Source organism: Lagopus leucura, unplaced genomic scaffold (assembly GCF_019238085.1).
Source record: "Lagopus leucura isolate 7727_CA_CO unplaced genomic scaffold, USGS_WTPT01 Super-Scaffold_1, whole genome shotgun sequence".
NCBI classification, from domain to species: Eukaryota; Metazoa; Chordata; class Aves; order Galliformes; family Phasianidae; genus Lagopus; species Lagopus leucura.
Genome location: NW_024962250.1, coordinates 5,450,007 through 5,522,095, shown reverse-complemented (window position 1 = coordinate 5,522,095; position 72,089 = coordinate 5,450,007). Strand labels below are relative to the sequence as shown.

The window sequence follows — 72,089 nt, the reverse complement described above, 5'->3', positions numbered from 1 at the left end:
ATGAGAATACATGCTAACTGTCAGAAAAGAATTTTTGATCTTTGCTACTGGAATCCTAGCTCAAATCCAGTCTTCAATCACAAGAGCATAATGATGTGCAAATAGCTGAAAGCATATATTTTTTTAATCTTTTCTTGTAAAAGGATTTGGACATAGCTGCAGAGGGGAACAAGAGATAATAAAAGATAAAATGTTCCAGATGTCTACTAGTCACTAATTACTTGGAGATGGTGGCATCCAGCATGAGGTATAACAGCTAAAATAAGAAATACATAGAAATATGATATGAAAAGCATGGAGCACTACAGTAGTGCTCCACTTTGTCTAACATTCTGAGCTCTCTGACAATAGGCATACAGAATAGATGAAAATTTCATACAAGAGAAAGTTATCTTTTTAAAGAGGTAGTGTATTAATTTAGTATAAGAACTTCTTGGAGTAGATTCATCACACTGTGGAAATGAAAGGGAAAGGGAAGATGAATCATGATTTTACAAATTGCCCACAGACAGTTAAAAGAAATAAAATGTTATTAAATTTAAATTACAGAAATCAATTATACAAAAGCATCAGTTAACTTTGCGAAGATATCCATCCATGAAGCTCTTTAATATCACAATGAAAGTACTAGGAAAGAAATTAAACTGTTTTATTTAAAGCAAGTGAAAGAGTCTAACTGGAGAGCTGTAAGAACTGAGCTTGAATACCAGGCGTTGCCCAGCTGAGTAAGAGCTAGATTATACAACTATGAATCATAAGAGCAAATGTGGACTGCAGAAGAAGGGGACAAGGAAAAAAAAGGAATGCTGTGAACTTACAGCAATTTTATGCAAACCAGACCTGGGTTGAATCTTGACATAAGTGATGAGCTTGTCAAATTACCTAGGGATACAGTAGTGAGGTTGACTTCTGGTAATTATAGGAAGAATAATTCTGTATATCCTGAAGATAAAATTGCCGGTGTATGGCAAAATCTAGGTGTTCATTAAATAATGAATTAGAAAATAGGAGGACTTCTGTAAAAAGGAAATCTAAGAAGCATACACTGTTTTCTTAAACATGACAGATTTACATGAGCAAAGCCCACTGCCATCCTGTATATAAGATAGCGCTGACAATAGGAAAAAAGTTCAGACAATTAATTTGAAATCCAAGACAGAAAGGAATATAAAAGTGTTTGGATTTTTTTGTTTTTTTTTTTTGATTGCACAATGTGGCATTGATGCTCAGAAAGACATTTCGGTCAGAGATTGACAGTGAATGACAGAATGTCACCTGAGAGAGTGGACAGCTAGGAATATAGAAGTCTACTGAAAGGTATTTTCAGCTCAGTGCCAGAATTGTGAGTTTTAAAAAGAGATCATTAGTTTCAACCCAGTCAGCCCAGTGGTGCATTAGAACAGTTGCACACCAAATGTCAAATGCAGTGGGCATCTAATTTGAGTGACTTTTACTCACATCATAATAAATTACTACTACTACAGCTCCTTTGGTAAAAGCCATAGAAATATCTAAAAATGTCTAGAGCATTTGAACATATTACCACCACCCTGATGAAGGTTATTACATTATTTGACTCCAGTACATAGTTAGTTACATTTAAATGTGTTGATATAGTGTTGAACTGTTTTTGTTTTGTGATTGCTGATCAGATAACAAGTACTCAAAGTTCTGGCCCATCTACCTTTTGACTCATACAGAATATATGTTTGGTGTATAAGTTGTAAAGCGTAGACTAAAAATCCACACTAGCAATTTCACTCAGGAACAGAGAAAAGCTGACAATCTTTTGCAATCAGCCTTTTTACTTTTTAATGAATATATTTGTCTAATTACATGAGCTTAATTTAAATACAAAACTGCATTGCACTGGACTGGCATTGTCACTATGGAAAAAGAATCAGATTTTCTATATATGTTTGAGAACACACCAAGTTTTACCAGTATGTCCCAGGGGCTGCTGCTCTATATATGACAGAATAGGCAGCCATCCCAGAGTGACCTACCGCTGTTTTCCCTTTGCTTTTAAGCCTCACTGAACAAGAACAGTCTCTTCATAGATACACAATATGCCCCTGATTCTGAGGAATATAAAAACAGAAGCAGTATTTGAAGCCAATGCTGAATCAGCACAGTTTGCTAATTTTGGTGGGGAAAGCACTAATCAGTGCTCTCTATGTTGACATTTTATCCCCTGGTATAGGATTCTACTGCTAAACTTTTCAGTGCTGGATCTACATTTACAAGGTTGATTTTTTATTTTGGTTCATTGTTTTTTGTTTGCTTGTTTTGTTTCTTTTTCCTCTGACATTTCGAAGGCTTGAAGGTAGATGTCTACTTGGGTAAGTAGTTTAATGTAGCTTAACTCAATTTTGTTATAGCTATACACACCACCCCTAGAGCAAGAATGGAATTTTAGTAATTGTCCATTAGATGCATCCTATCAAATCCCTTTATATTTTTATATATTACATAGTAAAGAGGATAAAAAAGATAAAGAAAGTATACAGTGTCAGGTTCCAAATCAATTCACTGCTAGATAAGGAAGATAGGATCAATGAAGAAACTTTGAGGAGCCCACATTGCCTTTTAGCTGAGTTCTTGTTACTGAATTTCTTGTACCATTAACTGAATAACTCCATATTGGTCACAGTCAAATTTTAGGACATCAGACCCCAGGGACTGCTGATGTAAAGTTGAGCAAAAATACTACCCAAACAAATGATCTGCACAGGTGAAGCATTTTGGTGCTATTTTAAAAGGTCTGAGAACTTCCCACTTACTTAAAGCCAAAACAGCACTGACCTTATCTCAACACCATCAGCTATAGATAACAGAGCAGAAAAACTCATTAACTGCACACATCATAGCTCTTCTTGTTTTCTTTAATGTATTGACTGGTATCCTTGAGTTGCAGGTAAAGGAGGACATGCAACAGATTTAGATAAATCCTGAACTTTCTGTATGAAAAACATTTGTCAAGTAATTGTCCTCCCACAGCCTAATCACCAATCTCTGGCCTTACAGCAGGTTGTTCTCTGTTGTATGCAGCCTAAGAAAGATTTCTGTGATCACAGGGGAAGGGGCTTTTCTCTTCAACTCTAGTTCTCCAGCAAGAAACCCTTCAATTTAGCTGGAGGAGGTTGTTACAATCAAGAAACCAGCAGAAATTGCACTTATATCCCACAGTGGAACAGAAAATTGTCCATACTACTTTTTCCTAAACTAGGATGACTCTCCAACAATTCCATGATTACTGAGATGCTGAGAACACAAAAAGGGCAGTGGGACATTTGGAATAATGATTATTTTTTTTTCCTCTCTTCTTGATACGACAAAATTATGGCCTAAATTCCTATTAAAAGTTTATCTTTGCATTTAAAGAGGGGGAATGCTACCTGGCTGCTATATCTAATAAAAAATAAACTATGAACCAGTCTTAGAAAGCTCTTATGCTCCTGGGATAGACTTCAAAGACTCTGTTCTCTTTTCTTCTTCTTGGATAAATACATGTATTACAAAGCAAAATAATATTATGCGTCCCTTTTCCTATATTCAGGATATAAACAGGTAGTAGCTGTGTAGTCCTTCAGAGAGGACACAAGAAAAAACTGCATTTCTCTCAGTCATAGCTGGTGAGGAAATACAGGAAGTTATGAGTTATCTGAACAACAGATTTGTTAAAAGATCAAATATATTAGAATGGAGGGAAGGATTCAGAAACAAGGCCACGTTTCTTTATATTCTAAAATGAAGGAGAAAAAAGATAAAGGGAAAGATAAGATGAACTGACCAAGAAAAAAAGAAATAGAAAGCAAATGATTCACAACTAATGTCACATCAGGACAAATGTAAAATCAGAGAAGGGCTGGATGAGGCCAGCATAGAAGATTTTTCTAGGAGACAGAAATATTACTCTTCTCCAAAATGCTCTTTGCTTAGTATTACCTTAATTTTTAAAAATTCATAAAAAGCATAGAAGATGTCTACCCCCAACATCCTCCTTACTTCAACAAAATGTTTTCTTCCATGAAATCCTGCCTTTTATTTCACTTCAAAATGTAATATTATTCCAGATGGAAGGGCCAGATATGTCAGTTATTACTCATTGCATTACCTTTTGTTTCGGTCTTGTCAGTAATAGAACTGCTGCTTCTACTCAGATGTCAGATGTTCAGAGTAGATATAGTATAAGACATTAAACTTAAAGTAAAAATCAGTGACTGATTATGGAAAAATGTCTGATGGTCACAGCCTGGATCCAAGCAAACTGGACATATAAAGCACTGTTATTATCTAATGTTTTTATTAAGACAAAGTTGCTGTCCTGAGTTAGGCTGCCATCTGGGCTGAAACTACGTAAAAGGCTTTTTACTTCACATACAGAGCCTATTTTCCACTGATAAGCGCTAACCTGAGTTTTTTTATAGTAATGAACCCTTTTAAGGAAGGTCAGGTGGACTTCACTCTTAGAACTGACTTTCTTATATGAAAAAAATTCATACAGAGCCATCCATAATTGATTTATCCAGTAGTTAGATGGAGAAAGCTTTCTTAAAATGACTGACAAAGTAAGATACAAAAAAAGATACATTAGTGTATTATGCTGTACAGGTCAGGGATGGGGCCATCATTACCAGTGACGCCAAAGGGAATATCCAACAAGAAGAAAAGGATTAAGGATTTTGTTACTCTACAAATGAAATAATGAATGTTGTCATATTAAAAGGCTACGTGCTCAAATGCTAAGGGTAGACTCATTGGGAGAACTGGTTGGATAAGGAGGTCAGATAGGAGCTCCAGAAATGACTTCCAAATGAAGATGATCAGCCCAAAGAAAGCTGCTTTGTGCCGAGGGTAGACTTACATTCAGCAGGAAAACACAGGTCAAGGCCTCTCTTCTAAGGATTCTAAGTGGTAGAGAACAGACTACTACTACGCTTGCTAGTATTGCATTTACTGGATCAAGATAGCACTGACAAATACGCAGCCCATCAACCTTGATACTTGATTTACAGAACACTGCTTTCAATAGTAATGTAGAGTTTGAGTTCATCATTTCAACAAATGGTCACCATGTATGTGTGAAAAGGAAATCTGCTTTGTACATGAAGTCACTCCAACATATCAGTGCATAAGACGCACAGAGAGCTTTATACACTAACAAACTGTAAGCTCAATACATCTAGGACTTGCCAGCCAATTATAAGAAAATACTAAAATAGTATTTCAGGGAGACTTATCCAATCTAGCTAACAATGCTGTTGCAAGAGACAATGGAGAGACAGTGTTGCAATGGAGACTCCCACTAATTACCCTTTAGACAGCAACTGACAACCCTCTGCACAAATTCAATTCCACACAATAGCTTTATCCTATGGAGAAGAAACCAAAAGAGTTTGAATTTTTTTAAACAAGCACTGTGACTCTAAGTGCCTGAAACAATGTCACCAATTAGTTTCTAAATAAGAAAATTCCATTAACCTGCAATACTTGCTTAAAAGTAGACCAAGAAGGAAATAACCTGACTAGTTTCATTTTTCAGTAGCTGTACGTGTTTGCTGTCTAAAAAGCCAGCAAAGCAAAGATGTAGAAGACGAAGCACAACTCAGATATGGTATCACTTTAAAGTTCACAAGGCTGACAGACTTTTGAAAAATACAAACTTTTATTTTTGGCTTAAATCCTAGGGAGAAAACTGACTGTGTTCTATAATGACTGGATTAGGTGTAGGTGTTCCCAGTAACTTACGCCTCCAGAGTTACTGCATGCAAACTACAAATATCTTGTTTAAAAGTTTATCCATCTAAGTATTACTTCAAGGGAAAAAAAACAAAAACAAAAACGCAACCCAAACCGACAGATTCTAGATGTATTTAGATACCATGAAGTTACATGAAGTTTCCTGTTCATAAGAACAGATTAACATTCTGTCAAGGTATATGATGACATTACCTTCAATTTTGCTTTTCCATTCAAACACTTCCCTACATTCAGATTCATTCCTGCACTAGAAGGATGTGAAATACCTCAAATGTTAACTGTTGCAGTTTTTGGTATTTTTTCTTTTTTCTTTTTTTTTCCTCCAGGTAACAATGGGATGGCAGAGGGGAGTTACTGGAAGCCACAACATTAAAATACATCCGGGTTTCAAGGTAGTCCTAATCAGAATGAAACATGCTTCTTCTAACACACATTCCCAGCAGTGAGAAACAGAAACATTGTATTTCCTCTATTTTATCTCAAGGAAAGAGGAAATGGTTACATGGAGAGAGCATATTATGTATTTATATTCCAAATATTAATATCCAGTTTATTTATACTACGACCTAGATATAAAGGATTTTTACCCATTATCTGCTATGCAAAAGCTGCCTGTTGCTTCTGCTGCTCACTTTTTTGATTTCCTGGACAACAATAATAAGGGAGATGAACACCTGCTGCCAAGGTTTTAATTTAAGAACACTAGAAATTATTGTGTATACAGTGTCTCTCTGAATAGCACTCATACCTTACAATTGTGCTTTCTCTCCCCGTTCTTTGATGGATGGAATCATCACATAATACAAATGTACCACTGTAACATTACAATTTAAATCATGCAATTTTTTTTCTTACATTTTTACTGTATTTATGTATTTTTATTTTTATGTATTTTATTTTTATGTATTTATTGATCATAACAGGCTATATTTTTCAATAATCATACAGTGCTTGTATTTATTTAAAAGTTTGTGTTTGTTTTTTTTCTTTTTTAAACATTTCATTGATTAGAACACAATTTGTAATAAGAAGTTACGTCTGGAAAGTGAGTAAAGTTAACCTTTTCTTTTATCTCCTTAGTCAATAAATATTAAGCACTGGTTCAGAGGCTGATTTTAATCTTAGCCTGGAACATACATTATTTTTATAAGTGTGTTAGAAGATGAAATTGTCTCCTTATTTTCTATCTTGAGCAAGCCAAATTCTGTGTCCTAAATTCCCACGACTTTGAAGACTGAACAGTGAGGACAACCTTATAGAAAATTATACATGAAGACTATGACACCATCTCAGTTTGACATATTAAACCTTTACTGAATTTATTATCCCAAAGACTGTTGGGTTGGACTGCCCACCATGAAAGGTGGAACTATTGACAAACTAAGACATTAAGATGAGTTTAAATCTGCCTAGTCTAATCGCAGTCAGTGGGACCAATGACTATATATAAAGCTAAGTATTTGTGTACCACATACAATACTTGTGTCCATAATATAATTTTGCTGAAATAGAATGGACAATTTCGTGTTCTATTTTTGGACTGAAAAAAATGTAATAGGTCTCTTTCATAAACCTAGGTTACATTGACATAACTCATTTTAGCTTGTTTCTAAGTGTGACCACACTGAGATCATTTCTCAGAAGTATGTGCTGGCCATACAAGTGAAGCTTGCACTTAGCTGGTGCATTTGGTCAATACATTTCTGAAGCATTCTGGAACATTGAGATTCTACCTTCCACCTTTCTGCCCACATACTACTGGGAAGGCTCACCAAGTTTCAAGTGCCCACCTAGCTGCTCTGAGGCAAAGCTAGTATGGGCAGTTTGGAAACACGGCTTTTAAGAATGCTGATAAATTCCACAAATTTCACTCTTGCTTTCATGGAAAATCTGTCCCATTATCTTGTGAAGAAGCTGCTCCAGTTTGGAAAAGTGGTAGAAAGAGTTTTAAATAACACCATTAACATTCACTGTATATTAGCACGTGCCGCTTCCAGCTAATTTCAAGAATGGCCCTGAAATCTTGGTAGAAACCACTGAATAACTAATTAATTAAATAATTGGAAAGGGCTTCTGAAAGTCATCTAGTCAAGTTAAACACTCAAAGCAGGATATACTGGAACAATTGCTCAGGACATTGTCTAGGTGACTTCTGAGCATCTCTAAGGATGGAAGCATAGAAATTTACATTGGAAATAATTGTTCAAGTTTGTAATTAAAATGAGAAGGGAGTAAACTTGAAGTAGTTCTCCTTATTTTTAACCCAATATTTTCATTTATGCTTTGAAGCAATCTGAAATTCTTCATGAATGAGAGGAAACGTTAAAAATAAACTCAATAGCGTACTCTTTTCAGGCAGCCTCAAAGGCTAAAACTACCAGAAGAATACAAGAACATCTAACTTCCAATGTTATTTGCTAACTAAGAGTTTAAATTCTACCTGTATTTCTCACAGAGCAATTATACAGTTGTCAAAATCCACTTAAAACAAAAATTAAAGGAAAAACATCCCTAGAAAAATAACTTTTCATGTAAGATTTCTGTACAGGCTACAAAGTTCTGAACTCAGAAAAGCATGTCAAATTTTAAAGTGGTATTCAAACCTCTTCTCAGATGTCTCTCCTGTCCCCTCATCACATGCACTTAATATTGTAAACTATATTGTCATATGTAAGAACTGTTCTTTTTGTTTCAACTGCCTCCAGTTCTATTCAGAAGCTGAAGGTATGGAAGCAGCTGTAAAAAAAAAAAAAAAAAAAGAAAAAATGACAGAGTTAATTACAAAAATACTCAAAGAACACTTGGGGCCTAATTTTGCTCTTTGTAAATTTGATTTTAATTTGCCTGGATTGAAATGAGTTACACATCGTAGTCCTTAATTCAAATTAATTCCATAGTGTATTTCCTGTTTTGCAGGTTGGTTAGGGGACATTTTTCAGAGAGGAAAAAAGATGAGGAAGTGAGAACTAGGTCTTCTTACAACAGTACTAGTGATCTCTGTCTCTATTGAGAACTAGATTGAAGAGATCCAGCAGTTTTGCTTATAAAAATAAAGATTTCAGGTTTTTGTTTGTACAAACACCTAACTGATGCACAAAAATGTTCTACACACAGTCAATGAAGTGTTCTTTAGCAATCTATATTCTTTTACTGACAGGAAGTATGTTACTGCTACAGGAATCCATCATGACGTAATTGCTTGCTTATTCAAGTAAGAATTAAAGGCAGTGACTGAAAGAGGACATAGTTATCATTTCCTAACCTCTATTTAGTCTGGATTTAGCCAGAAACAGCATAAAGCGCAAAGGATTTCTTTAGTAACACAGAGAATTCTATAGAGCAATATTTTTCCATTGCATAACTCTAACATACACAAATAACATAGTCTCCTATAGAAATAAGCCTTTGTGTGATTCCTGTGTATTAGGTCAGCAAAAGACTTCCATATATGTTCTTTGAGAAGTTCTTTTAAGAAGTTATCTGCTGAGGATAAGGATAATTCAAAATACTTGTTTTTACTGAGGCTATTAAGGCAAATACACTAAGCACTGGCTAGAACTGATAGTTCAGTAAGCTTCACTGCCTTCTTGAACGGTATTTCTGTGCTGCAATAGATACTTGTTATAGTTCCAGATGGACATTATGGAAATTTGTCTTTTACACGTTTTCAAATCCAATCCTGCCTTAAGATCAAAGCACAAATTTCTCTAGAAATGTGTAACTAGAATGTGACTACTTTGATGAGATTGCATGTAAGTGCTTCCAACAATGGCATTCCCGTTTCTTTCCATAAAGGATCTTTTCATTACACAATGCATGTGGCAGGGGGATTGGAGATTCATGATCTTTGAGGTCCCTTCCAACCCTGGCCATTCTGTGATAATGAGGAAATCCTTGTCCCCACCTGCTCTGTTGTTTTTTTTCCAGAAAATATAATTTCCAAATGCTTTTCCTGGAGCTATGGAACTTGCTGATAATTACCAAAAGACAGAGAGGCCTGAACTGAAGATTATACATCTTGTGACTTCTCTCTGGGTGAGGGGGGAAGCAGGGGAGTGGGGGATGTGCACAAAGGGAGGAAAGGAAAAGGAAGACAGAGACTTTGATGTGCACATGATTAAATGTGTTCCTATTTGGTTATATATCGCTGGGTTCTTAGTTGACTTGTGTTTTTGATGCATCAGAAGGATTAATTTTTTAAAAATGGAAATAAGTCTTAATAATTTACAAGTAGATTCCAAAAGGCTCTAGGAAAAATAGATATTAATAGCACTCTTTATAGAAAGTAAAGCAAAGTGGAGTAATTAAATCCTATTCGTTAGCTAATGTTCTATAGCACCCAAACTTTTCATTCAGTTGCATTCTGCTGGCCCCATTTTGTGCCTCTCCTCTAATATGCCTTTCCTTCTACTTTTTTTTTCCCCTCTGCTCATTATGCACATCTATCTTGCTGGTAGATTTCTCCTGCAACAGCTGTTTCTTGTTTATAAACAAATAACACCCATTGCTGATATCTCAGCATTATGAATTTTCTTCCTGATGATACTCAGGGAAGCAAAATGAAAGGTTTGGTTCAGGAAAGCAATAAAACAAAACTGTAGGGAATATCTGAAGCAACACAGAATTTTAAGGATCATCGTAATCAGATTTGGAGAGCTGACATCTGCTGCTCATTTGTGGAACTTCTATAATATATTTGTTCAGGAGTAGTTCTGTAAGGAGGCTCGGTTCAGGTGTAACAGCCCCCCCCTCGTGTAGATGTTTTGTAATATAATAGGTAATTAGAATATATTGCTAATGATTTTGAGGAAACACTATTGGAATTAAGAATGAAAACAGAAGTTGAGACAGAGGAAAGGCAGTCACAATGAGACACATTTTCCTTTCGTTTTCAAGGCACATAATTGAGATAATCATTTTTCATTGTATGTTTCACCTTGAGCCAAATGAACCAGATGAAATTGAATGGCAAATGTCACCCCTTCAATTGAATAACATTATGTGCAGTTTTTGCTCTAGAGGGAAGGGGAGGAAGAGAAATGCATTTATCTGAAGTCAGTGACACAGACATACTTCAGAAAGTTTAAGTAGTATCTTCTTCGTTGTTACAGTACATGAATAGCAAGATACAGATGAAAAAGACAGACCAAGACAAACAAGAATTAGAATTACGAGCAGATGAAATGCAGACAGTAGAATTTTTGCTTTAATACACAGAACTGATGACAAATGTCCCTGTACCTTCACACAGTATCATAGAATGGTATGGGTTAGAAGGGACATTTAAGATTTTCACTTTCCCTGCTGCTATAGGCAGGGACACCTCCCACTACACTAGATTGCTCGAAGCCCCATCCAGCCTAGTCTACGGTGCTTCCAGGGAGGATGCATCCACAACCTCTGTGGGCAACCTGCTTTAGTGTCTCATCACTCTCACAGTAAGTAAATTCTTTCTTAGATATCTAATCTATATCTACCTCTTCCAGTTTAAAGCCATTTCCCTTCATCCTGCCACTACACACCCTTTTAAAAATTTCCTCCCCAGCTTTCCTGTAGGTCCCTTTTAGGTTCTATAAGACCACTATAATGTCTCACCAGAGCCTTCTCTTCCCCGGACTAGAGACCCAACTTTCTCAGTATGTCCCCATAGTGGCAGGGCCTTCTGATCATCTTTGTGGCCCTCCTCTGGACCTACTTCCACAGCTTCACGTCCTTCTTGTACTGGGGCCCCAGAACTGGATGCAGTACTCTAGCTGGGATCTCATAAGAGCAGAGTAGAATCACCTCCTCCTTCCTGCTGACTGTACTACTCCTGATGCAACCCAGGATACAGTTGGCCTCCTGGTCTGCAAGCACACATTGCCAGCTCATGCAACCAGTGAACCTGCTGAAATGTTTACCAGCTAGATGGTGCATGCTGCTTTTTTGCATTTAGAATTTCAGATTCAGTGGATGAAAGTTACATTCTTGTCCCATTCTGTAAGCTACAAATGCAGTGTCCAGTCATTTCACTGTTGTTGAGATGGAATTAAGCTCATATTTGCTTAGATTTAAAAGCAAACAAACATACACATACATACATTGAAAGCCTATTAAGTGATTAATTTCAGGTACTTATGTTCAAAAATCCAGTAATAGGAACTTCTGATCACTTGCCGCAATTCTAGAGACACTTAAACTGCCATATGCTTGTAGCTTCTCAGACACACCATGAATTATTTCAACCTAGTTCTGGCAAAAGAAAGGAGGAGATGACAAACATTTACTATTATAAGCAGATAAGGCGATCCGCGCCATTTCTACAGAACTCAGCTGGGAAGAAACTAAGTAGCTGCAAATAACTGAGTAAATAATAGCCATAAGCAAGAAGAGCGAGTAGTGATGGGCACAGATATTGGCAACCTCAGCCTGGCTCAGCTGTAACCTTGCTAAATTGTAATTTGCGCACACAGTCGATCAGCTCATTTTCTAACACACAATGATGGGCCATTAAGAACAAAGAAACTAGGTGCTTCTCTGCCTAACTACAGTAAATGTTCCCAGTACAGCTGTTGTATTTTGATACGATCAGATTCAAGGCAACTGTATTTTGCAACCATGGCTTGCTATGTTCTAAAATCTATCAAATGAAGGAGATCACAGCTGCATTTCATGTAATATCCTGTCACTCAGCAGGATTTGCTATGTTTATATTTTTATTTTTTACTTAATTCTGAACTTAAATTGAATACATATACATTGATGCAAGCGCTACTCAGCAGACTCAGCTACTAATGATGGTATTGCTTTTCCTTTGGAAAGCTGTCACAGCATAACAGAGTTTAAGACTTAATGTGTCAGAAATTCAGTGTTGAAACCGGTATTTGAGATATATTCCACATATGTGAGTGTTTTAGTTTATTACCTAAGAACTATTTACATATTTATGCAGTGACTGTCTAATAATAAAATAAAGAAGTTTGGTAGTAGGAGCCCCACACTGCTATCCATCTGAGAGAATAAAAATGCTAGCAATGAGGCACACACCTGCTTGTGCTCCCCTTCTGCTCCACATAATCTTGAGATGATGCTCTGCACAGAGGCATGAATTTAAGAGGTGTGCACCCTCCCTTCAGACCCATGAATAGATTTAGCACATCAAATAGCAAGCTTTCTGAAGTCATGGGTTTCAGAAACTCTGAAACTGAAGAAGTAGATCATGTCTGTTGCACTGTGTCTGCTGCAGATATATTTATTCTCTGTTTCATTTTTTGGATCTCAGCAAGACTTGCAAAAATTAGGTGCTCAGACTATAAAAATTCTTAGTATGTGTGGAAGCACAGTTCCAAGCACTGAGGGAGTTTTCAGTCCTAATGGGAGGGCTTCTAAAGAGCAGAAAGTTTCACAGGGTTAGGCAAAAATAAAGAAAACTTACTGGATTAAAATTTTAGATTTAAGAGAGGACTCAGAAGTTACTAAAGTGAGGTTCAACTATTCAGAACTATTTTCTGTTTTTTTTTTTCCCAGCATTTTCATTTATCTATCAGATACATTCAAATTTGCTAAGTTTTCTAGGAGGGGCTGTAATTAGGATATACCTTCTGGAAAGGCTAAGAGATTCTGGTGAATCTGTTAAGGACGTTGATACATGTGCAATTTCCTCACCTTAATACTAGAGAGCATTATTAAATTATTTTTAATTGACCTTGTCAGATGGAGTAATTACTGTAGTGGCGGCAATTAAAGTAAATGCTGATCTCTCTCACACAGTTTGCATGACTGGAAATACAGTGAGATATGCTTCAATTATGTTTTAATCTATTTATTTTTAGCCTAACTTTTGATGCTTCCTCTTGGGAAAATCTAAAGTAAAATGTGCAAGCTATCTAATACTGTTAAAACAAATCAGCAATGCATCATGCTCCTATTTTAATAAATGTCCTCTTGGCTTTCAATTATTTGAATATAATCTTTCTACCTTTTCATAACAATAAGCACTAGAAAACATTTGCAACGCATCGTGATTCCAAAACAAGCCTGCTGTTTAACTCAACTCTGGTTTCAGAAAAATTATCATTTTTCAGGATTTATAATACAGGAATAATACATGCGTTAAAATCATATCCAGCTAGGAAGTAATATGGATTCTTAATAGACATGGAAGCAGACCTTTGTCCTCTGGATTTCTGAAAAAAACCATTTCTTGAGTGCAAAGTATTTAACCGGGGGTCAGATTTAGTAGGTTGTTATCCTCTGTAAATTAACCATGAAAAGTGAACAGTGCAACAGTGCATAAATAAGCAGTTCTAGAGAAAGCACATAAAAAGAGATTTGGGCAATTCTTTCTGAAAGCCAGAGTAGCTAAGACAACAAATTGGATCTTTAGCATTAGAGATCTGAAAGAACCAAGAACTCTTAAGTTTGTACACTCTTAAGTCATGGAGAAGAAAAGCTGGCACATCAGTTTGAGTAATAATGATTTTTTTCATGATGCAAGATACCGTGTTAAACACAGAACCCAACAGGTGAGTTAGCGTCTTGACACTACAGCACAGTGTAAACTAAAATGTTATTGTCATGTTTATACAGCTGTTTCCTGTGAATTTAGTCCTTGTGCCATCATTATGTTCCATTTCATTAAATTAAAAATCATGTGATAAGAAAGCATATGACCTGCAGTTGGAACACTAAAGCCTTTCCCATCTTTTGTGTGCGCATCCTGGCTTCCAAAGGTTGCAACTCGGGCAAAGTAACAGATTTCCATTAGTCTATGAAAGGTCATTTGATACCACAATTAGATCCCACTATGTTCATATAGCCATTCTCACAATGAAACTGGCTCCTACCAGCAAGTCTTATTTTAAAAATCCATTTCAACATTCCCCACTCAAACTACATAAAACAAACAAGCATGGGTCTAAGATAGAGATTAAAATAACAGCTTGCAGTCTGGTTGTTAACTAAAATCAAGCATTATGGTGGAAAGTGTTACACACTACCAGTGGTTGCACACGTGTCTCATCAGATGTATTTTGTCCCTGAGATAGCTTCATCCCAACAGAAAAAGTTGCACCAAACATACAGTGCAGTAACACATGTAACTGAAGGACAGCTTCACAATGACTATGTGCCCATCTGGAATGAGCACTGCATTCTTCACGTTCTCATAATACATACTTTCTGCAGGAATTCAGTGCACCTTACTTCTGTCATTAAACATCCAATCTACTATTGTATATTTTTAAATCAGGTATTATTATCTGTGTCTCCTTTCCCAGATAGTACAATTCCCTGTCTTCCATGAAGTACAGAATTAAAGTACTATATAAACGACATATATGTATATATAAATATATATAAGCCTCCAGTTACAGGACAGTCTGACCAACCCACCTTCAAAATGCTCCACACTGGACAGTCCCAGGTCAGATAATACGTTCCACAAGACTTTCACCAACATATCTGTACAGTATGCCCAGTAGCTCCCCCACAGATGCGCCAATGTATAAGTCAATCAGATCAGCATGCAAGAGAATTGTAGTGCTCAGAACCTCACTGCAGTGCACTGGGTTGCATCTGCTACGTTTTGTTTTTGTTTTTTTTCCTTAGACAATCCCTGATTGCTCTGTTCATTATGCCAGCTGGGAATGTTACCAACCAGCTGCATGTTTTAGAACAGACATTGACGTTACCATTAGGAGATTTGCACAGACAGATATGCATATAGGTAGAAAAAAATAATATCAGGAGCTGGTCTTTGTCTATGAATCATTTCTTTCAGTATCTAGCTGTTTCTCCACAGTGTTCAGTAACATCCTTTCTCTGCCCATCTGGTCCTCCCTCTGTGCTCTTACACCATAATATTTATGATGTCTACATCTTACTGAGTAGCAAGATGGAGCATGGATTTACACAGAGGAAGTTTTATGTTCAGGCCAGAGACTGAAAATACAAGCACAAATACAAATCAGAATAAACTGAATCACCCAAGGACGGCACAGTAATCTCAGAAACAAAACCCGACCTAGCTTCTGCTTGTGTTTCAGTTGGTTAGCTGGGCCAAACTTTCATAGTAAAGGTGGACTTCTTCAAAAAGTATCATCTTCTAGAAAGGCAGATGAGCCAGAAATAGGTTGCCCTGGAATATCCCAAGAACATACCTTTAACCACACCTTAACCTGACTTAGATATTATGCTGTTCACACTCACCTTGATTTTCAGTCCAATCCAGAATTACTGCTCTTTTTTTAAATCTGTTTGGTATAATTTAGAACTAAATGCATATGTATACAGTTAAACCAAGGTCTTCTCTAGAGAACTGCAAATGGTGAAGCTGTTCTGGATATTGTATATTTTTCTCTCTGGAGCACCATTAGTGAGTAGCTGAGTCCACTCTGTGATGTTTCAGAGCATTTAATGTCAGATGCAAACAAGGAATCCCCCCCATCTTGTTCCCAGTGTGGCTAACAAAGTGTTCCTTGCAAACTGTAAGTATCTGCTCATCCACTGACTGAGTAAAGGTGTTTTGTTATAAAAGAGGTTTCCAGTCTTGCCCTGTTGAAAGTTTATAATATATTTTGTCTCCTGATTAAAATGCCTTTGACTTACAGACACACAAAATCCTAACTAGTGGCTTATGCCACAGCTTTTAATTTTTTTGGTCTTTCAAAGGAAGTAGATGAACATTCAGTCAGCTGCAAGGAAATGACTGCAAGAGTATATGGGGCACGGTAGCGTGCTCAGACTTTGGCTCTGCAAAGTAAGAGAGCCATTCTGAAACATGAAGATATTTAGGCAGACCAGAATCTGTTGGAGTGGGTGTTGGCAACCAATGTATATGGGACACAGGCCTAGAAAGAGCCTGAGGGAGGATGACAGAAGGCTGACACAAGTACAGTCTTCTGTAACAATCTGATAAAGCAAAACAGATGTAGCAATTGAGATAACACAGCTGGTAATGGAATAAAATAGCACCTGCTGATTGCTAAGGAAACAGCACTACTAGAGAAGGCAAAAGGCAATGTTTAAGATGCAACAAGAGTTTGAGTGAAATCATTGAAGATAATGTAGGAAGGCATGGAAAAATGCTGAACAGGAAATATGAAGAGCTTGCATACCAGCTTACATAAAGTTGCCCCCAGTCTAACAGATGCTATGGAAAAAAAGATCACACAAATCCATGAATAGAGAAGAGTTGCTATGGAAGCACAAGGAAAAAAAAAGAGAAAAAAAAAGCATGGTATCAAGGGATAGTGGAAATGTGATCAGTGCTGTACACAGTGGATGAAAAATGTTTAAATAAAATACTTCCTTCTGGTTTACTCTGCTAGTGTTTTTCTTAAGTGAAGCAAAACCATTGAGACAGAAGCCCTGTTCTGTGTATTTAATCACCGCACCGAGGGTAGAATATTTGAAGCTTTGGGAAAATATATTACAAAGAAAAAAAAAGATGTAAAAAAAGGAAACAGTATGGGACTGAATAGGATCTCAAACATTTTTCAGGGCAATAGGAAGTTGAATATTCAGAGCGTGTAGCTGTCTTTGGGGATGGGTATCTCTTTAGTATGCTGTTTCTTGGCTGCATCCTTCAAGCTTGATTAATACTTAATGTGATTGTCTTTAAAATCTGTCAGCATTTGGCATGGATCAGATAAGTGCCTGTGACAGAAGTGTAAATATTTGTAATTGAGTTTTGTAGTCTGCTGTGGTTATGATTAATAAATTTTGCTTATGTACCTCCAGAGATTGTTTTGTAAATTACCCTACTTGGTTTATATTAATCAAGACACTCAGAGTTATTTTCCTGTGGGTTTACTATCTTAAATAAAAAATTAACAAGTAGCAACATTGATTAGAGGCTCTACCTAGTGTTTTAATATACTTAATATCCAATCATGCTAATGTGGAATAGGCATTGAATTGATCAAAAAAGGGACACAATTGCAGAAGATGCTCCCTGACAAGGAAAGAAAGTATGAGCAAAACAGTTCTAAAAAAAAAAAAAAAAAAAAAAAAAAAAAAAAAAAAAAAAAAATTTCAGGAAAATAGAAAAGGTGAAAGCCTTAATAATCTAATGATAAATTCCAGATGCCATGAAACACAAAATTCACACAGATCAAAATGAAACAATAATTTACTTACTTGGAGGAAGAGCAAGGAGGGGAAAAAAATGTTAACTAAAATAGTAATTATGTATCAAAGACAATTTATGGCATCAGTTCTTTATCTGAAGGACACAACACAAGGAGTCTTCTACTCAAAATGGATTTACTATTAAAGATGGAAGGGGAGAAAAAAGTAAAGATTTGTCTTGCCTGCATTCTTCTGGATATCTCCTAATAGCATAAGTGTGTAGAGGATCTTGAAAACTTAAATGAAGACAATCAACAACTATCTGAGAAAGAAACAAAAGCCTGTATTTGCTCCAAAATCATAGTTACAACTAACTGTGAAAGGGACTGAGGAGAGTATCTGAGGGACGTGACTAGTAAGAGACTGGAATACCTTTGATATTCATGATATTTATAACAGCTTAGATTGTAATTACATGCTTGAGTATTAAGGCAGCTGAGGGGCCTAAAATGAAAAATACACTGCCCTTTAGTAGTTTGGAACTCAGTGATCTTTGAGATTTGGTCTCTGGAGAGAGATAATTACCATCTCTTGAACAAAGATGACAGAGGTCTGAAACTACTTAAGCACAGGGGATGTAGCACATGACACTGCCACTCTTGCTTGGTTCTCAGTTCAAATGTAACATATTGAAAGGAAACCTGACTGATAATGAGCTATTTCATTTCCTGTCTTGCATAGGTTTTCATCATTTTACTCCTCTGCCATATGATCCTACAAAAGACCATAATCAATTATCCATGAACCTCTATCCATCACAGTCCTTGGAACTTACTTTCGTATTTGTGTTTTCACTCCATAAACTCTCCTTGCCAGTTTTAATGTGCAATTCAGACCGAGTAAAAGAAACAATGTGTGAAAACATGTTTGTTGAGACAAAAGTGACAAAATGACATGAGACATTTGGCAGTGGTAAGGAAGGTTGAAATGTGCCAAGCTCTTATTAAAATAATGAATATTAAATTATTCCTAATATTCTGTTTATCACTGCCTAGCTGTGTAACTTCTGCCTAAAATCTTCCAACTCCCACATTTTGCCTGAAATCAACTGTAGATAGACTAAATTTTATGATAAATATTTTTAAATCTGTCATTAGTAATCATTACTCCCCTAACAACAGAGACACTAAAAAAAGTATTGTCTATATTTCAGTGATCTTAAGACTAATGGTATAACTGAAAAAGACATACCTATAAAAGTCAGCATGCCCCCATTCTGTCCTTCCTAATCTGTGGGCAACAAGTTGCATGCTGCAAAATACAAAATCTGAGCCTTGTTTTTGTGTCTGAAACCTGAAAAAATCTACAGTGTTCATCCTGTGATTCTGCTACTCTATGCGTTTTCATCACTCTCATCTATTTAATGCATTTCAACCCTGTGAGCTCTTCCCTCACCTCCAAAGGAAGCTCAACAGGATAACGTTCTCTATTACATATTTAACATAGGAAACCAGAGCCACCATACCTGTTTTTTTTGTTTGTTTGTTTGTTTTTTTAAAAAAACCAAACAACACAAGAACAGAAAAATCAACAAGTTCTCAGGTACTCAAACTGTTATGCAGAATTTGGGCATTCAGTCTCTTGAACTTAGATGCCTAAATCCTATCTAAATTCTACTTTGAGTCCAATGTTTTATATCTTATGTTCCATTTAAAAAGGGTCTTAACGTGTATCTTTTCTGGTTATTCTACTTTCAACTATTCCTGGATTTCAGCCCAAGTCATCGCAGCATTCAAGTCTGAAAGTACTTTAATCTCAAGATGGCTTCTCAGATATGCACAAGTATTAGAGTCTTTGTTGTTTATTTTTAACTTCAGCTGTTATCTACCTGTGCTGTAACAAAGGAGCAAGCATAATACCCATGAATTTCTGATACACTTCCTATTCCTTTCCAAACATTTTCCCTGCTGACAAACGAGTTAAGAACAGCTGGAAGAAAGAAAAATCCCTCAAATCTCAGTTCAAAGGACTATGAATGTGTACTCAAGTAGCCAAGGGCAAAGAAAATTTTCCGTAGTACCCTGTCTTCAAACGCTGGTCAGTCTAGTGGTTTTTAGCTGCTTAGAAAGAGGTAATAAGAACTCACAAAATGAGTCTTAAAAATCTTACTTCTTTTCACTGTGCCTCAGATTTTTTAGCTTTTATAATGATAAGGTTTGTCACTTTCTAATTCTGTAGGCTTGCCACTTGCAGATCTGAAGCGTTTCACCGAAGGCTGCTGGGGCAACCCTTGTGCCCTTATGCTATTTTTCTTAAGATCTTGCACCTCAAATTTCTAATATTGCTGCCCTTGTAGATTTTCACTGGAAATTACTGCCACTGGTGTTGGACTTACCCATCCTGAACTCCCCTTTTTTCCCATTCCTACCTCTGGAGCATAGATTTTGATTTTTATTAAAGGACACAGTCATGCATAGAAAGCTTTAACAACCAGTCAGTTTGCAACATCTGTCCATGACAAAAGCATATTTCAAGGAGTGCTGACTGTAGGAACAACCAAGAGTCAGTTCTGCAATTCTTCTTTAAATCTGGCCCTACATAGTTTGTGTTTCTCCTGAAAATCAAAAACTAGCTGGATCACCTCAATAAACAGAAAGACAGCTGATGACTTAAATCTTGGTATTTAATGCTACTAATTACTTATAAGTGACTAAGTTATATCATGCAGATCCTTGTAAGACTCCTTATTAACATAAGAACATTTGAAGTTTTCACTCTGAAATAAAGTGCATCTGCAATGAAAATGGCAAAGGGAAGAGGCGGAAGGCAGCCCTCAGCAACAAGGAACATACTGCCAACAGAAAATATGATAGCTAGAGTGAGTATTTATGCTTTTTTTTTCTTTTTTTTTTTCCCCAGAAGAGGACATTTCCTTTCCACTTCCCAGCAGCTACTGCCTCCCCAACTGTCCTGACTTCTAATATCAACAGTCAACATCACTTGGTGTAAACCTACACAAAGTAGTAGACAGAAGAGCCATGGTTGTTTTGCAGTCTTTCTGTGATTTGGCTTTCTACCAAACTGCTTACTTATGCTTACTAGCAGGTATTTTATACACTCTACATCTGAAAGTCTACAGCAATCACTAATAATCCCTGGCAGTGGTACAATGGCACTCATTGGTAATCAGCCAGAATGTGGCAACAACAATCTATCACTGAAACACATTCCCACAAAATGCTTGTTTGTGAGTCAGTTTCAAGCTATTACTAACCACACTCCAGCAATCAGCAGAGATGAATCATCATCACTTGACACCAGAGATTAATTGCTGTTCGTTATTCCCTACAAATTACTAGCACAATTTGTCAAAAAGTCGCTAGTCACCAGTAATAATCAGTATATAGCTGTAAAGATAATTTGCTGTATTTAATTGATTACAAAAACTGTGATGCTACATAGATAATTTCACCCTGTTTAGCATATCACTCTACATGCTAGGAATAAGTAACAGGCAATGTAATATTGCTGTAGTCAAAGGACTGAGGATTCCACTCCATCCAGACTCCCAAGTCCTTAGTTTTCTTTGGAATGACACTTTCGACATGCTTTTGATGTCCATTCCCAAGTGAAAATATCAAAACAAACAGACAAAAAACCCAGCATCAGATATCAAGAAAGAGTTCTAGCAAGCATCTGAATTTCAGAACAATCTTCACTAGTTGCTCTCGAGGCCTTCAAATGTTTTTAAGCTTGTAAAGCACTGGTGTGCAAGGCAGTCATTGAATCATGAACATATTTAACACCATACTAAACATTAACAAAAGTGATGTGTAGACACTGGAGAAGTTAATCAGAACACGTTAAAAAAATATTAGTATGGAGACATAAACGACAGGTATGGTTGTTCCATGGAATTGTTGAACTACATTTTAACTCCACTTTTCTAGTTCACTGTGAATTGTATTCTTTAAAATGCTATAAGAAATACCTAAACTGTTGAATGAATATTCATAAGAATTTCCCTAATATCAGTCTGAAAATTAATAATCTACCAAGATATATCTGCATTTATGGACGTAAAGAGATCCCAGTTTTCTCTGTGTGGGTCACCATTGTCTCAGTCTAGATAGATAAAACTTTTCCTCTTTTTGAAATGTAGATCTTCTTCCTTTGTTATCTTCTGCTTGACATAATATCTGCTGATGATTAACATGTGATATACACATGTATTGGAACATTGATTCTTGCCTATTACATATATTTATTCCTATAGCTCCAATGCAAAAACAACTACGCAAGATACCAGCAGTAATCAAATTCTCTTTTCCCATAAAGACATCACCCTGCAACTTAACAAAATCTAAAAAAAAATATAAATGCCATGATCAGTAACAGAAGCTCTCTTCTCCCAATCCTTTTCAACTCATTGGTGCATTTCCTATCATGTCTACTCAGAGTTCTGCCAACACATGCATTTATAATGTTCATTAGAAATTGATTAGAAATGTATGTTCAGTAGATATAAGGAGGGGGAAGCGTATTCATGGCAAAAGGCCCAAACAGAGAAAGCTTCACCCAGGAAAGGGCATCTGCTAATCCCAAGAAAATTTTCATTTTTATTATTTTGTCGCCAGAGGTTGTCAAAAAAATACTTTCAAATGGTAAAGAGCAGAGAACCAAAATAACAGCTATAAGACTGGCAGTACTGCATGATTTAATGTTTATTAAGGTCAGCAACTTGAAATGGAATTCGTGTGATTTTAGTCCTGTATTGTAATATCTCAGGCTCACACAATACTCACTTCAGGTTTCATAAAAAGGCAACAATACTGGTGGCACAATAAAGACAATGGAAGTAGATCAGAGTTCCTGTGCACTGATTCACTGCGAATACATCGTTTGCAATGCTCAAGTCTCAGTATGCAATGTTTTTGCATTATCAAACTCCTACCTGATTCTAATTTTATCAAATGATGTGATATAACCAGATCAGGAGGGTATAGCTGCAGAGAAGTTGAGGTCAGAGATCTTCTCACTAAAGCACTGGAAAGTAGCAACTATCTCCTTATTCTTTTCTTTACATCACCAGGATTCGTTGCGCAGTGCATGACATGTGACATTCTGCACCACATGATTCAGGAAAATAAACAGTAGCAGTTTTTCAAACTGTTCATCACAAATTCACTCATATACTTACAGGTTAGACAGAGTTATCGGAGGCAGCTGTATGAGCATAGCAAAATTAATTTTTTCTGTTTAAAATTAAAGATGTATATTTTTATGCCAAACTCTTACTTAGTACACCAGACATTTTGAGATTTGCATGAGCATTTATGTGAAGCACTGCTTGAATTATTTTCTTTGTACCAAATGCTACAAAAGCATCATTTCGTTCATCTCAACAATGACTGAAACAGAAACTCAGCAGTTGACAGAGTGTGGCAGAACAGCAGACAAAATTAAAATATGCCCAATAACAGCAGCAAAAATAGCAGCTTTAATTTTCACCTTTTTCTTTTCCTTCCAACAGAGTACAGTTAGATCATTTGTAGACTTTACCTTGGATATCTTTCACTAATTGAACTATTTAATCCATGTGTTGCTTTAATATTGCAAACAGAATTTTGTAAGGCAAGTTAGATTCACAGGACCGGAATGATTCAGTTGTGCTTGCTAAAGTGACAATATGATAAACCACTGTTTCATTCTCAATAAAATGTATGTACTTTCTCCTACTTATGATTGAGTACTAAATTATGCATGCGCTACAAACACTACATGAAAACTGAAAACAAACAGTTTAGTCCAATTAGCAAATAAGGTGAAATCAGACTAAGAATTTGATTGCTTTTCTCTGGATTAAAAGCGTTTGCAAAAAAATTCTCATTAAAACTTAGAGAAATTCTGAGTTTAAATGCTGCAAGGATACTTCCTTGCAGTGAAAGTTTCCAGACATGAAGTAAACTCCTCAGAGTGGTTAGCTGAGATCTTTTCTATCATTATTTAAGAAAGTATTAGATGATTCATTGGAAAACAAAATCACTGATTTTAAAAATAATGTTCCCATTTTTATTCCTATGATACTCCTGTTATTAGACAGCATATGCAAGATTGATGTAACAGCCAGAAAAAATATGCAGGACGGATTGATTTTTATAATATTACTAACAATTTCCCTAATTTTTTTATTTTAGTTCACTTTGATAGAATACTGATCATTTGGTGGTATATTAAGCAAACTGAATGCTTTGGGGAAATTTGAGTTAATGATTTAAGGAATAACTGTCATTTCCTGTAGTGGGATTATTTAACCCGATTTTTCCAAAACTTTCTTTTGCACTTCTTATTCCTACCTCTTACTCAATAATGTTCCAAATCCTTTTACCCTTGGAAGCAAAGTGTTTCACAACCAGAGCAGAGGAAATCAAATAGAAGTGCTGAAAGAGGCACCATGACTGCTGCAATGATCACTTGAACTTTCCATAAGTCACATGTACAAATTCATACAACAGGCCTGCCCAGTTTACAGTATGGGGTTTTGGAGGAATAACTCCATTTATTGTACTAAGAGTTTCTCTAGAATCAATTAATGGCAAGTCCCTTACTATTTGCTTCCAGACAGCTCTTGTCCAATAAGTATTACCTTGCTAGTAATTCAACATCTTGAACTTATTTGCTGACATTTGTGCTCTCATGTATTTTACTGTTAATTGGCAACTTGTTCATTTTCCATTTCATGCTCAAAATAATGTATTTTCTAATAAGTGCTATGTAATTTTTCTGAATACAAAGTACATTTGGCTTAGTGATTATGTGAATACATTTGCACAACCAGGACAAAATACAAGAGGATTTCAGACTATAAAATAATTAGATATGGATGACAATTAAGGCTACCATCATGAGTATATGATAATCTTAACCCATATGCCACAAGAAGGTAGATAAATTGCTACCGAACTACAAGAATGAAGAAGGATCTGATCAGAAGTCTATACTGAAAGATTAAAAGAGGAAGAATGACCTACTACAAAAATCATAGCTTTTAATAAAACATAGCTATCATACATAAATATATGTGTCCTAGCAGAGTACAATACAGGATGGCAACATTCAGTTGTTCCTTTCAAAAGGCTTCTTGTGGTAGTCTGACTGAGCCACGTACTTTCAGCAGAGTGAACTTAACTACATTCACTATGTGCAGAGCAGCAAAAGTAGAATGGATACGTGAGAGTCCTAGTAGGGAAACAGGAAAGAAAGCGGGGGAAAAAGAGGCATGCATTTAAAAGCCACATGTTGAAATGTAGTAGCAGTGTAACATAAATGAACAAGGTTAGCATACTGTAATTTGAAAGATTCTGAAATAAAGGGTTCTGAAAACTCTTAAAGCTTTTTTGGTTTTGATTTTCCATAATGGAGTATTAGACCTTCAGCAAAGGCTTTCTAGATGAAAATTCAAAAAATATTTGCTATTAATCTTAAACTTGCTAAAATTACTCATTAAAATTACCAAGATAATTCCAAACATAAAAGAGGTGAGGAGACTGGACAATAGATTTATTGCGAACACAACCGTATTTACAAAGAAATTAAGCAGTCTTTAGGCACTAACAAGTTGAACGTACACAGTCTAATCCACATCCACTGTTTAAACAATGTAGATGGTCAAAACACAAAAATTTTTTTTCAACACACTTTGTAGCAACTAGTGAAATACTTCTATAGAAGAGGTGAACTTGAGAGCTGTTCCTACCTGATTGCTCCTGTTCTGTCAGCATAAGAAAGCAGTTTTTGGCGATCTGTTATTGCCATCATATTTGCTGAACTTCCATTAGGTACTCCTTATAATGTCTGGCCACAGAGGCTGGAAGCAGAATAGAAATGGGTCAGGAAGTTAGAAATCAGGATACAATTTTTACCAATCTTCAGAGAAGCAATAAGTAGTGTCTCTAGGGTTAATTGATGTTGATATACTTCTGATATGCTATACTATTTGAATAACTAAGTTAATGAAGAATATTCAAAGTAAACAGCTCGACTATCCAGCACAAGTAGAACTTAAATTGTATTTTCATTTTTCTAATTTTAACAGGAAAGTTGTAATAGTTGAAAGACAATCAGCTTTGAGGTTGATTTTTTTTTCCTGCTGTTATTTATTAGTTTATTCCTAACCTTGATTCTAGCTAGTGGTAGGGAAGCAGTCTGGCATTTGCAAACTGTGAAGAACTCATTACAATCTTGTCATGGTTTTATGATTTTTGGTTATTGGTATTCCACATCATAACATCATGTAGTGCTGCACTGAGAGTTGAAGTGTTAATGCTCCAGTTAAGGTACCGGTTCCCAAAGAGAAAAAAGGACTACATTTCCCAGAAGACCGTTCACTGTGTTGCTATCATTTCTGCTCGGGGGGGAACAGATATAAAGCCTTGATAGGTCATCTGACAGCCTTTCTTCATCAGGCTTTTTTCCCTGCTGCATCTCACCTCATTGTTATGGTGAGGTCTATCCATTTTTCGGACACTTTCTCTCATTAGATATATTAGCTTTGATTCTTATTATGTTGCATTATAGTGTGTTTTCTTGCATACCATATTTAGCAAATTAGTTTATGTCTCCTCAGATTGTTGCTGCTGTTTTTAATTATTTTGGGGTCCCTTGTTTCCCTTTTTCAGAGGTGCAGATTCACAAAATCCCTCCACCCTGCTAGTCATGGAACCAGGCCGAACCAGCCTGTAAACCACTGACAAGTCTAATGATGCTTTAGGAATCTCCACATCAATATTTTTTGGCCTTGATCAACAATTTTCTTTAAAACTAAAACGTGCCTTCCATTATGTTGGATTTCTACTGCACATGAACACACATTCAATACTGTATAAAAGTTAATAAGTACTGAATGAATAAACCTTAAATTTTATCTAGATACAGCAGTTTCCTTCACTACTTGCCTTAAACAGCTCTCATTTCTCACCTAAGAAAGGTTGGTTTTTAGTTTTTGAGATAGTTCATGAATACAAAATACTTTTGACCCTTAGGGAAGAAAACGTGCACACGCTGTGCTACATACACATTAAACATACCACAGGCTTTAGTTCTGTAGTATTACTGTTACAACTGACTGCAGTTTTCCTCCTGCCTGCTTTGTCTGTTTCAGACTGCAGAGAAAATTAGCACATTCTGAATATCTAGCCAGTCTGTCACTTAGTCTTTTGCTTCTGCACATGAAAGTGAACAAAACCTGACATGTATTTGTGAAGACAGTTTACCCTGCAGTGCATGTTTGTTCATCAGCTTCATCTGAGCCACTGGAAAACTCCGCATGTTGGAGAAGGCATTCTTCTCACTTGGCTGAGCCACTGCCACAAAACAGGGAAAGCCCCAAAGCACAGAAAGAAAGGCATCTGACAGTGCTATTGCAATCAACTGCAACTACCCTGAGGAATCTGAAACATGGTACATGTCTGAAGAAGCACAGAAGCTGCTATTTCTTGCAGGCTTTGTGCTCAGTATTAACAGCATCTAATCAAGTTACAGTAAGGAGCTGGAAATACTGCTGTGGACATCAAGAGCAATGGGATTGAATACAAAAATGAAATTGGGATTAAGCGGTTGGAATTTACTCCGGATATTAGCAAATCTTTTGAGTAGTGAAATTAAGAATGGAACTGTGTCTCAAGGATGTAAAACATTAAAAAGCTTGTATTGAATGACAAAAATTGAACCTAGCACACAATATTCCTATCAGACAGTAGTTTATTTCTCTCTGCATAAACAGATTGTACGAATTAAGAGGCTTCTCAGTCTACACTTTCTAAGATTAACAGCCTTACTACTCAGAAGCAAATAGGGATGTTTTTGTCATACAAAGACAAAAAGTAGAGGAAAAAAAAACCCTTTAATTTCTTGTGATATTAAGTATTGCTGTTTTAAATGTTCATTATTGGCTTCCAACGACACATTTCCACTCACTAAGCTTGACTCTTTCATGAGTGTTTTTCTTGGGTCATCTCCTCAAATTCCAAATTCTCCTCAAATTCTCCTCTTGCTTTGGTTCAAATATTAACAGGATAAACTTTAATTTACTTTGAGTTCTCAAGCTATAAAAAAAAGTCCAGGAACAAGCAAAGTTCAGAAAATGCTTGGGATAGGGCACATTAAATGAACCTCTGGGTTTCTAAATGGTAGCAACAATCAGATTAGCAACATGGACCATTTTAGCAGAATTATGTACTGCAAATGCAGTTCAGCCACCTCAGCTTGGAAATTCTTTGTGAATATACATCGTACTTAATACTTAGACCTCATCTTTCATCAAATAATTGGACTAGTGATAATGCAGACTATTAGTAATGCATGTGTATGCAAATTTAATTGCAGAATGCTTAACCTCACTGCCAAATAAATTATCATTGAATTGTATAATTTTATTGTTTGAAGTATATAATCTCTATAGAAACTGGATATGCGTAAACACTGTTTAACTGTAGTATATTCTGCAAAGGTTATTTCACAGACATGAGAACGCGTTTCTTTTGAACCTGTTCTGTTCCGTGTTATCAATATGGACATTCTGCTGAATTCCTCTTTCATTCTTTCAAGTGAGAAGTCTTCAAAGCTTCCTATGTGTTGGTGCTCTTCCATTCACTTTTTGGCCCTCTGATGATTTTTGTCTATCTTTTTCAGTATCTTATCTAATGATCACATCCTGGTCCTGAGAACTCCAGAGACTTATTTTTCAAAGGGTATGAATCACAGGCTTTTCCTCTTTTATTCTGTTCTCTTTAAAAAGCCTCCTGATTTCTGACACATTTCCATTTCTGATATTTACTTCAGTTTTTCTAACTTTTTGTCTTTCAAAATGTAATGTCTTAATGAATTATACATCTTCTACATAATCTGAAGAGCTGAATATTAAAATATTTGCTATTTACTCATGTAATCACTTTATCCTATTCCTTGGCTAACTACAGTAAGCCTTCATGTACACAAAATCTTCAGTTTTAGTCACTTACCTTACACCACCAGTGTTTCTCCTCCACTGCTAATATTTTCTGGTTGACTTGAGCACTGGTCTCCAAATATGTCTGCAACTACCCACTCCTTCTCTGAGTATCCATATATGCAGCGTTACTCTTGTCAATCTTCTCTCATGCTGTGGGCATAAATTATCACTGTTTATTATGAACTGTTACTGCATTTGCCTTGCTTTTCCAAATAATATTCACTTCTTCAACTTGTGACATTTGTCACAAGAAGCATAATTTACTGTGCTGATTTCTGCCTTCAGCTTCTCTTTGCCTGTTAGCTCAAGGTTTTGCAATTAGTTGTTTCATCCGTGCTACAGTTAGCTCCCTAAATGACTAGAATGTTCTCACTAGCTTTAATAATTTTCATAACCTTGTATGTTTTCATCTTTTTATATTCTCTCATACACATAATTCATACATTTTAATATAGCATGCAGTGCTCCATGCAGTTTGATTGTACAGTCTAATAATAGCAAATTTTAATGGAATTAGTGGAATACTAATGAAAAGAGCAAGCACTTCCAAAACAGTTGGTATCAAGAATCTGAATTCCCATTCTTTTATGTTGCTTTTTCTCCCCCAAATTACATACTCAATCCTTTTCCAGCTATGCTTCATGAGTTTTTCTTACCAACTCCATGGCCCATTTCCATGAATAACTGGGTGGATAGACCCGCAGACCCACACCCTGGGAGAGAGAGAATGGGGTAGAAAAAAAACATAGGGAAGTGGGTCTAAAAACAAAACAGCAGCAATGACCTACAGGAGAAAACTAATTTACTAAATATTGTAGTGAAACGTGAGATAACACAATATAACGCAATATATTTGGAACTGAATAAATGAAATAAATGAGAGTGTCCAAAACTGAAGGCCTTACTCTAATGCTGAAAACAAGATGGCTAGGGAGTACACGCGGCACGGACAAGCAGAAAAATAAGAGCGGTCTCTTGACTCCCAGTCAGTTTTATCTTTCCCTCTAAATGGAAAATGGAAATGAAACAGTGAAGTCTTCTGGAATTTGTAGTTCTTATTCTCTTCTGAGAAAAGTATACCCAGAACTACCAACAAGCCATGGAACTAGAGCGTTAACTCTTTAGCTCCCAGAGTACAACATTATGTTGTGATGCGGAATACTCATAACATAAATCATAAAGCCTAACAGTTTTGCAGGTTTTCACTTCTTTTCTACTGAAAAAAAAATCATAGCAAAGAATTTTCTCATGAATCTTCCTGCGCTTTTACTCTGAATATATGTTCTGACAGGGGATGCTGAAATTCTTACCCCTAGCTTTTGTGTTCATAGTTGCATCTTCCTATATGGAAGTTTTTACAGTGATGTTTGTGATTTTACTTCCTGTGCTAGCAAGAAACAGGTCTTGATAGAAAGCTCTTTTAAGTCAAATACATGGATACATGTTCATTCTTCAGGAGATTATGGGTACCGCCCATCTGTAGCTTGCTCTCTATTCTTTTTCTCAGTCCAAATTCAACGAAAAAGAGAACTTGTGGTAGCAAAAAAAAAAAAACAAAAAACATTTTATGATTCAGTGAATAGGGTAAATTTTGAATTTCATCAACTGTGGTGGTTTGTTTTCACTAAGACTTGTGCAAACCTGTTACTTCTCTTGAAAATGCATTTTTTCAGCATCTTGACATAATTTAAACTGAGCTGAAAATAGCATTGGCCAAGTCACTTCTACAGGATGAAATTTCCCCACTGAAAACTGTATATAGATACTAGATGTGAATACCCAGAGGACACTGTTAGTATCCTGTTAAGACAGTTTGAATAAACACACCACTGTTAAGGCAAAGCCTAAAATCAAAGCCACACAATTATTTAATATGAACCACCGCAGCAGGGAGAGATTCACTTTAAATTTATGCTTCTTTCAAAGCAAAATGTCTCCTATCAATTACAAGTGACTCAATTGTTCTGCCAGCGGAGGATGGAAAATATTTGTTACTGCAAACCCCAGACATAAACAGAGAATATTAAGGCATTCAGCCCCAGAAACCATGAGCAGACCTTCTCCGAGATGCAACCACCTGAAGTTCTGGGGTGCTATAATCAATACCTCAAACTGTTTTCCCAGAGCAGAAGAGAATGAAAAAGATGTTTTAATTCATCTGCAACAAACATTCATTTGTTATTAGCTTCTCCCCCAAGCTCTCATACGTAAGAAGGATGATAGGAATTTACAGTATCTTTAAGTACAAGAATTACGTATAAGTTTATGAATCCAGATGTGCTCTTTCATATAATATTGAGAAAGTGTATTTTTTTAGAGAAATTTTGAACCTTATTTCCTTAATGCTAACAATAAAGAACATCTCAAATGCACAGGACAGAAGAGTGTCAACAATGCATAAGGACTACACCCTCATTAGTTTTTATTCGCAAAGATAATAAGTAGGAAATACCACATAGTTAAGGATTTACAGTCCTAGGAAGGTAAATAGAAGTAACAGTTTAGACCAATATTATTGAATTCTGCCATTTAAAGTCCTTTCTGGTGGATTTAATAGGCAACATACATCATTTTTAGAAGAGGTGTTAGAATGATTACCATCTAAATCAGGAGCATATTTAGTCAAGCAGGCTGATACAAATTCATCTTTTGACTTGATGGCAATAATGCATATAAAATTTGGAGAGATTTATGCCAGGACCCAAGGAATATAAAATTCATCTTGAATTAACTAATTTTTGCCATAAGCATACTGTGAGTGATACAGTGCTGCCAGGAAAGATTTGTGGCCTGTCTAAGCTACCTTCTGTTCTCTACAATAAAAACGTCTAGTAATAGGAGTGATAGCAGCAAATTTTACACATCACTAACGATGAAAATGAATATACTTTCCATCATGCCTTGGAACAAAATTGTAAATAGTGTAACGTAAAATGTAGGAAAGAAATCAGTGGGTTTTGTGAAAGAAAACTTCATTTAGTATTTTTACATACTTGAATTTTCTTCCAGTGATGCTTCCCATCAAGACTGATTTTTTCAGTCAGGTTACAATAGAAAAATCGTTCTTGGTAGATCTTAACTGTCTTCAAATAAAAGGTAAGCCATGGTAGCATAAGCTTAAACCAGTCCAGTATGAGCTAAAAATTCTTTCTAAACCAATGCTTCAAAGCTAATCAGATCACACTCTTAGCACATGGTACTGTAAGTCTTTCAGCTTTCCCAGGATCAGTCTTATGTTGCCGAAATTTATCATGTATCAGGCGCTAACTGCAAAACTCTCTCATATGATCCTCTCTCATACACTCTAATCACAATGGTTGCAAATAATAGATTCCCAACACAACCAATGGTTTTTGCCCATTGCCCCTATTCTGCCTCTACACACCCATTGAAAAGAGCCTATCTCCATCCACTTGACTCCTGCACTTCAGATACTTATAAAACAGTGATAAGATCACCTCCTAGTTTTCCTTCCTCTCTCTTCCTTCAGTTATATCAATTGTACCACTCAACTTGGTGTCATCAGCAAGCTTGCTGAAGGTACACTTGATCCTGCTGTCTATGTCACTGTAGGGGGACTGGATCACCTTCCCTACAAAGGCAAGCTAAGGAAGTTGGGCTTGTTCAGCCTGGAGAAAAGAAGGCTGCAGCGTGACCTAATTGCATTCTTTCAGTACTTAAAGGGAGCCTACAAACAGGAGGGGAATCAAGTCTTTGAAAAGTTAGATAACAGCAGGACAAGGGGAAGTGGTTTTAAGTTGAGGGAGGGAAGATTTAGGTTGAATGTCAGGGGGAAGCTCTTTACAATGAGAGAGGTGAGGTGTTGGAACAGCTGCCCAGATGTTGTGGATGCCCCGTCCCTAGAGCTGTTGAAGGCCAGGTTGGATGGAGCCCTGAGCAACCTTGTCTAGTATTAAATGTGAAGGTTGGTGGCCCTGCATGTGGCAGGGGGGTTGGAGATTCGTGATCTTTGAGGTCCCTTTCAACCCAGGCCATTCTGTGATTCTGCAATAAAGAGGTTGAAGAGAACATCTCTTGGTTTTATTTCTTACAGATTGCCAGAAGGTGTTCAGCGCAGACCTGAAACGGTAAATGAGCGTCTGGGGGTGAGAAGAGAGTAAAACTACAACTGTGATACCTCTTTCATAGGCAATATCCTCATGCATAACACTGAGGTGATACTGAGCTAACCTGTGGTTGCACAAAAACTTCTTCCCCCTCACATTTTTTAAGTGCACATTTATATTGTTTACCATAACGTAAAAATGCAATCTTTACATTTTTTCTGTGGCCTCCTGCTAGGGTCAAAGAGTTTCTGTGCTTCAGCAGTCACTGGAGTCCTCTGCTCAGAGAAGAACTCAGTATGAAAGAGATACATAGTGGGATACAACTTCACATGCTACTTCCATGTCACCTCAGTTGTCCTTGAGACGTAGGAACAGGTAAGGCAGCATAGAGGGGAAGCTGCTATATAACACTGGCTTTCATGGACTACTACTGGAAGAAGTTTCATAAACTAATTTGACACAAGGAACAATGATCTGAAAATCTACACATTAGATCCAGGATCTAATTATAGTAAGATGAGGTTAAAATAAAAGGAAAACCTACAGCTGATTGTTATGGGATGCACAGTTCAATAGTCATAACCTGGAGATGATGGAATTTATAACTTTTTCAAAAAGGAAAGATCTGACAAGCTGGAGACCCTAACCTTCAGTCTCAGATAAATTTCCTTACAGAACAGATAATACAGTTGTTTCAGAAAAAGTCTTAAATGCCTTTTCAGCCCTAATTATTCTACTTAGAGGCCAGAACTAAGCAATAAGTGAAGTATATCTTCCTTAGTCGCTCAGTGGGTAACTGTGTATATGGAAATCAATTATAAAAAAAAAAAAAAAACAACAATTAAGATAGCGCAGAGCCAGCTGACATCCTTCTACCATGATAGAAAACAGTTAATAGTTTGTAAAATGTTTCACTTATTATTGCTGTTACCTGATTTAACCTTCCTTAAGCTTGGAAAACAAAAGGCAGAAAACACCTCTTCATCGAGGTGTTACAAAAGCTTTATTGATTTTGACAACTTGATACTCTTGACGCTATGAGGAGTGAAAATGTGGCAGAAAGTTCAGCCTGAAAGGTCAAGGCATACCTTAAGATGTACAAGAGGAAAGGCCTGTAATTGACAACAAAAGATATCCACAGATAAATCATGAAGAATTAAAATTGATGGAATGTGCCATGGAATGTTCTGCCTGGGAGAGAAGGCCAGTAGAAACACTCATGAAAATAATTTCTGGAAGAATTCTATAATGTTGGGCAGGGAGAAGGTATTTTCTTTCTACTGTACAATCAAGTTCATTGTGCTGATATTGGTGGAAGATAAAATATCAGATTTTCCACTCTTCTAAATTTTCTGGAGTCATTTATGACCACGCTGATTCTGTAGCATTTTATAGCTACTTTGCACTATTATGAGTTACAGGCAATGGAGAATAACGAGCAGAAAGTATACACATACTGCAACACTAAAAACCAAGGTGAAGTCTGTTCTGCCTCACCTTCAATATCTATTAATATTTTTGTGTAGGTAGCTATAGATCACAATCAGCCTGAGGGGATGAAGTAATATCACAAGCAGGCTAGCAACACCTATCTCTCCATTCTCTTTTCCATAATAATCAGCAAACCAGAATAAGTATACCTATATGTAATTCAACATGCACACCCAAACTGGGCTACATGAAAGAAAACAGACTGGATTCTGCTGCATCATCTGAATTTCCTGTTCCTATGTAAATAGAGTACTTTAGCCAAGAACGCTGTTCACACATACAAACTAAGCAGGCTGATCTGTGCACAGTTACTGTTGACAAAAGAAAAAAGTTAATAGAATGAATTCTGATTGGAGGGTGTTTTTTAATCCTTTTAAGTTCTGCTATAGTTACATTTTCATGTCTGCAGATAAATAGGTGTTTATGTTCCATCCATTCATCTCACAGATGTAATGTGCAAATTTGAAGTCACTCTCATTTACTTGGTGACTTACATCCTGCAAATTCTGTTTATGAACTTTCCAGAAGATAACTTTCTGTGGTATTGCAGCATTACTTTCACTTAAATTTTCTTAAATATTCTTACCCAAGTACTGGTAAAGATTTATGCACTGTCTGTTTTGTGTTGGGAAAAACAAAAACAAAAAAACCAATCTTGCTTGTGGCAGAGAACTATGCAAATGAATCCTAGACTTTTTTTTTTTTTTTTAAAGCATGCTCATATCAGCATCTATGGTCCTAACACCAACACTTATTTATTTCTTTAGGATTAATTTTGTTTTCCTCTCTCCATCAGAAAGGGGGCTGGGGACAAAAAAATAGTGGAATCAACAATGTTTCTGAAATATCACTATCCCACAAAGCATATATTACAGGTACTAGTTTTGCTGAAGAGAAAAAGAAAATGGCACGATTTCAGTCCTTTACAGTTGTCTTTGGTTATGAAAAGATAAATAATTGGTTATGCAGCTGTTTTTCTTTTCTTTTTGAAACACAAATTCAATAAATGTGAAGGTAAGTCATGTTGTTGGGGAAAAAAAAAAAACCAACAGAATTTTTTTTTTCTGTGCTCTCACCTCTCTCAAGTGGTGTGAATAATAACCAAGCATTTGCTTACACGGTACCTGAAACAGATCACCATTACACAAAGATTGGAAAATTGAATCAAAACTGTGTCAAATTAAGCTCAATGGACTCTGTAGCAAACTTGAAGTCAGATGGATTAACATTAACCCTTCTCCAACTTAATTTACAGCTACACGTGAAATGTTACATAAAAACTTCTTAGTATAGATTATAATGAGAAGTAAAACAGTTCACTTGGTTATTATCAGTACTGACAAACAAGAACTGCACTAGCACACACAGTGCACAATTCTCACATATGCTGCAATTTTTCTGAACAATTAAGGCCTTGGGTCATGAAGGCAATTTGCAGCCTCATGTCCAAAGCAATTAACGATTTCAGAGCAAGTGAAATGTCAAAATTTTCAGTGTTTGCCATCACTGGAACCCTGCTTGGAAAGGAGCAACAAACAGGCATCTTCAACTTTTCAATCAAAGCAAAAGTTGCCCATGCTCCATGTCAAACTTAGACAGCTGAGAAGTCCAAATATCAAATGCTTCTGTTATTTTCTGCTGGCTCTGGTAAAATTAGGGCAGCAGACTTTACCTATCCAAAGGTAAATTACACTTCCCCATGTAGAACTGTGTAATTTCATTTATTCCTAATGTCTGTGTAGTTCTATTTTTTTTTTCTACTGTCCTAAGTGCCACATTATAGCTCTCAGGATTATACTGAAAATGATCTGGCCTTCACAACCAACAACATTTACATATTTCCCTCTTATCTTCTCCCTAACCATCATTGCTTTTGAACCTTTCCTTCTGCCCAGCAGCAATCTGCAGTCTGGATTTCACATCCAGTATCTTTTTCCTTCCTTCTCTCAAACAATTAGCCATTAAAATTTTATGTTTAAAATCTAATGAGCATTACTTTCTAAGGAGATAAATAGGGAATCAGTGCATTCATATTTCTGAACTGTTGTTTCAGATTGGATGCTTTTAACCATAAGCATATAATCATAACAAGAGAAGCAAGTTTCAGACATCTTGCAAGGCAACTTGACACAGTTTTTTAGACTTCATTAGACTTTCTTACAATTCTTTCATTTATATTATCTCTAAAATAAGCATCAATGTCAACAACTGAAGGTTCCTAACCGCCTTTTAAAATATGTAATTAAACATGGAAATTCCTTCACAATTTTTTAATCTGTCAAAACAGCTCTTTAGTTCACTTTCTCTCCCTCATTTTCTAGTGATTTCCAGTCTAGGTATTTATAAAGACTGAACTATTGTCCTTTCAGCATCCTGTGGAAGGATGAGCAAGCCAAGATCCTTCTGGATCTTATTTCTGTAATAGGGCTAGCCTGAAGCACGGCAGTGTATTCACCTGGCTCATCTCACCCATTTTTGCTTAATTTTTTGCATACTAGCATTAATACAGCATGGTGCCTGTGCTAATTACTGTTGCCACTAGGCACAGACATATCGTTAGCCACAACAGAATGCTGACATCATTCTATTGCTTTCCAATTATTTTCCATCGTGGCTACTCTGTACAGCGCAGCAGTGCAGTGTACGCACAACTTTACCAAACTCCTGCAGAGTCAACTCTCTTCCTATCACCAACTGGTCCTTCCTTGCACACCTTTTAGTTTGGATTACCTTACTTCAACACAGATGACCAGGGCTATACTCTAGAAGAAATCTCAGCAGGGCCTTCTTCAATGGCATTATTCCTTTCTACCTCTGCTGGCAACATCATACATAATGCATACAAAAATCAAATCTACCTCCTCATGAGATACCTAGTAAACATCTTTCAACAAACTGAGAAGTATTCCTCAAACTATCAGTGCAGAAAAATAAGAGAAAAAATTCATCAGCTTTCAACTCCTCTTTTTCCCCCACTCCTCCCGCCTTTTCTGGAAACTGCCTCCTTTCCTGCAGTCGTATGAATAGCACAGATGTCAGACTGAACCACTGGGGGCAAAAGAACAAAACACAAGTGGGATTAAAAGCAGCAGCCTAGCCCACGGTCACAGTAGAAGCAATCATCTGGCTGCTTAGGTGTGGAGGCTTTTATCCCTCCTGTTTCTACTCATTTTCTGAGACGACAAGACAATGTTTACGTGGACCATATGGCTATATCAGCATCATAGCGAGACCAGATTCATTTTCATAGGAAAGAAGGTACGCTTTCTGAAAGTGGAACAGCTGCAGTGGGGCCAGGCTGCAGGCACAAAATCAACTCCACTGAAGTAATGCTGTTGAAAAAGACAAGTACACGATCTGCAGGGAATAGTTCCAGAAATGCAAGAAATAGCATGGCATAGAGGTGGCTCAAGTCAAATTCACAGGAAACCCCACCTGGGAGAAGGGGTAAAGGATTTGGGGTGGGCATCATTGCTGGGTTTGCTGCATCTTAAGGTGCAGGGATATTGGGATAGGTAGGACTAAGCTGTAGAAACTCTCACAGAGCACATAGAAAGTATGAGAAGTTTGAACTAATGTCTTTCTCTTCTTGTCATTTTTTTGACCTATGGTTCATGCAGTAGATCCTGTCACTGGTCTCTACACACATGGCAATGTATTTTTTTTAAGCACATTCATTACATTTCTGCTATCCCAGCATCACACAAATCACTCAGATGCAACAACGTCCTTATCCTATTTCAGTAGGCACACAATACCTACATACTAAATCCAAGGTCAGAAACCAGTACTGAAAAACTAAAGATTCAGAAGAGCTTCTTGACAGGAGAAATCACTAACAGCTGACTGAGCCAGAAAAAGAGTTTTACTGAGAGGAAACTAGCAGGGAAAAAAAAGGTTTCATAAAGCCTAGTGATTATTGTACCTTCATAGAGTAAAGGTTGCAGCAGCTAGTACAAACTATTTGAACTTTTGGCATTCATCTCCCATGTATAATTCACCTAGACACTGATTAGTAACAGCAGACTATTAAATTACCATGAGTTAAGAATATTTAATTGTACACATGAACCACGTGTTCTGAGGAGTGATAAGAAAAAATTAGCTTCATTTTAAAAAATTGCATTTTTTTATTTCTATATTTATTTTTACAAAAAACCTACAAACCACCTAATAAACTTTAACTGTCATTCAAACATCAGAAAAATTAAACAATCTTAAAATCATGCTCTGGGTACTCTTCAGAGTGCCGTTATTCAACTGCTAATCTTGTCAAAACGAAATATGATCAGTACCAATGGCCCCATTTCACATTAACAAGAATGATTACACATGTGGCATAAGCACTTCCAGCATACTGTGGCATTTAGCTAAAAGCCTGATTTTTTTTTTTTAATATTTATAGCATGATATGTGAACATTATATTTTTTTTCAACCTGTAAATCATTAAAACTTCTTCTTGGCCTTGGAAAATAATACTGCCCCGGGCTGCCATTCAAGAAAGAACTTTTTAAAAGGACCAACAAGTTTGGATTAATCCAGAAAGAGTGGATGGAACACCATCATCTAGAAGACAACAGACCTGGAGGTACTGGTCAATGCTTGGCTGAACACAAGCAAGTAGTGTGCCCAGGTGGCCAAGAAGGCCAAAGGCATTCTAGCTTGTATCAGGAATAGCATTAGAAGCAGGGATGTGATCACCCCTCTGTACTCATCGCTGCTGAGGCTGCATCTCAAGTACTGTCTTCAGTTTTGGGCCCCTCACTACAAGATATTGAGGGCCTGGATTTTGTTCAGAGAAGGGTAGTAAAGCTGGTGAGGGGTCTGGAGCACAAGTCTCAAGAGCAGCTGAGGGAACCAGGATTGTTCAGTCTGGAGAAGAGGAGACTAAGAGTTGACCTTATTGCTCTCTACAATTCCCTGAAAGGAGGTTGTGGGGAGGTGACTAACAGTAGGAGTAGGGCTAGAGGGAATGGTCTCAAGTTGACGCACCGGAGATTCAGGTTGGACATCAGGAAGTACTTCTCTAAGAGACTGATCAGCTGCCCAGGGAGGTGTCACCACCCCTGAGGTGTTTAAGAAACATTTAGATGTTGTACTGAGGGACATGGCTTAGTGGGAAATACTGGTGATAAGAAGATGGTTGGACTGGGTGACCTTAGAGATCTCTTCCAAACTTGGTGATGCTATGATTTCACAAAAAAAAAAAAAAAAAACCACAAAAAAAAAAACCACCACACTTGACCATTGTGAAATAAATAAAACAGAATTAAAATCACTTCAGTTTCTTGGTAGGCATACTTGCTGGTAGAAGTGCCTGGTGGCCAGCCCTGGAGAATTGAACTCTTGAAGGGCGTGCATTACAGGTATTTGGTACTGCATCCACCTCCCTTTTATTGTCTCTTTTCCAGGAAGCATAAGAGGCCTGGAGAAACTCTATTCATTCTACTATTACATTCCTTTTGATCCATTTCAACATGTTTCCAGAGCTCCTACACACTGGCTTATGATTTCTATGCTTATTTCCTAGAAATCAGGAATATATAGGTATACATAAAGAGCCATGGGAACTGGCATAGGCAAGAGAGGTGGTATTGGAAAAAATAATTTAACCTCAAAAATTGTAACAGTTCTTGCAGACTCTGATGAAGTAAAGCCTAAAAACCAAATGAATAAAGCATCCATGATGTTTTTGCAAATTTTGACGTTAGTCAAAAGAACCTCAAATCCAAATGTCTCTATGTGAATTTGTATTGTCACATTACTTCTACATCTGATTGTTCTAGACCAGCTCATTTGAACAGCAAGTGAAATTATTCCTGCCTGCAGCAAGCAGGATCATGTGCTGGGTGCTTCTAAGTATAACTGATCTCTACTGATGTGCACCAGCTGGGGTTTGGGGCTAGCTCCAACTGAGGACTTTGATGCCTGAGGCAAGACTTGAACAGAAGTGAGAATCCTAAATCCAAAGTTACAATCCCAAACACCCACAGACAGCTGTTGTCCATGCTTGGAGGCATCAAAACTAGCTAGCTATCTCCTTGTTTAACCTTAAAGTTTCTTAAGTAGTTAGAATTCTGCTTCAACATGTGTCCTGGAGTGCACCAGCAAGAGCAGCACAATGTTTAGTGAAGCATATATTATCTCCCCATCTTTGAGTCTTACTGCGATAGCAGTTGCAGAGCATACCAACATACTAGAACTCTTCCTCTCAAAAAATACAATCAGTAACTTCTTTTTAAAATACACACAAGGACACCATGCTGACCTTCCATAAAATATCCATGAAGTTAAAACACTTGCCCAGGTAGTTGGACATATTGATTTGTTTCTCAAACACAAAATAGCGTTTGCCAGCTGCCATGCTGGGCAGGATCCTCTTTCCTGACACCTGTAGCTGTGATACAACTCAAGGTTCATACAATCAAAAAGAAAGAGTAAACAACTGAGCATAACTTTATATCCTGATGAGCAGCAAGTTCCATAGTGTTTCTCTTTTGCCAGAGATGTTATTGATAGCATCTTTCCTTAGATCAAGACACTAGCCAACACTTACTAACATGAAAAAGGAGAGATGAGAAGTGCTATGCAAGTGTAAATATGCTTTAATTATTGTTATAACATGATTGGACTTCAAACATGAAAAGCAGATTAAAACCCAGACAGATAAGCATGAGAAATCTCTCTGGACCTGATAATAAAATTATTCAGAAAGGCAACAAAAATGGTGAACAAGAATAAGAGCTTTGAATTAAAAATACAAGCTGCAAAATATTGGGCAACCATGCTGAGAAGAGCAGAAATGGCAGAAAAACCTCTGCCCAAAATAAACCAAACCAGGTCCAAGAAGGTTTTGTGGACTAGATGTAACCAAGTACAGTCAGCAGTAGCAAACTATGTCTTTGCCTCCCCCAGTAATATGTTCAATTAATGAGACATGAATTTCATGCAAAATGAACGTTGCAGTAAGTAAATAATTGTAATGCAGATACTTTAAACTCTGAGGGCTATGTTATGTTCTGGCTGTCACCACTTGTCCCGGAAAAAAAAAACAGACAATTTCACATGTCAGTATTTGTTGAACATGAGGTTTTCAAAATGAAACTCAGCCAAATTCACAATGTGCTACAAATCTCAGAAGGGCTTTACTCAAGACTTTTATCCCAGCTCTATAGGTGCATCAGGCAACCCTGTACAAACACCACATTATTAGTCAAGCTGAGTTTTGGTGGCAGTTGCATCCAGGCTGTTTGTCACGGATAAATAAATGCTTAGCAGATTGGGCACAGATCACAAACAGAAGGAGGTTTCCAAAATAAACCAGAACAATAGTGTTTGACAAGAACTTAAGGAGAATCAGACTGCAGTGAGACATACTGCTTGGAATGCAGTTAAACTGCATTTAGATGCTGAAAGCTTCATCTATTCAACACTGCTCTCCCGACAGAGCCTCCTGCTGTTCCTTCAGATCTGTCAACAGTTTATACTTAGTTGCCTCCAGTCTAAATTGTTAAAGAAATTTGTACTAAAGAGCAACATAAAACCTGCCATAAAACACACATATATTACACAGATCTGGATCGTTTGATGGACTTTAGTTTCTAATTAGGAGTTGCAGTTTGTCAGCAGATATAGCGTACAGAATGAGTTATAGTGTGGAGATCAGGATGGTAAGATGAGCTCCTGAAAACAAAAGCTATTGGGGAAAGAAGTCTGACAGTATATAACAGGACAGCCTTAGTTGTGGGAGCAGCAAGTTATTTTAAATGATGAGATGGAGCTAAGAGCAAGAGTTGGAAGTCTGCTTTGGGATAAGCTTGGAAAAATGCATGGGATGTGGTAAAACAACTATAAAGTCTGGAAACAAAATGGAATTTTGTTATCAGGAGATACACAAATAACAGTCACGTGGAACTAGGCTGCTTGATCTGCTGTGATTCAGTCTGTGGTCTAGCATCCAGACTGGGAAAGGTATCATATCATTTAAGGAACAAGAAGTAGGATCATTTCTGGAGGGACTGCAGCAAGCAAGTGCAAATCTGGAAACATAGATGTCCTATGACCAGATGATAATTAAAGATCCCTTTCAACTCAGATGGATTTTATTACATGCTTTCTTTGTCCAGCTGTGCCATAGCTTTAGTTGGAGTCCTATTTTATATGATTTTGATTATAGAAATTGACATTAAATGTAGGAACACATCCTTGTTTTTTCAAAATATTATCTCAGTTGGCAATGAGCTCAGTGTAGCTATTTTGGATACATCTAGTTGTAAGAACTATGCACTTTCCAGACAATGTTAAGAATAATGAACTAAGTTATTATGGTAATTGTACCTAAAAATTTAGAAGCGATGAGCAGCATGCGAGTGTAACACCCTGGACAACACAGAGCTCCAAGAAATACAATACATCCACCTGCCCCTAATGAAGTCCACATCCCTTTTTGGGGATTCTTTTGTTTTGTTCTAATAAAGCTAATACTGACAGTCATTTACTATTATTTACTTCCAGCTTCTCATCTTCATGAAAACTAACAGAAATATTAATGTTCTTGAAATTTCTCTTTTTCTCTCCTCCTCTTCAATTAAAGTTGTGCTTTAAATAAAAAAAAAAAAAACAAAAAAACAGCACTTTACTTTTAATTTCTCCCTCAGACAGCATGTTTATAGCTTTTCATAGAATACCTTGCAACTCTGATGTTACAATGCAGTATGTCTCGATGGAAAATTAGTCTGTTTTTCAACCTCCTTAGCACTTTAACAACATGAAAAATTTAAACGACTTTCAAAGTGAATGATGCATTCATTTATACATAATAAAAATACCAAAAGGATTTCTGTAATGTATGCAGAAAATAATTAAAACAGAAACAAGAATTTTAGGCAAATATCTGTGTAATACTGAATGTAATCTTTCATACTCACCAAAGATGAGTAATCTTACAAGGCAAGTTTCATATGCTTTTGTGAGTTATGAGCAATGTTTTAGCCATTCAAAACAATGCATTAAATAGACTATTATCATTGCTTCTCTCAAGGATTCTCTAAACTGGCAACGGCCTTTCAAAGTCTACGCAATTCTAGCCTTTTCAGCCTCTATTGCTATTGACTTGCATGCCATAGCCTCCTTTAATTTTTATATAAATAATTATTACTTTTGATGCAAGTAGCTTGCTGAATTTGGACTTTTGAATGCAGGCCTAAGAGGATAAGGTGATAAGTCACAATGTAATTCAATTTATGTGTGAGAACACGTAAGGTCTTGTAAATGGTAGAAAATAAAAATCAGCAAATAGGCACCAGAATTCTCTACATAAAATTCCGAAACCCTGTCAAGCCACAAATAAAAGCTCTCTTTAGTCTTGTCTCAGGAACACAGCATGCTCATTATGTTCAGCATCTGTGTTTGTTCTCTCTTTCACAAAAGCTATACCTCCAGTTTGAGCAGCACCCACCTAAAATCCTTCTGCCATGACACCACAGTGCACCTGAGCACAGGAAAGTTGATCTGCTGGAACTTTAACTTCTTTCACACATTTCAGGAAAGAAGTCTGGAAGCTAGCAAGGGAAGAAGTCCATGAATGAAGTATATTTGTGCCTGACCTCTAGCAAATGAGTTCAAATCACACTTTCAGTTACAACAGAGAAAATATCAGCGGGTGGCTCCAAGTCTCATATGTCTATTGCCATTTGTAAATTATATCTACTCTAGACCAGTGATGTTTTTATTTCAAAGAACAAAATTGATTCAGATTACATTTGTCTTTACTGGACTGTTATCCCACTATGGTCTTCTAGCATGTCTAGGCAGCCTTCTGCTTCTAACAGAAGGTTTTTACTTCTCTATTTCCAGCAGAGACTCTCTCTGCTGTAAGCTCTGTACGTTACATGAAAACAAGGTTTTGGAGCTTATGACTACTCAGAGTGATTAAAAAGTCATAAGATCCAGCAAGTCAACCTCAGAGACTTTAAAATTTCTGCAAAACAGTAAGACTTTTCTGTAATTCTACCTGTTTACTACTTACACTACTTTTTTTTTTTTTTTTTTTTTTTTTTTAAACTGAGAACTATGATTTAAGGATGCCATCCTACCAATCTTCCCCATTTAGCACAAATGCAGTTAACTTTAGTTATGGGTAAATGAATAACTACAGTTTCATGCAATTCCAAAGTTCCTTGGATTCTTTCACAATGAAAGCTTCTCACAGGGGTATAAATGCTGCTTGGTAACAAGCTCAAATTGCATAGAACCAACAGATGAAGAGAGATACTCTGTATTTTGTTGGCTCACACTCCCCCAGTGTTTCACCTAATTATATAATTATTCTCTCACCAATAAAAACTTTGCACAAAGAATAACATTGAGGTTATATAAAGGGGATAACAATTAATTGCTAACAACTGCCATTTCATTGCTACCCATTTGATAAAGTGCCAATTACATACCTATTTGTTAATGTATTAAGACAAAGTGCAATCATATATTTACTACTTTTATAACTTCAAACATAAATGTAGCAGCTTGAGGTGTGCCTTCTGCATTCTGCACCCATGCTGAGTTACCTGAAGATCCTAGTGAATAGGAAATTAAGGTACCAGAACTAGCCCCCTAGAACTGAAATAAAATATTCACTTGGAACTCTTCAATCTCACCCATCTAGAAGTATTCAGTGAAAGGAGATACTAAGTGCCAGCACAATTTCAGATTGTATACTAGTAAGCAACACAATGCAGTATTCTTGCAATGTGTCTTCCTTTCATGAAACAGAGGAGGAAGACTGCTTTATACAGGGTGCTGTTCTTCCTATTTGACAAATATGTGAAGGATTCTATGCCATTACTTTGAGTAGCAACATGTAGATGAGGATGACAGCGCTATCAGAGAAGCACAAAGACAAATGCATAAAATGGCATATTGTGACTTTGTCCAGCCAAATTCCAGGTAGAGGAGTTTGTCCTGAAGGCATGGAGACCTTAAATGGAGATACTCATGCTTACTGTACATGATGACAGTCTAAGTTCCCATATTTTATGAATAGATTATACGTAGCTCTTTACATCTGAGCTCTTGGAAATTATTACCCCTCCTACCATCCAGATAAATAAGTGCTTCTAAGTTAAACAAAACAGACTTCTAATACTACTTTCTTATTTCTGCTGTTCTTCACATGCTTGTGCACTAGAACCTACTACATATCCAAGGGACATCAGCATGTTTAAAATTGTGGTTGCTGAGTTTACATTTACATCCCTCAGCAGTTGCCAGGTTGAAGTCTTTTTCTAAGAAACTGCAAAGTGTTGGTATAGAAAGGGAAGGGAAAAATGAAGACTTCCATTCAGTCTTTATAGATTACAGCAGCCAGGCTGAAACTCTTGATTTCAGTACAGCATAACAGAAAGTCATTGGCAAAATTCTCCTCAAAAGAATACAAGAAAAGTCAGTGATTAGAAATGGAGTAGAGAGACTCAATTCTGCTGTCCATGAGAACTAAATGACATTTTATCGCATGAAAAACAAAGGAAGAAAAAAGCACTGGCATACTAAGCAAATATGACATAGCTAGGTTTCTCTGAGACCTTTATGATAGCTTCTTTTTTCTTTAAGCAGTGATTCTTTCAGACAATCTGGAGCTCAGAAGGTTAACTTCATCTGCTTTCCAGCTTACATTCAGCTCCTCTTACGTTTTTCTACATTCTACTGATGTAGCGTTCATTCTACTATTCTTTATACTGTCCTATTTAACAAGTTCTTAAAAAAAAAAAAAAAACCTAGACCAAACAAACATGTTTCTGTGTATTTCACTTTCTCAATTTTTTCCTCTTTTTTTTTTTTAATTTACATTTCCACCCTTCTACTTTTCTTTCTTCCAAGTATTTGACACATGAAAATTCAAGTAATTAAAACATCATTTGGGGTTTAACAAAGGTAAAAAAGAAGAACTGGGATTAACGAACAAAGATTAAGACAGCTTTTCAGTTGAACATCAAGAAAAAATAGCAAAATCTATTGAATTGTGAAATATTTCTCTACTGAAAGTGATAGTCTTCACTTTAAATCATTCTTACCATACAGTATGGAACAAAGTAACACCAACATCCAAAGGCCAAGTTTTCAATAGCCTTGGTCCTCCCTGCCCACAGTCCACACAGAAATACCATCAGATTTAACCTCATTTTGTCAGTTTTCAAAATTGACATTTTGTTACATTCAGTTCTTCCATGTTTTGGAAGCACAGAATTAGCCATAGAAATAAAACATACAGTACATTTAGCAGAATTTGAGTTTTGAATAAATGAGTTCAAGAAAAGGTGCCGCTCTGCTCATTTTCATCACTGCAAGTTTTCTTACATCCCATGACAAACAAAATACAGCCAATTGTTTCTCTGTCCTCCTCAGCATTTTGCTTAAGAATTCTACTGAGAATAATTTCACCATTATTAATATCTTTTGTAGTCTTATGAAATGCAGTAATAATCAGAAAGAAGCATCACTACCATTTCATTCAGAGGCTGAACACAGCCTCTGTAAGAAATGTGCTCTTAATACTTACTGGACATGACTAATCATCAGTTGGTTTCCCTGCAGTCATTATAGCTACGATCAAAGCCAACAAGCATTAAAGAATAGCAGCATTAGCAACACAGTCTCAACATTTAAGGGAGAATATGTTTCTAAAAATCAAGTGACTGACAGATTTTATTTTTTTGGTAAAGATCTGCTGTAGATAAAAAGATGTTGCAGTTTTACTTATGTGCTGCTCAGGATTGTCAAACCGCAAAGTAATTTGTGAAAGTAGATCATTTATTCACCAAAGCCTATCAAGGAGACATCAAATATAAATATGCAACAATTTCCTTAAGAATAAACCATGCCAAATCCTTGCAAATGTGTTCTTCATGGTTATTTCTCAAGGTCTAAGCATGCTTAAGTACAGTGGAGCTGCAGAAGACAGGCAATAGATGGTATACTTCAATCTACTGAAGTAATTGAATTTACCTCTCAAAATCTGCTAGCAAGTCTCTACTTATTGCAATAACCGATAATGTCTGTCCACTTCAGTAACACTCAAAAAAAGTGTAATATAAGGAGAGATAAAAACAAAAAGTTACTTCTTTTTATCATGTCTTTAACTTGGTAAAAAAAAAAAAAAAAAAAGTTGCCTAATAGTTTGTGATGTTTGGTTGTTTTGAAAATGAACAACCTTCCTTCATTCAAGGATGCACGATATGTTCAGCTGTGTGTCTTCAATGTAACAGGAAATTCCTTGGGTTGTGTGAGTAGTATCGCTCAATAACAGACTAAGATATAAAAAGGAAGGTACCCAAATACAGAAAACAAGAATGCCTTACAGAATGCTTACTTGTGGTCACTGGTATTGTAAATTGAAGATACTCTCAACTTAATCTTAACTAAGTTAGCTGGAGCACTACTAACAGTCTAGTTCTGATATCATACATCTAAGTGGAGGCTATAAAAAAAAAAATAACAGACGCCCGGTAAGTATTTGAGCAATAAAACCAATCTGAACCTTAGGTTTCCATAAGCACTCCAGCATAAGAGTTGCTGCTACTAAGCCTGTTCACACTCACCAAGCCACTATATTAGATATAGCTTCAGAAGAGTACAAATGTATAAACAAAACGTTCTGTTCTGCTAAGAGTCACATGTGACTTCAGAAGACTTAGATTGTGTGATCAACTAAAATCATTGTGAAAAAGATCCATTTCACCATCACTGAGTCCAATAAAAATACTGTGTAAAATCTTGCCAAGTTTTCAAGCCCATCATCTGTCTGAACAAGGTGCAATAGGACTTGTCCAATACACACTTTGAACGAAAGAAGCAATTAAGCTTGCACTGTAACTGCTTGTCACTATGTCTTAAGGCTGAAAATACCCAACAACTTTAGTGTTAAATAAAAAAGCAAAAGATAAATGAAAAAATACATGCAATAGTAATTTACTAATGAGATTAGGTATTTATGCACTGTAAAGAAACTTGCGTGGTCTAGGTCTACAAAGCATATGTGACAAAGTCTGGAAATCAACAGCTGCAAAGAAGCTGGAATTCAGCAGTGGGAGAATTATAATTCACAAATATTTACTTTATAACTCTGGAATAACATCAAATACTTTGGTTTAAAATGAATATATAATATTATTTCTTTTGTATTAATCAAAATATCAATCAAAATGCTTTTCAACTTAACAAATATTAGTTGTCTTTGTAATTTTTTTAATCAGAACCATGCTACATTTTAAATCTGTCAGTCACTGTAATCTAATTTTACAAAAAATGTTTAGGTTTTAACTTTATAGTGACCCTTCTGATTAGAATAAATTATAGCTATGATATTAATATAACCACAAGTTGGCATTTCACAATTTGTGAAGTAATTTTGAATGTCCAATATTTTGCTTTTCCATTTTTAATTACTTTTGTTGCATTTACCTGTCACAGCTAGAATTTTTCATCTTTCTTTGTTAAATATTCTTCTATAGGCAGATTCTTGGTCATTCAATAACTCCTAACTCAAATAAATGAAGTAAAGGGTGGAAATTAACATCGACCATCAAGGTAATTATACTGCATTTTTTCACTTAGAGAATGAAAGGCAAACAGATAAGGAGGAGAAGAAATATTCACAGGGTAAGAAAGATGAAGAAAATTATTAGAATGAATAAAAATCATGAATAGAGTTAATGGAAAAAAGTAATAGTGATGAATCTCAATAAAGTGCTTATTCCCTTTCTTTCTCTCTTGTCCTGCTCCTTTGGTCAAGGGACTGTTGCCTAGCTTAACCTTTTGGATGATCTAAGATTTACTATTATTTTAATCATAAGCACACTACACTGCATGTTCCCCTTGCCACAAGGTTACAGAAAATGTGTTTTGATATTGTACTGCAAGTACTTCTATTGACAACATCAAAAAACTAGCAGTTTCGCAAACAAAGGTCAAATACTACAACATGCAGCTGTAAAATTGGGGTAGGTACATAGTATAGTTATCATCTCATTTAAAATAATAACGGTGGGCAGAGGGATTCTCATCTAATAGAGAATACATGATTCTTCCATATAGTTGGCATAATAGTTCTTTGTAGCTCTAGAAGCATCAGAAGTACACAGCTCACATATTTCTTGATAGTGACCTCTTCTGAATTTCTCTCTCTCAAAAGAGGGGATATAACCCAGAGGGTAACCTTCATATTGCCAGATATCAAGGAAGTTGCAACCTACAAGAGTAAGTTATCATGTTCTCCAGTCTCACTCAGAATCAAGGGGCAAGAATCAACCTAACTTTCCTATGCTAATAAAACTCTGCAGCAGTTCTTGAACATATTGTAAATCAGCATTAAAGAAAAACATGTTTTGATTTTAAAGTTTGAAAAACTGCTATATGAGCATTTAAAAACAATGAGGAAATTAATGACTGTGCAAATTTTTAGTACATTCCTCCTGTGGTTGTTCTTAGCTCTTTAGGAAAACGCAGCTGCCTACTAAATCTGAAGAAGAGCATTTCAGATTGTCTCCTCTACATAAATCCCTACAAAGGCAGAGCAAGGAACTGCTGCTCTGGATTATTCCATTGCTGACAAAGGCACTTCAGGTTTCTCAGTCAACATTCTGAATGGTCACTCAGATGCAGAAAAGCTGTCAAAAACTGGTTTGCTTTCTAACAGTCAATAGCTGAAATAAGGCCACTGCCTTAGAAACATAAGACACTTCTTATTACAAGAAGTGTAATCCAAGAAACAGAAGTATGCCTTCCTCAGTCTTTTATGCCTGGTCCATCATATTCTTGCAATTTTTGTTACCTCTTTTAGAAGCAAAATACTGGAGAAGACAATCTTAGATCTTAAGATAGTTATGTTGCATTTAATTTCCTCCAATGATACAGTCATAGCCCTAAATCCCTATATAATTTCATTACAAAAAGTTTGTTAACACAGTGATGTCATGATAATTTTTTTTTTTTTTTACACTAAAACTTTTAGAGCCCATTGTAATATTTCATGATTATCTCAGACCTGCCTCATTTTGTTGGATTTCCAACTAGAATATTAGAAATATTATCTTCCAAATACACTGTAAGAGAAAATCCAGATCAAAAACATCTCACTTGGTAAAATAAGCCACTTGAAAGTGTAATAAATCCGTGAGTTTGTAGAAGATATCTGGAGTTTTAAATCATGTAAAACAGGCTGGTAATTGCTCAAGTGAGAGTTGTTGAAATAGTGTCACACTTCATTCTTTTTTAGATACCTGAGAGCATGGCAATCATTGTTCCAAGGGCTGAAGTTGTATGAATCTACTGAGCATTAGGCTTCCCAGATTCTGCTACCTGATACGTTTCACACTCAGCATACAACTCATGTGAAAGGACTACTTAAATCCGCAGAATAAGATATGAGATCAATGGTGTGAACAGTATCAATAGAAGAAAAGTGTTTAGATCTTAACTTCCTCCCTAAAGCATAGCCACAGGGGAATTAATGAATTTTAAAAGGAGTTAATTTTTCCTAACTAATCTTTATGCTTTGACATACACTGTTTAACACAACTGAAGAGCAGCTACCTCCAAGAAAGCTGGTATTCACACTGCTGATCCAAACAGTGAGCAAAGACAGCTTTGGCTACAAGATGCAGCAGATTCCACTGAGATTACAAACACACAGCATGCATTAAATGAGTTTTCAAAGAGCTGCGACATTTTAGCAGAGAAGGTTTGGTTATTAAAATCCTAACATGCAAAGGACATTGTATGGTATTCTAAATTTCTTTTTCAACATTAAATTATCATTGAATAACAGTTCAGACTACATAGATAGTTCAGACTACATAGATAAGTTTAGTGCATTTTTTCACTCCACACCAAGTATTTCATCAGTAAATATTTGGTGTACAGCCAATGTTGTATATGCCCACACACACTTTTCTTAGCTTAGACAGATAGCTTTTTTTTAAAAAAAAAAAAAAAAAAAAAGGAGAACTTGGTGAAATTCAGGCAACTGGCAACCTGTCTCTCACTTCAAAACTGAAGTGCATGCTTCCAACATTTCTCTGTGTTAGTCTCTTTCTGTGATAGTATATAACCAGGATTTGAGAGTTTTACGTGAAAACCAGAGCCAACAGAAGAAATGCTTAAATATTTTAATCCTTCAAATACTGCATTGATTTTTGTCTGTGAAGTTCAATAGAGCAACAGTATCCAACAGAATTTTTTTTGTTTTAATAGGAATATATCAAAAACAGGGAGCATATCCAAGATTCTGAAAAGATAAGAACTATGAGAGACTTCCATCTAACTGTTCTTTGATTATCTTGATTAGGAATTGAGCCCCTCCTGTGGGGCTTTTATGCTCAAATTCCTATTCACAGAAACCAGGATGCTGACAGAGTCCTGATTACACCGAAGATTCTAATTGTCATCACCAACCACACCTGAGGATTCTGTTCAGGAAATTCTGCCATTGGCCAGAGAGCTGCATTTAAGCTCTGGAGTTAGTCTTGGCCCTTTCCTAAGCAGCTTTGCAGACGTGCTGTACCTTGTGGTTTAGATTTCTGCCTTGACACTACAGACTGGAGATCAGTGGGCTATTAGCTGACCAGATATACTATACTCTTCTTCATTGCGCATGGTGAGCCTGTGCTCTGCCTCCCTTATAGTCACCATGAGTTTCTGGCTTGCTTTTCCTTCTGGAGCAGACTGTTCTCACTGCTCCCTGGCAAGCTGAATCTCACACCAAAACAGACTTAGGCTGTACCTCAGACAGGAAGAAACTTCATTCTTCCCCCCTTCTGGTGCATGGTCTCTTTGCTGCAATGAGGTCAATTTCATGCTAATATCCAATTGTAAACTGATGAATTTAACGCTGAACAAAGCAGGCTGCAATAACATCAGCTGTCAACAGATCTTATGGCTCCTGCCTTGTCTCACTGCAGCTAAGTTTTTTTCAGTTTATTCTGCTGGTTTAGATTTGGTCTTATTATTTATAGGGAGAATTTTATTCCAGTATGTGTACGCCAGGTCAGACCAGGTAGCACAAATTGATAAAGGCATCATAAGAAACAAAGCTGGCACAAACACCATTCTGTTCTCTGGCCAAACCAAGATCAAATTTATATTGCTAGATAGCTTGGCAGTCTCATACAAATCAAGCTTTAATGAACAACTTCAGATTTTATGCTGCCACAAAAATGCTGTATTTTCACCCTTTGTAATTCAATTGCAAAAGAAGATGCAACCATACCTCTCGTGTCAAAGTGATGTGTCAACACAAAGACTACCTGTGGTTAAATCCATTCTTTATCAAGTAGGACTATATCTTCCTCAACTGTGAACATTCAAAACTTCACATTTACAATTGCTATAGAACTAATTGTATTGATGATTGAAAATTTTGCAGCACAATTAAAAACAAGAATTTCTCACAAGATGTATTGCATTTACCATCCATATAAATATGAAGTATATTTGTTAATCAAATTCATTATTTGATTATGGGGATCAGTCCTTGAATTTACTTGACCTGTGTCCAGAAGCATGCGAATCTATATAAATGAATCTTGCAGTTACTGAGTCTTACGTTCTAGAATTTGTACCTGATATTTCTCAGTATTGAAATAAAAACAGTAGCAGGAAAAATGAGATTTTAGAGAAATGCCTTCAACCTTTAGTTCGTGACAATGGAGTATTCCCTCAAAATTTCTAAATTAAAATGGACTGTGAACAAAAAAAAAAAAGCAGTAGAAATGTAGGATGCTTCATTAATTAAGGAAGAACTGGTTGATTAATTAAGACTCGTGTTTCTATGTTAAAATTTACGCATCATAGTGAACAAATTCTGGAGACAGAATGTCTTCATAAATAACCATTGGAGGCCATCCCCCAGAAACTGGAAAGAGACACCGCATTCTCTTTTGGAGTTTATAGTTTTTTTTGTCTATGTTCTTCTGACTAACCTTGTATCTTCAGTGATTCCTCTCACCAAGGTGTCCTACTGTACAGAATAGACTTAAAGCAGGTTATTCTTGACTGTCTCTTTGAATGTTGGGTAGGGAAGGCCAATACCTTTCCCCAGCTTGTCCTTTCCTTTTCAGTCTGTTCTCTCTCTCTTTCTCCTGCTCTCGGTGCTCAGATTTTGAGATCTAAAAAAAAAAATCTTTGTAACAGGACCACAAGTGTTTCACCAATACATACTGAACTGCCTGCTGAGCCAAGAATAACATAGCTGACTTTTTCCTAAGTTTCACTAAAAACTGTTAACTAAATCCCACCATGCACCATAGGAAAGCCAGTAGAAACATTACAAAAACTGTAATTATGAGAGAGTCCTTTTAAGAAGACCGCTAAACAAAAAATGTCACAGAAAACCCACATGAAGCTAAATAACTTCCAATCAGAAGCCGCTCCTACAGAATTGCAGTCTAACTCCTGGGCAGTGTGCTGGACATTTTTATGTAGGTCACTCCAGATGTGACACCACCTATTTAATTCCACAGAAATAACAAAGAACACAAGAAATGCTATTTAATAGAACAAATTCTCAGCCACAAATCCCTATTTTTCAACGCAATCCCCACCATTAGCTGTGCATTTTCACTGGTGATGAAAATTTTCCTGCACGGAGAAGTACAGTTCCACGCGTTGCTTCACACACTCTTTCATGTCAGACACCATTTTGTCTGCCCCCTGCTGCCATCCGTCATACAGCAGCGAAATGTAACTACTGTTGAGAAGGCTTAACCCCTACTGCCTTATCACCAACATCTGCCTCTGACATTGCAAGCCAACATCATAAAATAGAGGGCATTACTTTCAAAGCAGCCCTTGTAAATAGTAGAACATTGACCCAAGTTGCCAAAGATATGTCTTACAATGAGCAGGAAATGCACAACTGCCTTGTTCTCCTGCTTTGGTTTCTTTTAATCATTCAGTGGAGATGGAAAGGGGGAGAACTAACCTGCATCTCTGCACACTTGAATGATCAGGCAAAGACCAAGGTGCACAAATCACTAAAAAGTAATGCCTCCTACTGATTTCCGTAAGAACTACAGCAGATACAAAGACACTATTTGATAGAGAGAATTCTCAGCTACAAATCCTTATCTTTCAATATAGTCACCACTATTAGCTATGCATTTTCACCAGCAACAAACTGGAACGTGCATGCCAAGTCTGTAAAAATCTACACCAGTGGTGGTGGCTCACTGTTACTGTCACTCCCTGCTGAAATGCACCCCTCACTGTTCACATCAACTGTTCAGTCAGCAAGCATTGATGAATGTTAATGAGTGCTTTACTCAGAGGAATTAAATTCCACAACTTCACCTCATACGCACTTCCATTTCAGACTACCCCTCTACTGTCATTTGTCACATGGCAACTTCACATAGCAAGATATTGTCTGGGAAGTTCAACGTCTACTGCCATACCACCAACATCCACCCCTGATCTTGTGGGTCAGCATAAAACAGGAGGAGATACTTTCCGATACTCAGCTGAGGACTGTGTTTTATCAGCCAGCTGTAAAATCCTCCTAAGAGGTCAAATATGGCTCCTTGCTTCCTACTATTTTATTTCCCTTTTGCACTCCTCAGCATCCTGGAAGGAAATCAAGGTGGCAATCCAGACTATCACACAAAATGAGACTATGAAATGTACTTCACAGCTTAACATGCTATATATTTCAATTGTCATCCAAAGCAGATGTAAGGCTAATATCCCATTTACTAAGCAGTTCAGTTACAGTGTCAGATTTCTTTCAACAGTTTGTCCCTTCCCATCCTCTTATTCTGTACATGCAGTAAATAAAGGAAGTAGGAATGTCCAAGATTTTTCTAGCTTAATAAAACTGAACATTAACATTAATATTCTGTGCCAGTCCAAGTCAGCCAGCTCAAATTCCTGCTGCAAGCTTGAAGGATGCAAAATGTTTTGGGAAAAAAGCCACGCACACACCTCACACCTACAATATCAGAAACAGAGGGGTAGGAGATTCCTTCTATGGGAACTCAGAGGTATTCCACGAAGAACAAAAACATCCTTTTGATAATTGACAAGTATTACAGATTCCCTGTTCAATCTTAAAAGCAACTCGATAGCATGCTGACTAAAAATAGAACATGCTAATTGTCCTCTTCTTAGAAAATCAGTCTCTTCAGTATGACATTCTGGCTTAAACCACACCAAGTACTATGCCGTGGTGTCAAATTATAAAGCACTGCTGCCATCTGCAGGGCTTTATCCTAAGCATGTTTTTGAACTGGGTAAAGCTTCCAGAAAATATTCTCTGGAAACTTCTTCCTCCAGCATCACAGTGGGGCCAGTACGCTGCATGTCATCACAATTGCTCTTTCATTTGCACCACCCTCACTTGGTGAAAAAAGGCTAAATAAGGTGAAATAAACTATTCAAAAGTAAACTGTGTTTAAATACGGCAATTTCACAACTGCCCTTCTTGTTAGCTTATTTCTAGGACTACAAAATTAACTACTAGCCTATTATAAAATTTTGAAAACCTGATAAAATATATTTTGACTTCTGTTCCATAAAGAGAGTTCTGATCGTCTTTTATCCAAAAAACATTCCTGCCCCCAGTTTGATACTAGTTTTATATTTGCAGGAAACAAGTCTATGAGAACAAAAATATTATCAAATGTGCTTTCTTTAAAATAAGCACAAATTATCTAGAATCTGGGTAGTGGAAGAGAAAAAGTCCCAGAAAGATGGTTTAGTATTTAATACAGATAGGTTAAGTGATCCAATCTCTGCCAGTGGTGGAACACGGATCCATATGCACCAAAACAAACAAGATATGTTGGCTGGAAAAAGTTAAGGATGTGATCATGTGAAGGCAGAAGGAAAGAAAAGAAATAGATAATACCCAGAATGACAGATGGGCTGAGCAACAGGGGTGTAAATCAGGTTATCTAGTGCTAAAGGTACATGTAAAATCTGTGTGTCAGATGTAAATCCTTCAGATACTACAGGAGAAAGACTTGTTCTACCATCAAACACACAGGCCGTTAGGACTAACCAGTTAATAAAAAAAACTCAGGAATACAAATGTAGCTCCGGGAGCTAGACACACTAGATCAAGCGTCATGATTCTTCAGACCTTTTGATTACCTGGATCTGTATGTTCTGTTGTCAGAGATACTCCAGGGATTTCTTACTTAAAATTATTGAGTTCAAATATCAGGATGAGTACACGTTTCTGATGTCTTTACATCTTAAACTTATGAAGAAAGTAAAATAGCTAGGGCAAGCACACTCCTTTCTTGCCTTTCTTTCACGTAGAAGTCCTTGTTGCTGAAGTCCTGCTTCTTCTAGCCTGAACAATAGCACTGGAGATGCAGAAGAACGACTGACTTAAGAGTTTTGACTTTTCTTTTGTATCTAACAGGTTGTTTCTCTCTCTTTCAGCCTCACGTTGATTTATTTATTTTTTAAGAACAGGTTCTTACTGTACCCTACATTCAGCATGAGATCACTTTAACAAAAAAAGTATATAATCGCCTATTTAGGGCAGGCAGAAATAACGTCTCTCTGCATGAACTTAAAGTTAGAAAGCCATTATCACCTTCCAATTTCATTTATTTGGTAATTGCTTCTCAATTTGGTTTTGCTTCTCAAAAAGTCTAAAAGCCTAATTTCATAAACAGCATTAACAGCAGCTGATGGCTGACAAACCTTTGTAGCTTTACATACATTACCAAAAGCATACCAAAAGCTTTGTTTCCCTGAATGTAACTGTAAGGAACAGCGGCAAATCCAAGCAAGCTTCTATAGATTGAACTTCAGCAAAAAAATATGGTTCTGCAAAATTTTCATCACCTGCTGAGCTGACCATGGCTTTTCCACTGCTATGCTTGCACCATAAAGCATCTAAGCTAGCAAATTCCAAAGACCTACACAGGGTCCTCAAGGATCCTGCAATGGTGGTGTCTCTGAATACAAAGCACAGCTAATCTGCAACTCACTGTACATAATTAATAACTGCACTGCTAGTCCAAGGATGATCAGATTGTTCCCATATCCATGTTCCTTCTCCCATAACCCTGAGTTTCTCTATGTTTTCTTCCCTGCATTCCATGCTGCTCTCTGCCCAATTCTATACATTCAGCGCTCTCCAAGAAGTTTGAGAGACGCTGTGGGGCATCTCACTTCTACTCTGCAGAATTTTGCTTAAGGCTTTCATTATATTCTTTAATAATTGTAAAGCAATTAAAGCATCATCCATTTTCCAACCCAACAGTCTAGAAAACTCAAAATGTTAAGTGGTTTGTTAGGATAAAAACCTCTTGTTCTCTTTTGCAGTAATTCTTAATTAAAAAGGGGAAAAAAAAAAACAAAAAAAAAACAACAGAAGCACAGTGCAAGTCAGGTCAGAGAATCCAAACAGCTGGAGAATCTGAGCTCTGTATTTTAAGATCTCAGATTACTTACTAATCATTTCCTTCATAAAAATGAAACCACATTTTTACTATGCATACAGTCTGTGCAAGCTATCAACAAAAAATCTCTCTGAATTCTGGAACTGGGAAAACTACATAAAAACTACTGCCAACCTATTTCAAGCAAGATTGAAGATATTGGGCAAATTTCCCAACTTTTCAATTGCTTAAATAACATCACATTGTCTCAAAGTAGCGTTATTTACAACATTGTTTTCAAATGACAATGTCTGCAGCTAAAAATTAGTTTTAGTCACTTTCCTGTCAGCTAGAAAAAGCATCTCATCAGTAAACTCAATTAGTTATGCAAGTTATAGGCGTGAATTAATGAGCTTAAGATAGTTTCCAGTAAACAGATATTAATATTATGGTAACATACCTGATACAACTTGCACTTTTTCAGCAGAATTCAAGTTAATTCTATCAGCCACATTCATAGCAAAACAAAACAAAACACAAAATAAACACACAAACAGCTCTTTATTAACTGGGACACTACTACCCAAGTCTTTCAACAGAATGAGCTTCCACTCATGACTCCACTCTACTCCAACATATAACTGAACTTGCCATATACGTAGGACTGCATTTTTTTTTTCCTCTACATGCCACTGTTATAGCATACAAGCTGCAGCAAGTTATTAATACGGAAATTCATTCTGTATTACTTTGTGTTGCAATCATGGTATCCTAGCAACTGTTGTGCCTGCTATTCTCTCTTCAGAAGATTTGCTGACTCATGCAGTTCCCAGTACAGCAGCTTTACTTGGTTGATTAGCATTACTGTATCTGTGCATGTCTGATGTCACACCTAAATATAGCCTTTACTTCTCCTTCCATGCAGCACTGAACTCCATAATGTGGGCCAATTCCAGAGGATGAGACAAAGATGGTTTTGCCCTTTGCAGTACATAGGATACAATGGGCCCAGGGAATAAAATTAAGGTGTTAAGATGTTAATGTGTAAATGAATTGGTGTAATCTGTAAAGATAAGCCATAAGGTTCTTTTTTTGCTTCTATTTCAATGCCAGCAGTCAGTGATCTATTATTCTGTTCCGTGAGCATGGACAATTCCTACGAATCCTATACAAATCACAGCAAACATCAGTATCTGTACAAACAGTCATCTAAGAAAGAATAACCAGCAGTAAAACATACTAAGATAACCTATGTGTATTTCAGTTAAAATGATAGGAGTTTAAACTATGGAAAAAGATCTTAAAATCTGTAAAATACTGATGATCTGGGGCCTGTTTTCTTTCTCTTTGTTTTAATATTGCATCAGTCAGTAAAAGACAAGATGCAACTCTGCCAGATTGACTGGTGTTCTATATGCAACAGCACAAGAAGAGTCATACAACATAAACGAGAAGAGGAAAGTGGCACCTGTACCCTGTTCCTTCCACTTTTCTGCTAGGTTCCTCCTTGCATATTTCATTGTTTGCCTTGCTTCTGCTACTTGAAGCTCTGCATTGTATATTTTAAACTGAGCTCAGCAGTTCCATCAGTATGCCAGTACTCTGGCAGAGAAGAAAATACCTGAGATGTGGCCACATGAATGATAAGGATTACTGCTCTTCAGAGTTGTGGTGTGAAATAATCTCAGAGCCTGGGTTTTTTTGGACCAAGACAGAAGGAAAAAGTGTTTATCTTGGACAACATCACTTCAAGATTTGCCTAAGTTTGAGAAAGTTGATATATTACAACACCCTTTCAGTATGAATAATTCTGTCTTTGAAAAAGGAAGAGGCAAATCTCATCAGTAAAAAGCTATCATATTCTCAAACATACAGGAGAAGAATAAACTTCTCCTGTACATACAGAATACATTACAGAGAGAAACCACTCCTGCATTCCTGAAAGAGTAAGCCAATTCAAAGAGCAACTGTGCATTTGCATGGTGGAATTACGTCCTGCTGTCTTGTAGATATATGAGATTTGCAAATGGTTCTTTCATCTAAATAGCATAATCCCCTCAAATGATAACACTAGTGAACATGTCTAATGAGAATATCAGAGGAAGAAGTGGCTTTGATCAGAGATGAGAAAAAGCATTGGGCTATTCTAATACAGTGCTGATAATACTCTGATGCTTCAGCTGACAAAGTTTCAGATAAGTAATAATCAATTATTGCAGATCATATAGACAGAAAGAAATCTCTCAGTTTCAGTTCCAGAACACTGCTTTATGTCCAGAGATAAATTAGGCCTTTTCTCAACTCCTTAACTTCATTCTTTCTCCCAGTCACATTTAACTATAGCCTTCTTTCTATAGCTCACCGTATTTTTCCCATCCCTACACCCACAGAATCAGAGTAGTTAACTCAGAAGGTAACCCCAAAGGTCATAACAGTCCAGTCTTCTGCTCAAGCAGGATCACCTACAGCCTATCACCCAGAATTGTACCCAGACACTTTCTGGACACCTTCAAAGGAGGCTCCATAACCTCTTAGAGAACTTGTACCAGTGCTCTGCCATCCTCACAGTAATTGAGTTAGGATTACAAGTCCTTAATATCACTTCATTCCCACGCTAAAGACATAGGCTTCTTCATTGTACAGAGACAGATTAAACCAGCAATGCTAACCAACAATACAGAATTCAGTTACTTAGGAAGCACGTTTTCCCCTCCTATATGGCAAAAGAAAGTGATGAGAGTGCCTTCAAATGGGATATAGGCACTATAGAAAAAGAAAAAAACAAACAAACAAACAAACAGATAATAAAGAAAAAAAAAATGACTCACCTCCTCCAACAACCACTGATAACTTGAGACAAGTGCAGTCCTGACTCAGAGAAACACCACTCCCTCAGCTGCTAACCCTTAAAGGAGGGTGAGGGGTGGATCCAGGCTCCACCTCGTCCGGTCATTTGGGAACATTGCTTACACCTGAACTCCGTAGGCTAGCCATGCCTGCTCACCTTGTGCTCAACCATTGGTTCAGGCTTTGACCTGGCAATTCCACGGCACCAACATAATCCATTGGTCTGCCATAACTTCAGTGAAAAACCTTCTGTGATATTCTGCTTCCCAACTATAATTACCAAGAACATATGTATTTTCAGACATTAGCAATCTGCAAATTTAACTGAAGCTTATCAAAAAGCTGTGAAAATGAATTGTTTTGTGTAAATCAGCTTCTACCCATTTCTACAGATTTTGCACTCCTAGTAGTGAAGGATATCCAGAAATTGCAACTGGGAACAAAAACGCACTAGTCGGACTGCCTAAATATCACAATTTGATTTTTCACTTATTTTATTAAGCCCATTGTATATATGCATCTGTAACTGACTTTCACTGACACAGGTGATCTCTAGCTTTGAAAAATAATTTCTATTCAAACATATACATATACAAATGCATAATTTTAAGCAATATATTTTATACTTAAGAGACACGAATTTTCCATTGTTTAGAAAGAATTTGAAAAAAAAAAAATCTTGCAGTTTGAGATACCTTTCATCACTGAATCCTCCCAAAAGGCTTCACTCCATGAACAGAATTCTCTGCAGTGTACTGTGACAAATGCTTCTCAGCATGCAGGAACTCTTCAAAAATGGCCTAGAAGATGAAGAAAAAGACTCCTTTACTCAGCTGAAACTGAAGGGGAAAACAGAGGTCAATAACACACAATTATCAGAGCTGAGTGAGCAATGAAAAAATGCCTGCTAATGTTCATTAGAATTATTAAATAAAAAAAAAATTAAATAAAAAGTAAAAAAATAAAAAAAACAAGCTTTACATTAGCTTGCAAAAATAAATTTAAATGTGAAAGCTTAAATAGTCTCAAAATATATGGTTGAATGTGATTATTCACACTTGAAATGGAAAATGCGTGGCTGAGCTACACGAGTCAGTCAATTACAGTGCAGAAACTGTACTATTTAGGCACATAAACAACGCTGAATTCATGTTAAAATGTGAATAATGAATAAACACAATAAATGGTCATAAAATATTCATGCAGAGACAATATTCACAATCTGAGGCATTAAGTTTGGAAGATTTCTGATCACTTGGTGAACAGAGGAAAGGAAAGATGGGCTGAATAAATTATCCACCAGAAGAAGTCCCTCACTTTGTGATTACTGACTAAATTAGCAAGAGCAGCAAGAAGTTTTACGGGGCTGAGTAGAACTGATCTGATGAGAAGCACGGGTGGGACAACTCCTGCAGGACATGAGGAGCGCGATTGCCGTACTGCTGTAACCAGCATTATTCAGCTAGGATTTCCAAAGCGGCTTAAAAAGTTCACGCTGGAATAATAAATGATTATTTATTTATTTGTTTGTTTTTTAATTATAATTAAAACAATGACGTTTTACTTGCGCGCTTTGCCTGGCTCCCTCCTGCCCCCACACGGCGCTGTGAGGGAGGGCAGCGTAACGGTCGGCGCGAGCCGGCAGGGCGTCCTCGAGGCATCCTTAAAGGCGCGGGAGGAGGCGCAGTGCGGAAGCTGTGGGAAGGAGGGCTGATACGGAGTTTGCTGTGATGCAGAGAGAGCAGAGCATGAAACAGAATGGAGGATTTGGCTTATGGCTGGAAGAATTCTACGTAGGATTGATGAGGGAATCGTGGTGTAAAGGCGGTGTGTGAGGGTTCAGCAACACAGCATCAGAGTCAGGAGAGCCCTGAGAAACTGCTATCCACTGAGACAGACATCTGAAAGCCAGATACCTGTTTGAAAGCCATCTGTCTGAAAGCAGTTAATATGTTCGGATTAGACTGTGCTCCATAGGACTCACTTAGATCCAGCAGTAAGCTTGAGCACCACGTAGTTTATGTTGTACCAAGTGCGAATTAGAAACTCGGGTCAGAAGTGAAAGTGTTGCTCTGAAGGCGGATGTTACCTTATAACCACAGCGTGAGAGGGAAAGTGGAGCCCTCAGCTGCCTCCAAGCGGAGCTGCAGTTGGAAAAAGTAGTTGGCTACAGAGGAGAACATCATTTCTATGGTGCAGATGCCTGCGGGGCAAGTATAGCATCAGTCTGGTGTGATGGAAACAAGATGATGACTATATCTAGGTCTAACACAACTGGATGGATCTTGTTTTTACTTCAGTTTTATGTGCAAAAATGGTTACCAGAGTGGATGCCTCGTTTGAGTATTGATTTGAATGTCTGTAGCTGGTTAATTTTCATTTGATCTGTTTAGGAAAATAGATATTTATCTATATATAGTGTTACTCTATATAAGTAACACTTCATACAGTTTTATAGTTCAAGACAACATCTTCAATACATGCATTACTCCATATTCCCTTTTATTGTCATCTGCATACCCTCCAAGAAGACAGAAAAAAGATTTAAAATTGCATCCATTGTTCTGGTAGCCAGAAACCAAGTTTTCAATTTATTAAAAAAGAAATAGTGTTCTCCAAAACATCTTTTTTTTTTGTGCAGAATGGTCATTTTATGCTTACAGGAGATGGATACTCATCATTTTTTATTTCATTGAGATTGACTGCTTTTTGAAAATTGAGCTGCGGTTCAGTCAAGATAATGTAAAATTGCAGTATGTTGATTAAGTAGTAAATTTAATATGTACTAAAATACAATAAGAATTAATACAGGGCAGCACATGATTTTTCTCATGGTTGCTCCAGGCAGTTATGCATAAATAAGAAATTTATGCTGATACAACACTTTTCAGCTGTAATTTGTAGATTGTTGTGGTTGGAGCCCTTCTTGGTCAAACAATGTTAGCTGTCATTGTTTCTAGATGCTAAATTTACAAAGTTCCTTACTTCAGAGACAACAGTCAGTGAAAAAATACGACTAAAATAAAATGTGCAATATATTACATCAAATGAAATGGATTTAACTTATCAAAAATTAAAAGATATAGAAATAAAAAGAATAAAATCTATGGGGTTATCTACGTACAAGTAAAGAAAATGTGATAATTAACAAGAGGGAAAAAAAAAAGAATAAAGAGTGTTATTTCTAATACTAGTTTTACAGCTTTTGAGAAAGAGGGATAAAACATACAAATGCAGGTAACGTGTCTTTTCCTTCTCTGTTTCTCCCCATTCTAGGAATGACTTGAGATAAGTGGGAGGGGAATGAGGATATGCAAAGGGATAGGGAAAGAACTCCAGGACAGAAAGAAGTAGAGGATGCAGGTGAAGAGCCAACACTCTGCATCATCCCTGCCAGCATGGGTGGTGTGACATACGGCAGCCTGATGAGCCCCAAGACTGTGCACTGAGTATGGGGGTCCTGATCTTCAAGGTGAAGTTGTCTCATGTGTGCATAGTGCCTACTGAAGAAGAGTTCAGACCACTGAAATTAACACAGGAGTTACAGCCTTATACCTCCCTACAGACTCAATAGTGTCCAAATAATGTTGTTTATAACTGCTGGAAGGATTTGCCCTTTTTCCTGCTGGGGTAACAGGAAAAAGAATTGTACATTTAGTAGCTGCAAGCCTGCTGGCATAAGGGTGTGGGATGTTTCTCTGGCAAGTCCATGCTGTTGTGTGAGGATAGGCCCTGTGGTGATGCCAGAAACAATGCATTCCTCCATGATCCTTCTGGGTGCAATGTCATGGGAATAGCGTCATGGGAATGGTGTCCCTTGTTATCAATACAGGCTGTTCTTGTAACCCTTGTTCTGCTGCTTCTCTCAGGCTTTCTCACACGTGCACATTTCCATCCCTACAGCATTCCTACCAATCTTCGTATTTGTGTTAAGAATCTCTGCGCAAAGACTGGCCTGGCTGGATTGCTATGGATGTAATTTGGGAGAAGAACTCATGTCCTAAAAGAGATATTCCCCATCCCTGGTGGGTATTGTGTATGTGGAGGCTTCTATATACCCAAATTAGCCTTGATCAGTGGCTATAACTGGAATAATCATGAACTTTTTCCTCTGAATCAGCACCCCAAAACTAGAAATCAGGAGAGTCATGCAGTATCTCTAGTGCTGTGTAATAATTGATGGAGTTACACTGAACAACATGGTTTCTAGCTGCAAATAAGGGTTAGGTATGAGACAAATATTCTGAACCTCTTCCAGCAGTCTACAAGTTGCAGAAAGTTTTAATTCCTCAAATAAACGAGGGACTCTGGGGAGTATACTGTTTCGTCCATAAACCTTAGGAACACATCTTTGCTTCCTTATGGTGAATACCTTCACAAACAAGCCAGACCTCTTTGAAAGCCATTGAAATTCCACCACCATTAAATCTGGAGGGGTAAACAGCACAGCACAGGTTATAAATGTCCATGCTCAGTGAAGGCGGAGGTCACTCCTGACAGGAGAAAGAGATTTTGCTCCATGAAGCTTGCATAAAAGCTGATAAACCAGTAAGTGGGCACTTTGTCTTGGAAGCTCTTCAAACTCCTTCATGTACTAGGATTTCTTTAAGCAGATGTTCTCTTTTCTGGCATTCTGTTCTCAGAAGTTTGTTGCCAGATCTTATTCAAGCCATGAAAAATTTCTGTGAAGCTATATATAAATATGTTACTGTAAACAAACAAACAAACAAAAAAACATTATAGAGGCTCATACAGAAAAAATCAGAATACATATATTGTATATATATAATATATTGATATAAATATATACATATTTTGACAGAGACTTTACTTTTAGAAGACTACACTCCCATACATAACAATTTCATATCTTAGAAGATTCATATAGATAGCCCTTTATCTATAGACAAATAGATATCATATAGATATCCATTATCAGATATCCATCATACAGATAGCCATCATATAGATAGCCATTATCTACATAAAAATTAATACAATTTGTTCTCACTAATCCAGTTGTAGGTTTTGCAGCATTTCCTCCATTTTGTTTCACAGGGACTCACGCATCATCACTGTTAAACATTTTTCTCTAGAATCAAATTTTTTACAGTATTTCAGAAGAACTACTCTTTATTTGATGTGTTGATAGCAACAGTTGAATGCTAATAACTGGAACAACTGGAAGCTGAACCTGTGTTGCAATCTCTGCAAAACTGAAGAAGCACCTGTTCTAAAGCAAACTCAAAATTACTGTCTTCAAAGCCTTTTACACAGCCATTTGTTGCTGTGGATAAGGAAGCAATGTCCAGTGCAATGAATGTTTCTCTTCTCAAGTGATTGATTACTCATCAAATATTATACCGACCAAGCTTTGAGCAAACTCTTGCAAATTCAGGCTTTTTGATGCCTCCTATAACAAAATAAAAAAGAAGTCAGTAATTTGCAATACAAGCTTTACTCTGTGGTTCAGATTGAATTTCCTCTGTTCTCTTCTGCAGAAACGCAGAAATGTATTTCTGCTGAAAAAATTCCAAGATTCCCAATGTTACAACAAAGGAAGAATCCTTTCTTTTCCCCCCCCCCTTTTTTTTTTTTTTTTTTTTTTTTTTTTTCCTGACCTAAACTTACAAGTATTAAATAGGGTTGGCCATATTTTAAGTCTGTCTATCATATAAGAGTGAAATATTGGTATATTTTGCTCTCAGATCTGCTAGGAAAAGACAGGGATTTCTCAGTCAAATGAATGCCATTTTGAAAGTGTGATTACAAGCAAATTCTAAGAAATGAGCTTTCCAGGAGCTCAGGCAATCTTATAGTTCTCTGTCTTCCTCGAGTAGTCAGAAAAGGGAAGTTTACTTTCTTGCCTCACAAATTTATTTGCTGAAGAACTGATGCTGTACATGAACTCTAGCAGCACTGTCTTGTCTACTCTTGTGCTGTGAGCTTAAACGTGTCTGTGGACTAAAAACTGACTTATGAATAGAAAGCTCCCTTTAGCTTGCCCCTGCCTAGCAGAACTATACAAGAGGATGTACCAGTCCTTTATGGCAACAACTTTGTCATGTTCATGTCTCTTGTGATTTAAGGATATAACAGGATCATTTAAGAGAGATGCCATTTTTGGAAGCTTGAATATCAGGCTGGGAAAAAAAGGCAGTAACTAAAACCTTCTTTAATGCTGAAGATTGCGGAGAACAGAACGTGTGTTTGTAAAGTTGGAGATGTTCTCTCCAGCCAAATGCCTAAACTCATTATGAAATCAGTGAGGCATTTAAGAGTGTGCAACAGTGTGGCTGAATGAAGGTGTCTGAGAAATAAGACACCATTGATATTGTGCATAGTTTGAGGGACAATCAGAAAACAGAAATGGAAACAGATTATTTTTTATGAAGCTTTTAATTAAATTGTTAAATAGAAAGAGGTAATAAATTAATTGTGCAGACAAAAGGGATAATACACTAGGATGTATAGAATTCGTACATTTATATATATGGCTTGGGGAAAAAACTTTCCCAAGAAGATGAAGAATTTGATTCTTAATAGAATTAAATTGCATACTGATCCAAGCCAAGATAGGAGCAGAGTTGGAAATCCATAATTTCAATATTCACAGAATAGATTCTTCTCCATTAAATCAGTTGTGGATGCTAAATCTTCTTTGGATCCTTGCTGTAAGTGAAATGAAAGAATATTTAGCTTTCAGAGCACTCTGAACAAACAGTACAATCTCTGAATTATGTAAAAGTTAAATCACATTTTATCCAAAAACCAGATCACTTTGTAGCTGATGATACCCTGCACATAGCAGGGGGGTTGAAACTAGGTGATGATTATGGTCCTTTTCAACCCAGGCCATTCTATGATTCTATTCTACTCTATGATATATAAAAGCAGTGTGGAGATTTTTCTTGTTTTTCTTCCTTCCTATAGCTAGAATTGACAGAAATAGATACTACAGAGGCAGTATTGCTGTTCAGGTTTGGATATACACCTAAATTACTGCATTTCTCTGTATGGATGTTCTTAGCCCACGACAAATGCAAGGTCATGAGCTTGCTGAGCTTTCCTTCAACTAATGAAGCCAAGCTGCATTACTGAATGTATAGTTTGCTGTTGGCTATAGAAATGTGCAGAGACATTTCCTTATTCCAGCTGACACATACTAATGTGACAGCCTGTGGCAACTGAATTGTATAGTTGTGGCTCTAGTTATTAATTAGATGGGACTGAAAAGAATGTGTTTCAGGTGGATCCTGGCCATGCAAATATGCTCTATCCTTGCTTCAGGGCTGAGTGACTTGGTTCACCGTGAATCTTTCTTGCTCTTAGAACTGTTTGATTAAAAACTGCACCTTTTTCAGAAGAGCAATGTAATTAAATTCTACATTATGATTTATTCTCATTCTACTGTGCTAGTAACCCTATAAGTAATTTTAAAGTGATCATGACCCTAATGTTGCATACTTTGGAATAGTGTGTATCTGAAAGACAAGGCAAATTGTGAAATCTGGAAATCACTTGGCTGACAATTTGCTCTAAGCATTGCCCCATCTTCCTGAATGAATAAATGGTATCAGTGTAGTACTGATCCAGAAGCAAGGCAGAAAATAATGGTTCCTGTAGACATCGTTTCTTCACTGTTTTCCCAAAAGACTAGCAAAGAGAAAGATAGAACCCCTATTGATTTAACAGTGGGTTTTTTTGTTTGTTTGCTTTTTTGTTTGTTTTTTGTTTTTTTTTTTTCTCTGTCATTTTCCATGTCCTCAGACTTACCAGAAGTAAAGGTGGCTTGGAAACCAGAAGCTGTATCAGCACCATCTGTGACAAACTCTACGAGCATAAGATTGCTAGAAGAAACTATGTCAGCGGGTATCTGTGACCCACAGGTTTTGTCCATTAGAACTGCAGAATACTTGCTGGATCCATCGTAAACTTTAACATAATCACCCTGACAGCCTCTGGTTGTCCTCAGCTGGAAGGCACGAAAGTGCAGAGAAATCTGGAAGGCAATCAAAAACAAGCCTGTCATACACACATACGTGACTTCTTTGTTTGAATGTCCTCTAAATGAGACAGATTCCAAGCTGCGTCCAAAACCAAACTGAAACTGATTGCCCCTACTTGCCTCTCATCCCCTGAAGATGCAGGATTCAGATCTAATGAGCCTGTGACTGAATGCTCCCATGCTCAGACTGCTTTGTCTTGATTTTGCAAACCTGAAGCCCAATGCATGGAGGTTTTCCAAAATCACAACTCTGCAGTTGTTTTTCCCATACCTGGCTTAAGGACATGAAAAGTAGAGACTAGTTTGAAATCTCTCTTATGGAAAAAAATGTTATATGGAAACTGGTATGCAGAAAAAAAGCAAAATGCCTTACAAAGAAAGATGCAAGTTCAGTCATATACCAAGACCGTTATTAACTTATGATTACCTTTCTGGATCGGGTTCGGATAAGCCAGACACAGTTGGTGTTATCTGAATAGTTTCTTGGGTAGTTGGCAGATTTCAGTGACCCAAACGCTGCATCAATAATAGTGCTGCAGCGACCTGAGGGAGAAGCATTTATCTCAGCACCACGCTTGCAGAAACTTCCACCCATTTAAAATTACAGTATCTTCAAAATGTAAAAGTCATGATTTTCTGATATGGCAGCACTCATTTCAAGGTATCAGTACATCTTGATTAAAATGAAAAATCACGTCCTAATTTTCATATAATACATAAGCATCTCTATCAAAACGAGAAGTGAAGTCATATGCAGAAAAAAAATTAACTTTATCAATGAGCATAGTGTAGCAAGGGATCTCATGATGAAGTATCCTTTCTGCAACTCTTTAAAGAATGCCAAGGCCTCATTTTGCTATCTTTGCTCTTGTGGTCTTCCACTGGGATAAGGAAGTAATCTGGTGTAAGAAGAATCAAGAAAACTTTGGTTTCTCTACAATACTTGAGTTCTAAGCTTAGGAGGACTTGTGCTTTCCTCTGTGCAAGGAATAATATTCATTTGTGTTCACATTTCTCTGATTGTATAGGAGAATTTCTTCAAGCAGAAGTTAAAATTAAGGAGTGGAAAATACACAGATGTCTAGAATGACAGCTTAAATATTTGAAAACTATTAGGTTAAAAGATGCACAAGATATGAAACTGTTTCAGTTCAGAGGAGCTATGGCTCTTTAAGTTTGACTCGGGTCTTAAATACAAACTGCAACAAAGGAAAGTGATGTCTGACTTTTTGAGGGGTTTATAGCTGTCTCTTGAGCCTTCACAAACCCAAGGACCCCATGAAGTTTACAGAGTGATATGCAGTTAAGTCATTGCTGCAGCATTGCAACAGTGAATGTATTTGATTTATTTTTGAGGTAGAAAATAGTACCTCACTAATCACAGTATTTCTCCAGCTTGACCTTTGCATTCTCTCCCATAGTGACCGTATGGGTACCATGAATTTAGAGAGTAATCTCATAGTATTTGATGATAAACTGCTGCCACTGCATACTGCTCATACACCTCCACCAAGGAGCTGAGTACCCTCAGGTGAAAGGACAGCTTTGAGGAACTTACTGCAATTGTAAAGCCTGTTGATTTTGGCCACATCCAAGTTGCTCAGCCCCAGCCTCTGTCCAATATGCACTGATCCATCAGGAACCGGTACAATTGTTGCTTTTCCAGTGGTATTAGTGAATGTGTGTCTGGGAAAAATAAAAAATAAGATAAAAATAAATAATTATAATAAAAAAAAATTGTTCTTCAAGTAAAACAGCATTTTTCAGGATTTAATAGCGCAATCTATGTCCTATAGAGGGAAAATAGCAGTTGTATGAATCAGAGGAAAAAGACAGTTCTTCCATACACACCTATCTGTGACTGATGGCTAGCAGGCAGTCTTCTTAGATATCTAACTCTTTTTTTTTTTTTTTTTTTTTTCCCAAATGGCAAAGGGAGCTTCTGATGCTTCTATCTTGCTTGTTGCTGTGGTTCTAACTGCTATCCAATTAGGTTTGATTAAGATGCCCATCAGTAAGCTGATGCCTTTCTTTACCCCCAAGTTCGGCTGCGAATGATTCCATAAAGAAAATTAAAGGATAATCGTTTAACCCTGAGGAATGGAAGAACTGAATTGACTCACAATGTTCTACTAGTTGGAAGAGTACTATAAGAGTTCTAATGCAAGATTTGAATTCCAACAAAAGCAACATCATATTGCTACTTACGGGCCATAGTGCATTACTGAAGAATAGTCATAAGGAAGGCCTAGATTGTTGGAGTTTTCAAATTTCTTGAAGTCTGGTCTGTCAGCTGTAATATAAGGTACTGTATTAGTGTATGCTTCTTATTCACTCACTTTAGGGAATAAGGAAGAGCTGGGAACAGGATGATATATCTGCCCCTACATAGAGGAAGTCAGAAGCACTTACCTGGGCTTATGTACTCCCACATGATCCTTACATATCTGTCCCTGTCACTTCGAGAATGCTCATGCAAAAATCCCAGAGCGTGGTCCAGTTCGTGCTGAATAATTCCTTTCCACATGCAGCCTCCTTTCATCACAGATACCGTCTGCCCACCTCCTACTTTTCCATAGTTGGACCAGCATCTGAGATTGAACACCAGCAGAAGACTTACAGGATTTTTATTATCAGACAGGCAAAGGGACAGTACGGAGAACTTTGCTTCACGTGAGCCTTGCCTCATATGATGTGGGAGTGGAAGGATTGCATTCTGTCCCCTGGGATAGTGTCTACAAAAAGGCAAAACTGGCCATGATGTAGAAAATGTCAACTATTTATGGTCATCATTAAGGTCTCCTGGAAGACTTTCACTAGCAAAGAGGCTCCTGCATGCTAGCTTTCTGTACATAGTGATTTTAACTGCCTAGATAAAAACATTTTTATCCAAATGATTGAATCCTGTCTTAGAACTGGAGTTAAGAATAGCACTTTAAAGCTGGCATATGTTGAACAGTTCTCTCACAGGATCAAATTCTGACCCTAACAATCAACTGTGATTCAGAGAACTCCTTATTTTGTGAGTTACAATTGATCTTGTCTGTGCAAGTGAGGACTACTGTTATAACCTGTTACATATTGTTCTCAAATGGATGTTTTCTGTGTGGTGTAATATGTGTATGCAACATAAGATACACTCTCCACCTCAAGGCTTTTTTTTTTTTTTTTTATCATCAGTCGCTTCTGAGTCACTGCTGTAACAGTTGTGTCTTTGAACTTGCAGGATACCTTGCACTGTTAAAAAACAAAGATTCTTGTCTAAATCCACACCTTTTTCCTCTTCAAGGTCACACAAGATGTGAATAGTGAGGAATCAAAAAGCTTTGTAGGAATAACTTGCTCATTTATCTTTCAACTCACCCATCAGCAGATCTAATGATGAGGTAGTCACGTTCCGTTTTGCGCTTCACAAAATTAATACAAGTCAGTGTTTCAAATTCTGCCATGGCTTCATGAATCCCTT

General features: G+C 36.9%; 1 protein-coding gene and 1 long non-coding RNA gene across 4 annotated transcripts in view; both read right to left on the bottom strand.

Moving 5' to 3' along the window:
* Window positions 1-22,520: 22,520 nt before the first annotated feature.
* On the bottom strand, window positions 22,521-60,642 carry LOC122177898. 2 transcript variants are annotated; one of them, XR_006178195.1, is made up of 4 exons: window positions 60,597-60,642; window positions 28,833-28,972; window positions 25,571-25,681; window positions 22,521-25,053 (listed from the first exon to the last, which is right to left on the bottom strand). It is a non-coding gene; the product is annotated as an uncharacterized LOC122177898 (long non-coding RNA). The 2 variants fall into 2 exon arrangements; XR_006178196.1 differs by lacking the exon at window positions 60,597-60,642 and adding an exon at window positions 53,353-53,410.
* A 6,458-nt stretch (window positions 60,643-67,100) lies between these two features.
* The window catches only part of ASTL (astacin like metalloendopeptidase), an 11,384-nt gene continuing 6,395 nt past the window's right edge, over window positions 67,101-72,089 (bottom strand). For both annotated transcript variants that reach the window (XM_042868289.1, XM_042868298.1), the window contains exons 7-13: window positions 71,987-72,089; window positions 71,036-71,214; window positions 70,832-70,916; window positions 70,182-70,309; window positions 69,051-69,166; window positions 68,392-68,617; window positions 67,101-67,287 (exon numbers count right to left, since the gene is read on the bottom strand). The exon at window positions 71,987-72,089 is cut by the window's right edge and continues 15 nt beyond it. In XM_042868289.1, coding sequence (XP_042724223.1) covers window positions 67,253-67,287; window positions 68,392-68,617; window positions 69,051-69,166; window positions 70,182-70,309; window positions 70,832-70,916; window positions 71,036-71,214; window positions 71,987-72,089 — 872 coding nt within the window. In that variant the 3' untranslated portion in view covers window positions 67,101-67,252. The remainder of the gene's footprint in view (window positions 67,288-68,391; window positions 68,618-69,050; window positions 69,167-70,181; window positions 70,310-70,831; window positions 70,917-71,035; window positions 71,215-71,986) is intronic.